General features: G+C 25.9%; 1 protein-coding gene across 1 annotated transcript; it reads right to left on the bottom strand.

Annotated features, from left to right (window-relative positions):
- Window positions 1-4310: 4310 nt before the first annotated feature.
- Window positions 4311-55095, bottom strand: LOC132918950 (RNA-binding protein Nova-1). The gene is made up of 7 exons (XM_060980310.1): window positions 53965-55095; window positions 23065-23214; window positions 14359-14510; window positions 14044-14197; window positions 13138-13302; window positions 12516-12687; window positions 4311-8475 (listed from the first exon to the last, which is right to left on the bottom strand). The coding sequence occupies exons 1-7, from the start codon at window positions 54533-54535 to the stop codon at window positions 7863-7865; spliced, it is 1977 nt and encodes a 658-aa protein (XP_060836293.1). The 5' UTR covers window positions 54536-55095; the 3' UTR covers window positions 4311-7862.
- Window positions 55096-72089: the final 16994 nt, after the last annotated feature.

Below are 72089 nucleotides of genomic sequence, written 5' to 3' on the forward strand. Positions count from 1 at the left end.
AGTACCTATTTATAATTACTTATTAATATTCTTCTTCTTGAAGTTTCTATCCGTTTCGGATGTTGGAAATCATATTGAATATCGCTTCTCTTTCTAACGATGAATTAAATAGTTCAATTGATGACTTAATAATAGTAGTAGTATTTATTCTTTTAATTCATTAAATTAACCTTTTTTCTCTATAATAACAATCGTAAAAAATCTATTTAAGATCACCAATTTACGATTTCAGGAACCAAATATTGATCTTTAGTTTCTCGTGAAAAATAAATAAATATTAGGTTCAATATCATAAATTCAGAACAATTCTGAACAGTCATTTGTATGATAAGAATATAGATCTATTAAAATTAGTTATTAGATTTATTGTACCATAATAAATAGCAGATTAAATAAATAGGTAGGTAGTCCTGAAATTAGAATATCGATAAAAGACGTCATAATAAAATCCTACTTATATTACACACAATATGAAAGTTAATAAAAAACTATATTTACTTAAGTTTGCTATATGTATTCATAGTATGGGTACACTATAAAATACAGTATATACTACCATATTATACTATATAGATATTACATTATGTAATATGTATCATGTATTTATGTAAAAAACTATAATATCAAGTAGAGGTATACAATAGTACAACTTTTTTGGTAACCTTCCATTTTTTTTTTTTTTTTTTTTTTTTTAATAAATACTGAAAAGAATGATTTATAGCAGAAACTCACATGCAATTTAAAAGGTTGAAATGGAAACTTTTCCTGCAATGATAAGTCATTAGTCAAAACAGTAACCAACTACCTACCTACATGTCCAGAGACCAGAGTAGTTGCTATTATTTGGTTTTAAAGTTGTTAACGTAAATCAGAGACATGTTTTATTTGAATTCAAACCTTTTATAGTAGTACCACCTATAAAGTACTATATATACCTAATTAAAACGAATTATTTTTCAATGTTCCAAATTTTAAATCTATATTACTTATTGTGATAACAAGTAGTTTTGTGAAATATATATATATAACCAAATTATTTATAATCAATATAAATTGAAAGAACTCGCATAAAATAGACATACATTACAATAATGTTATAATACTTATTAACAAATGTGATTTGATATCGACACGTATAATACATACTTACCAATAACATTATAGCTATAATAACATTAATAGTATAATATGACTGGTTATGAATAATTTTTGTTTTATAAGAAAAACATTGAGCACATATTATAATTAGTATAAAAATTAACAATTAAGAATATGTTTATCTTGCAGTAGGTTCCTACTTCTTAGTATCTTATTTTGGTGAAGGAAATGCGTGTGTAACTTAATTATTATGGACACAAATGAATCATTAAATCTACTCGGGTGTGATAAACAAATTCCTACAATAATTATAGAGTTTGGTAAGTTCACAAACGAAACATGACAAATAAACGTCAGTTTAAAATTCCCTATACCCTATATATTACTACACGATTAAAAATATACACATAGTTTATGACTCAAGTTCTAAAACGGAGTTAAAATTAAATTCTTTACTTTTTGTGCCGTACAAGTGATGTAAAACACATAAAATTATGTCATAAATTTATGTCATTACATAACAAATAATGACATAACAAACATTACCTATATTACAGCATTAGTCGATATGGGTGAGTACGCGAAAAGTTGTGTAATATTCAAAAAACTGTAATTTGGTGTATTTAAAATCGGTTTTTCATAATATAATATAAGAGTTATATTATGTTTATAATACTATAATAAGTATAATACAACATTCTATACGGCAGATACCCCCTAACCTTAGAAGTGCATAGATCGGGTGAATGTAAGTTTCTACACGAGACCTAACAGGTCATAAATACTTATGTAAGTTCCTACAATGTAGGACGTACACGGTAAAAAAAGGTACATAATATGTAAGTTTCTACATGGTAAAAAAGGTACATAATATGTAAGTTTCTACATGGGAAAAAAGGTACATATATGTAAGTTGCTACATGGTAAAAAAGTACCTATGTAAGTTCCTATACTGCATATATTGTTGTATACAATTATTCAATAATTGTAAAAAAAAATATACTACAATTACTACAATTTATATAATATTATGATTTATAAGTTATCAATCTGATGATAATAATTCATAATATTGTAAAATAATATTTATTAGGTATAGTGTGAAAATCTATTTTGTTAAGTTCAATACTCGTCAATTATTAAAATTTGAATTAATGTCGTTTTTATATAACACGCAAATTAAATACATTAAACGCGTACGTTTTAAACTCATAGACTACATTTGAGTCGTCAACCCCAAATCTGAAAAAACTGAAAAAGAAATTTGTTTTGGTATCAAAACGTTATGATTTTCTTTTAGGAACTTACGTACGGGTGTATATTTCTTTTTGTGCAGAATTCACATGCCCGTGGTTGATTTTTACCTGTATGCGTATAGGTACTCATAAAGTCATGATATACCTACATTCGCCCAAAAACATCCACTCGTGCGTGCGCGCGTGTGTATAGGGGACAATTATGGGTGAATTCAAGTTCTCTCATGTGATATCTACGTATAGCAGGTAAAAATCACCCATACGTAAATAAGTTCCTAATTATCCCCTATACACTCACAAGCGCACGTGCGTGCACGCACGAGCAAATATTTTTAATATTCAATACCCTTTCAGGAATAATATTTATCTGCACACGACACAGTTGTTGTCGTATACAAAATAATATTGAACAGTTATAAAAATTCGATACTTTATTTTTTTTACTCGTTTGTCATTTATAATATTGCAATAGTCTAAACGTCGCACTGTGCATATTATGTGATTCAAACGTATTTTTTTTTTTTTTTGTAATTCTAAAAATCAATAGTTGTGGTTCACACGATTCACTGAAAACGCTATACAGAGATGGGTCATGACGTGCCTTCGTACAAAAGCGTTGTACCCAGTTGTTGGACCGTTTCGCGTGGGTTAAAACATATTACACTCACCCCCATCGAAGTATTTTTCACCGTCGGGAAATGCGTTTTCAAGCTTACGGGTCACCGTGGGTTAGGTTATAATAGTTAAGTATACATAATACTACAGCAACCGTATTTTTTTCCTCCCCACACTCGAGATATAATACTATATTATGTTTTTCGGTAAGCAACAGTGTCGTCAAAACATTATAACACAACTAAAGTAAGTACCAATATATATATATATATATGGGTTGCATATTATCGATAATAGGTGTGTGTATATATTCGCATATATTGAACGGTACTCAAACAAAATCGTGCTGTGTTCGTTATAAAAATGTAAATGTTTTGAGTAAAAATAGTTTTTTTTTAATCTATCTTTCTCTTTATTATTATTATTTTTAATAATACATTAAAATATAGACTTCACGATGATCAACGAAAAGAGGAAGGGTGTTCGATGAAATCACATTAGGTTTTACGCAAACCAAATACGTTTACAAGTCCCAGGCCACCGCCGAAACGTTGTAAAACAATAATGATTGTGCATTACGTACAACTCCCCATAGTACTAAAATATTGATGTACAGTTTTATTTACTGTAGTGACCATAAATTATTTTCGTCACGTAAAAAAATAATGTAGAAAATAATATCGAAATTTTGTAAATGTGTAGGATTTACCATAAGATTCGTTCGGTGTAAGAATTGTAACTCCTTTTCTTTTAATAACTAAATATGGGTCAACATTCAATACTCTAAATTAACTCATCAATCTTACTGCAATCCGAAGATCATTAAATATGAGTATTATCGGGTACAACTAAAATCAAAAAACACCAAATGAGTAAAACAAATTCTTGTGAATACATCAGACACGGGTATAGATGGACATGTATGTATAGGTTTTTGTAACACTAAGATATTTTATTACATTTTATATTTTTAGTTATATCTTATTAAAAACGATCTATCACCCAAATGGTTTTTAATTTTATAAAAATAATGTTTTTCTCAGAATATATATTTTATACTAAAACCTATCATTATCTTTAAAGCTTATTCGTTTTAATAAATAGCTTATTTACATAGATAGGTATACTTACGTAATACAGAGATGAAAATCATTCATAATTCATGTTATGATGAACACAGGATAAAATATATCTGCTTTCTGCATAGAAATTATTAATTTATATTTATACACAGAAGGGGATATACATTTTTATGAAATTAATATTTCAGCTTGAAGTATCAAATAGTGGATATCAGTATAGGACGTTGACGGACAATAATGATAGGAAATAAATACAATATTTACCGTAACAACAAAATGCATTTTTATTTCTGTACCAATTCCATTAATCTTGGACATAATAATTTCCCTTTAATAAAAACTTAAAAGATAAAACAATTATAAAGTTACACCTTAAATTATACTGAGTTAAGATCTTAATGTCGTAGGAGTGTTTTAGCTTTGAATTTTTTAGCAGCTACTTATGCCTACATATATATTATATAGGATAAACAATGTATACAATACAATTATATAGTTCATTAAATTTAAATATCACATTTTCTTTGTTTTAAACGTGTGAAAATGAGTTATGGAATGATATAATGATTAATGAATGGTAAGTATAAATAAACAATATAGTATAAGAAAAAAAAATCACAAGGTTGTGAAAATGGTAAAGTATATCAATATATCACTATCACGTATATCCATGTGCATCGTCATGTGTATACATTCACATAATATACATTATATGTTATTATTTATTTAATGTGTGATATGTTCGTTTAACGGTAAAATAATTAAAATCTGTTTTTTGGTATATTTTCTTTGATTGCCGAAATATTGTGTTGTGACAAAGCCAAAACACGCTATTTTTATTATTATATTTATTTTAAATTTCAAGTTACTGAATTGTTTTTATTATATTTTAACATTAAAACACTTCTACGAAAATACATTTCAATAGACATTGTACATTAAAACTATGTTCATAAATTTATTTAATATATTATACTATTTCGAAAATATTATCTTGTATTTGAACTCATTATGTGGCTTTTATTATAGCTCTATATAAACATAAATAAAGACTAATCATAACTTTCTATTTTACTACAGTCCCCATTACAATATTAAAATTAAAACTCATAACCCTGAGTTTAACATCAAACGTTATTCTTTGTTAATATCACTAACCACCTTAATACATGGGAGTATATAATAACGAGGCCACATAAATACTTAGATATACGTAAATTTTAATTATTTTCAAAATTTAATTCTAAAAAAGGGTACATCAAACAGTTTTACTTTATTTTGAAATTTGACACTCAGATCGAGCAATCATATTTTTAGTATCGCTGAGATCGAGTTCATAATCAATATTATTTTTATTTTTTTTCATTTTGGACGATAGCAAATCCGTTACCCGATGATAATTTATTAGCTACAGTCCATTAAAATAGAAAAATAAAATAAATGAATGATGATAGAATAGTTATTGACCATTAAATAACGTTTATTTCAGGACGGATTTTAGACTAAAGGTTTATGAAAAGTTCTATAAATACACACACGTAAACGAACTGATTAAAATGTAATGTAGTATGACAATTCAGACATCAAAAAATAGTATATTATAGTGTGTAATAAGATTAAAACCACAGATCATTTGTCACCAAAATCGAAAAATATCTACTAGAGTAGAAACAAAATGAGTAAGTTGTTTTTTTGCAAATTATTATAATATTATTAATGTACCTAATATAATACACTTTACCTATATGCAATGCATGCTGAAATAAAATTGTAGGTTTATTAAACAGTTCTACCACCCTATATGTATGAAATATATTTATATATACAAATAATATTTAAAAAGCACCAATGCATTTCACACCAATTTTAAAACAAAACTATTACATCACATTATTCCGTAAAAAAAAAAATAAAATAGAAAAGAAATTATATAATCGTCCTCGGACCACGGTGTGACGAATAGAATAAAGTTTTGGTTAACGGTAATTAACTATACGGCTTGTTGGGATCTGTTGAGCAAATTACTTTTAAACAATAAAAATATTTTTTTTTCTCCAATAAGCTGAATAATATGGTTTGTGTTTGGGGACGACTTATTCATAATATTATGTAACGAAATGAAAACAATAAATAAGACACGTAAATTCACTAAAGGTTCTTACTCGCGTTGTTTAATCCTAATAATATATACTACATACATACCTACATGGAATAAGTGTGTTTACTGATTAGTTTATGGGGGAAGCCCCTCTCATCGATGTGATTATATATATATTTTAATATGACCCGTGTAATGAATGACTTGAGCCGTCCCGTGAATATTATATACCCTGTTCAAAAAAAATAAAAAAACGTATCACTTACGCAAGTCCTCTTCTTTCTGCGCATACGTTTTCGAAGGGACGAAGAGGTAGGCATGGCTAAAATAATAATCCATTGAGAATGTATGAATGTCGGATGAGTGTAAAACTATATATAATAATATGTTATGCTCATTAGTCCGTATATTGTTGTATTATTGTCTCAGTCTTAAACGCACATTGCGAACTCGACAAGATGAAAAGTTGAACTACTGTCTAGTGCAACGGTTTAAACTCTAAAATAAGATTAATTTATGAATTTAATAATATTACTGGTGTATGATGACATGTAGGACCAGATATTGTACAGAAACAATTTGTTGAACGGGGCGGGACTGAACAATATTTCAAAAATAAATAAATTTGTGTAATATTTACAATGTCGATAAAATTCTAGGAGCTGTTCGAATATACGAAAGTGGAAACTATAAAATGTAACTTTTACGTTTCGACCTTCAAAACGTTTTCTCACTCACGCATAACGTTTCCTAGTGAAAACGTATATTCATTTCAGCGAACATACATGTTAACTTTTATCCACTTTTGGTCCACTTATTAAATCTGCTAGCATATTCAATATTAAACGAAAGCTATACGACCCCTACGAAAGACCACATAACACATTCTAATAATAATAATAATAATAATAATAATAACAATCAATAATAATTGTGTACCTACCTAATCAATTCATTTATTTGGTTCAGTATAATTTTATTATAATATTATAATATGATCATTGCGGCTAACGAAACAAACAAACCTTAACGATTTAATTTTTTTTTTTATATATATATATAAATTATTATGGAAAGACCACAAAAAGTTCAACGGTCGTTGTATATATAGTGATGTTATAGGCTTAATGTATGATGGGATGTAATATTTTTGTAAGGCACACATGAACAATAATAAATATATAATAAAACATTATACCCATGTACGAATCAATAAAATATGACTGTGGTGATTTCCCGCCGCCAATTTCCACGTCCGCGTGATTGTCGGACCGTTAGCGTTCAAAATTTAAAATTTGAAAAATAAAAACAATAATAACGACAGAAAAATAAGAACTCGCCCACGAAAAAAAAAAAAAAACGTCATCGAATGACGTCCACCCGTTTTATTTAATAATATATTACTATAATGTACATAGACACGCACGCACGGCGCACACACAGACACAGACACACGCACACACACACACGCACATACTACACACGGGTGAGGGGTGATATCAGAGTTAGGGGATGGGACGGGGTAATGAATGGGGTTGTAGATGGGTCGAGGAAAAAGCATCAGTACAAATAATAATAATAGTAATAATAATAACATGAATAATAATATGAATATGAAAATTACGTAGAAGGCGAGTTATTGTAATACTTAGACTATATAATATGGTATAGAACAAATCGGACGCGGGCGGAATCGTCGGCGCGTCATGCGGCTCAGAACGCGCGGGCCCGCTTGGTCTCCTCGTCGACGATCCTCTGCTGCATGAGGTAATTGGCCATCGCTATGCCGCTGGCCGACCCGCATATGGTCACCTTCCGGTTGGTGGTGCCCGGCGCGTACACGCCCTTCTTGGATATGTGAATGGTGACGCCGCTCATCTGCTGGATTTCGACCAGCGACCGGCCGCCGGGGCCGATGATGGCGCCAACGATGGACTCGGGCACGTCCATCTCCCGCTTGACGGACTGCTGGTCGTCGGCGGTCATCTCGTACAGCGCAGCCGCTGCGGCCGCTGCTGCTGCGGCTGCCGCGTTTGTCGTCGGCCCGATCGCTTTGGGCGTGGATGCGGCCGCGGCCGCGGCAGCCGCTGCTGCCGCCACGCCTAACCCGTACGAGTTGGCGTTGGACAGCGTCGGGCTGGCCGCGTTCTGCGACAGGATCGCGTTGATGGATATCGCGCCGCCGGCCAGGCCCAGGTCGAACAGGTCGTTGGTAACCGTGCTCAGGAGCCCGGTGCCGTTGTGGTGCGGCACCGACGGGGCAGGCTGCAGAATGCTGGTTTGGTTGATCAGTCCGATTATACTGTTCGGGCTGAGTACGTTGTGCCTGTAGGTCATATGAAAAAAAAAGAGTCGATTGAGTACACTGTAGTCAGTGGTGGATTTAGGGGGATAGGTCAAGAGGGTAACGAATACAAAAACGAAAAAATAAAACGCATAGAATGTGTGGATATCAGGTGAAGTCCCAAAATAATAATAAAAATAATTATATAGTAATCCGTATTTTTTTTTGCAGAAGTTCACACGTAGGTACATAGTATTTTAGAAGATATTAAAAAATATTCTCGCTGTGTTTACCACCTCCTACAATTATGTACATAACTACATAATAATAATTCTATATTGTTTGTATGATTATATATTGATATTACACATTATACTGCAGAGGTGGCCAAACTTTTTTTGGTCACGATCTACTAAAAATATTCTTCACCTTTGAGGATCGACTTCCATAGAAAATTATACAAATAAAACTTATCGAAAATTTGTTCACTACAACCTCGATTAATTTTCGTGCGTGTGGCCCTAAAATTAAATTTTAACACGATCGACTACTTGGCCATCCCTGCATTATAGTATAAATTGCTTAGTACGACATCAAAGAACCACGCGTAGTTTGTATACGCATTATCCGATAGACAAAAATCGTATAGAAAATATAATCAGCTGGGATTTAAGATTTTGACGTACAATATGACGTGTTAACCGATGACGTATAAACGATTGCTACTGTACCTATATACCTAATACACCTATATAGCTTGTATTTATACATAATATTACGGTGAAGTACTACTGTACAAGGATCACCAATTATATCACCTAACCTAATCTATAGAGAGCCATTTTAGGAATTAAGGAATGTTTCACGGGCCATCAAAATTCAATGTACATGTAAATATCCGTATGAAATAATAAAATTAATAAAAACCTCATTTAGTTTACAATCAAAAATATAAATGTCTTGTCTGCTAACATGATTAAGTTTTTCGGGGACTGCAATTTGGGGACCCAAAGTCTAGTGTCTATGATAATTATTAGGGCTGTTGTAATACGAGTGTATCTGTCGTAAATCGTTTCGATAGTGATCATCTAATCCATTCGACTCCGGATATCGGTCCACCGCTGTATCCTGACAAATTTACACAAATTCGGTTAACGTTACTTGTGTTATTTCGAGTAGAAATACGATTGCGTATATACGGTGCTTATCTCTGCGGTGTCATAACATGTACGTTCAATAAGTTTTATTTTAGACGATGTTGCCAAATTGTACTATTTTTATAATGGTTTATAACTAATAAAATACAAACAATTTATATATTATACGCAAGATTTAATTTAACATATTAAAATTAAATTATTATTTTTTATTTAAGAAATAGTTTAATGATTATATTTACACGTAATACTTAGTACTATATGAGATTTATAATATTAAACCAAAATTAATTAAATTGGACCATTAAGAATATAAGTTGTTTTTTATGCTGTCTCAATGACATTCAATGTGATCGTTGTAAGCTGTTTAATTTTACTAAATTATATTTTACAACCTTTAAACCTATTTCGTACTCAATTGTGTCGTATTTAAGGGATTCGTTTTCAATAGAGATTCCTAATATTTAAGCAAACGTGTTTCCAAAAAGGTATATAATATACGTAATCGGGTTTTTCTACCCGTCGTTTCCCCGGTATTTGGGAATTTTTTAGAAAACTTAAGGCTCCAATATATTTTACACACATGTGGGTAAGTGCATTCCACACGAGAGAATTCGGATTAAACTGGATCCGTTGTTTGAATTCAGCCCATATTATTTGTCACTTAGGTGTTTGAATTATTATTTTTCATTTATAAACAAATGCATAATTTAATTTGTTTTCGCAACACTTTATAGTTGAAAAGACACCCTCTGCGCATTAATAATTACTAGATAGTAGATACCTATATATTATCATACATTATGTATATTATTATGTGTACTGCTTTCTACCTCATGCAGTAAACTGCGTCGTATAACGATGATGTACACGTGTCACATTCGTCGTAACTTCTGAGAAGTTGCGTTCCCGTCTGATTTTAAACGGCAAATGGAATCTTGCCACATTAAAAATGGTAGATCGTCAAGATTTTTTTCAAAACATTAACGTGTTACTTGTAATTATGTTGTTTTTTTTTATAAATTGTTATATAATAATATTTTTATGTCAATTACCCCCATCGATGATTTGTGTAATATATAATCATTAATTGTATTTATTTTTCTTTATCTAATATTAACAAAACCCAATTATTTCGGTTTTCTTATAAAATAAAACATTTTTTTTTTTTTGAATCAAATGTATACAATAATACTTTTTTAACTGTTGAAATATTATACAAAGATTGTTAAAAAAAAAAACATAAACAAAAAATAATAAAGTGACTTGGCATTTGGTAATAAAACAATGGTCGTTCTACTTTACAAAATTACAAGTATACAATTGAAACCCATTGTATTCTAACTACTCTGACTTTTGAAATGAAAATGAGTTATTTATTGTGAATGGTACGAAATGTAATTCTATTCATTTTAACAATCACAAAAACCCCTTGTGAATGAATTGCTTCGTTTCTTAGAATGTGTAATGTGTATGGATATATATTATACATATATTATAATACAACAGGACTTATTATAATTATCTAATATAATAAAACAAATTAATATTTTTTTTAAACAAACCTAGAAAATTTGATAATTGTACTTAACATTGTACAATTAAGTCACTTTCTAGCCAATTTGTCAATGTTCATTTATTTATAAATAAACGTATTAAACATTAATATAAACGTGTCTAAATTTAATACCTACAATCTATCACACAATATGAAAACACCGCGTTTATTGTTTGAATACAATTTTCTTACGTGTTTAATGTTTGGTACACTTAATTATTTTGAAATATTAATTTTTCAAGCTAGTCAAGATTTGTTTTGACAAAATATTATATTTAACATTTTGATTTACTACATTCAATATTCTTATTGCATAAGTTATACATCAACTTGTTTGTATTGTAGAGATAGGCGTTGTAAATAATATTCATTATACATAATTTTTTATCAAAAACGAAAAATACTATTGATCAAAATAGAAAGTATTTTAAATCCATGTCGTTATAAATAATAATAATTATTATTTGTGAATATTCGTGTTAAATTTAATGTTCTGCGGTTGACTCCACAAAGGATTGTATGAAAAGTTTTTGTACACGAAAAGCCTGAACTCAAAGCCTCTTTATTCAAACTAACAATAAGTACTGAATACTGTAAATACCTATTTATGATATTATTTTTATATAATTGATAAATGATGATGTTATACCATGAGGAATATCACATTTTATCATTGACAGCAAAGCATCATGTAATATGAAATAAAATAAATATTTTAGTAAAAAAATATTTAAAATAATTTTATGTCTAGTACTTTAATTAAACCATCAAATTTAAAGTAAAAATAATTAATATAACAATTTAATAAGAATATCTGATAAGAACACGGTAGATTAACCTGCAGTCCTTAAGCCGAGATCATAGTTCAATCATTTAAAAGAAGTAAATCGCTATAAACGTTATAAATTACTTTGTAAATATTAGAGTCTAATAATCAGGTATTATACTGTATTATAATAGGAAGAATATAATTTACTGTTAATAGTATTAATAACTAAACTACCTAGCTAAAACAAATCACATATTTATGTATAGTGTATACGGAATGATCTATATAATTAGCTACCTACATTTTATCAAATTTTACTTCAACATTATACATAAAAAAAATGTTTTTCTAAATAAACGTAAGTACCTACAATATAATAGTATAACATGTTGTAAAAAAAAAAACTAACTTTTTATTACAGTGATTTTTTCTAAGAAAATTAATGTAGCAGAATAAATAAAATGACATTCTATGAAAAACATTCTTAGCGTTTTAAAAATTCGGAATGCGTTTCGTTTAAATACAGGAGTTTGTGCACATGTAGGTAATAAAAACGCATAGGTAAGTAATTAAATTTTATTAATAATGTTTCTCTTACTTGGCTAACGTCAAAAAGGCGATGGCTATTTCATTGACTGCGGATTCAGGATATCCACTGGACCTCAATAACGGCTTTACGTTGTCTAAGAATTTGTTCGTGAATATCCCATTACTGACATCCTGTGCGGATAACGACGTGGTGTTTAAGTTGTAACTGGTCTGATTGTTGGCTGAAACATACAACGAATACACAGTTAGCCTATATGATTGCTATTATACACGGTATAGTACAACTGCTACGCAGGAGCAAGAGAAGTAAGATTTCTCTATGGAATTTTTTTTTCTAATAGCCTTGTTTTAATGAAAGTGCTTAGAAACATTTTTGTTACTATTCTGAATAAATAATTGTGACAAATTGTCCAAAAATAAAAGAAAATACAATTTTATAATTTTATTGCATAGAACCAAAAAAAAAAAAACACTAAATAAACACTTTTTTTCATTTTAGGTGATTGATTAGGTTTTTTCCCGCAGATCTGCTTTTGATCCCTCAAAAATCAAAATCATAATATATACACCATATTGCATTGTTACTTTATGCCCAATTCAATCATAGTACATAACAATAACGCAATAATTATTAATTATATTATATAATAAATAGTAATAATAATACATACAGCAATTAGTGGTAGCCAGGGCATACGGCGATCCCGTGGGATTGAAATTCGCCACCGGCCCGTTGACGTCGGCGTAACTTAAATTCGGACAGGACGCACTCAACGGATCTTCGATTATTTTGTTTAGTATGCATAAGCACACTTTTTTGTTCCCTTCCGTGTTACCTGCAACGAAATAATAACCAATTTTATAAATAAAAATACAAAAAATACTTTTATGCAAAAGCGCGCTGTACATTAATACAATGTTATTTATATCAATACTTTTTTAATTACTTTTACTATTGTGTATTTAAATTATATTTTAAAAACCTATTATGTATATTATTAATAGTTTATGTTAATCACTCAGTTCATTGTGTTCATAAATATGTTCCCAATAATAATTACGTGAATCATGATTTGAATTGAACATAATAAATTACAATATGATGACCTAATACGGTACAACGACTTAATACTATATTGTTGTTTTTAATGTCAAAATATATAATTTCATATAATCATTAGTTAGGTAATACTTTGAAGAAAAAAAATATATGCTTTATATATATTTTTGTGGCACGGATGACGGATGAACATTTTATACAAATAATGTTAACGAAGTGTAACAACGATGTATTAAAAAAATTATATAATATAATAATGTGAATAATGTGATATCTCAATAAAATTATGAATTTAAATTATATCTTCTTTGTTTGCATTTGAAAACTAAACGATAAGTATTTTAAATGATTTAAAACAAAAATATATTTGAGTAAAGTGTTTTTAATGGTTTATTTTCAAAGTGTTCTTTACAACACTGACAGTGTATAATAATATATTATAATATGGAACTTGTACCGGTGATGTAAATAAAATGAGCTAAACATTAATAATGTAAAACATTAAATGATATTATACCTGACACGGTAATGCACCGTTCTTGGAGTGTAGTGTCTTTCGCTTTTTGCGATATCTGCACGAAACATCCGCTGTCTTCTTTCAACTGTTTGATGTACGCTCCGGCTTTACCAATAATCATACCTGCTGTTGAGTTGGGTATTAGGATTTTCACCTATAATAAGTACAGCTAATTTAATATACTTTTAAAAATCCATTTTGAGTATACATATTATTTTGACGTGCAGTATAATTCGTATACGTTCGGTACGTTTATTCGTTAATTATTTATCAGTATTGTCGTCGAATTCGATATAATATATAATATAGGTATACCTGTTTTTCTCGATCTGCAATTGCATCACCAGAATTTTGAACTCTATTTGACGCATCTGGTTTTTCCCGGATTCGTTCCATAATAAATGTAAGAGCTGCCATTATATGTTCAGAACTTGATCCAGATATTATGCAAACTCTTTCGGTCGTGCCTAGAATTGTTAAATCAATTGTTATTTTAATTCAATTATTTTTTTATTTGATCTTAAGACTAGAACAAAAAAAAAGTTTGAACATATTTTACAAATTGCATTATTAACATAATAAGAGGATTACAAACGGACAGTTTTTTCCCCCGACTAAAGCTTATAGAGCTATGACCTTATTTTCGTTCCAGTCTCATCTGTATGACGGCGACGATACGAAAAATGTTTCGAAAACATATTTGAATTCTCAACCATGCCTTATTCGAAACAGCTTTAACCACTTTAAACAATTTTTTTACAATAAAACATAATATCTATATCACTATAGTATACACTTGATTTCAAAAGTCTGTGAAATGTAACAACCAAATGAACTAAGTCATAAAAATATAATATGAATATAAAGAAAACGGAAAATCCTTCTCTTGAAGAATTTTTGGATAGATTTCAAACGAAAATGAATGAATTCCAATGACATCGTTTTGTTCGGTCGATACTGTTATGGAATTAAATTAAGTCTATTCAGCACTAAAATAACGCATGATTGCGACCTGTTATCGATATTGGTTGCGTGTCCTGTTGTACCTACTGGTACGGGGGAATATAACACACGCTAATGATGACCATTTAGTCGTACACGCTCACGCGTTTATAAAATTGCCTGTATCGAACTCCTTAAAAACAGTATGTTCGCAATACCCATTATTTATCGTTTGAATAATTCGTTTAAAATTCATATTTTTAGAAATATTACACGTGAAATTAGGTTAATCGTGATACATAAAAAAAAAGGGACAGTGCTTATAGTGTATTGTCGCGATAACCTCGGCGCAAGTATACGTATTGTGTAACTTTTCTTTTAAATTTAAAAGCAATGATAAATCATAACATTCATAAAACCGTTCCATTGTTGTACCATCAATGTTACCGTTTTATCGTTATTTTTAGATTCTGAACAGAGTGATGATATATTGGTTTTACAATGGTGTATTTTTTATTATTGTTTGTGAGTATGTGTCTGTCAGTACTTTTTAGAGCAGTAAAAATGCTTTAATCATCAACTTTGAAGGTAGTTTTCCGCGTTGTTCAATTTTTTTTGTGAATAGTGAGTAGTGGAATAGGATTCAAATATAAGTATTGGAAAAAAATTACGAAAAAATTTACGCAAAACCAGTTTTTGACAAAATCTATTTTGATTTTTTATCATAAATTAAAAATGAATATAAAATATTTATTTAGTTTTTGTTTAGTTTTAAAATGTTAAAAAACGTTTTTCATAAGTATTTCTTATAGTTATTAAAAAATACACAATATTTTACACGGTAATGTTTTTTTTTTTAACGTCTAGAATTCAAGTCATTACAAAATTACAATTTTTTTGTTTTTAAAAACTAATAAAATTTTCTTTTTTAATAGCTCAGGCTTGAAAAATGTATACAAGTTTCCCCATTAGTAATATTACAGAAATCTAAAAGTAGACACTAAAAGATATTTTTTCTGAACATTTGGAGTTCAAAATTTTAATATTTAAACGAAAAATAGTAAACTTTTCATTAAATTTTTATTTATTTTATTGTTATTCAAAAAATATTAATTCGGGAGTTGAAGCTTTTTTATCTATTGATAATGAAGTTATTAAAATATTTATAATAATTTTAAAATATAATTATAATTATTGGTATCACGAACTTCATTACTTAATTTTATAATATAATAAACGATATTTATAGGAAGAAATAGTTAAATTGTTTTACTAATAAAAAAAAATAAAAAATATCCTTAGAAATAGAAGTTAATTCATTATTTCCACTCAGAATCGTTTTTCGTGATTTATTGTTGAATTTAAATTTAACACGTCCAAAATACAGACTATAGTGATTTACTTTAGACTTACAGCAAAGTCACATCTGTTTTTTTAACATTGTAATAAAATTAATAGTTTTAAAAAATACTACGAAAAACGGGAAAAACATAACTCTAGTACAATCTGAATTTAGTTTACATAAATAAAATTTATAATTGGTGTTATATTCCTAGATACTCATTATCACACCTATAAAAATGTTAAAACAATATAAAACTTTAAATCATTTTCGTATTATTATTATATGGTTGTTAAAATTTAGACTTGAGAGAATTAAAATGTATTTATTTTAAAATATTCTTAATTACTAAATAAATATATTTAAAAATTATTATTTCAGAAATTAATGATAAGATGATATCCATAGTGAATGATAGAATTACTGAATAGTAATTAGCTAGATTTTAATGAATTTGTAATAATTTTAAAAATACTTGTAGTTTCATCTAAAATTATTTTTTTTTTTAAACTATTTATATTGTTAATGCCATAACTTTTTTAAGTTTGAATTTGTATTTATTAGTTTAATACGTAAGGTAAATTTATATTAATCCACTTTGGTAATGTAATACTGATACTTAGGCAAAGATAAGTGAATCAAATCAAATATCTAATACTCGACCACAGTATTATTTTAATTTCTTATTTTGGTAACACATTTTATACTTGATAAGACATTTTATTTTAAACTACACGTTATTCAACTAGAATTTAAAATTAATTTATTAAACTACGTTTAAATAGCTTAAAATTATTAAAATTTCTTTAAAGATTTCTAGTATTTCTAGTAAAACTTACAATTAATAATTTTAAAACAACTGTATAGAATTTAGCTTCAACAAATGATTTTTATTACACTTTGGTGAACTAGAAATAGTTAAAACCGCTTGGCATTTTTCTATTTATGAAACAATGTGAAGTATATACTATACACACAACTAAACAACTATGTCACCAAACACAACATATAATAAAAAATATGTTTATTTTACAAAAAAAAAGTGCTGAATTAAATGACGCGTACTGTATAATATGTAACATTGTAACTCCCATTATGTGAAGTCTACTTGAAGGGTTTTTTTATCCATCGAATAATGGGTTTTATAATATTGTTTCCACGTGATAACACTGTTTAACTAAACAATACGAATATCAGATATTGCAAGAAGAATGGATTAATATATTATTGTTCTCGTGAAAATCCTACTTTATAATATAATATAAAAATGTATTATATTGGTATATTAGTAATCGTGTCAAGTGTCAATAACTTTATCAACTATTTCGATCTATTTTATACCAGAAAATAATTTACATATTCTTACTAAAAACAATAAACTTATACGTAAGTACTGATATTTATAAAAGATAGTATGTATTTAAATAAAGAACTAAAATACACGCGTATATAGTGCAAACTCAACAAAATACAATTAAAAACTTTTACTTAAAAATAAAATATATTTTAGGTTTAAAAAGTTTCAAACTTGCAAGAAATTTGAAAAATTTAAGTTAAAACTGTTGATATGTCAAAATAATGATATAAAACTTAACTTAAGTTCAAGAGAATTAAATATAAACGTTTACCTACACTGCATAATTTATAAAAAGTAAAAATTACTTACTTATGTATTTATGAAAATAATTTAATTAAGATTTAATACCTTATATAAGTTTATATTGCTAAACCTTTTGTTATACATAACAGCTGATAAATCATAAACCGGTCTTTTAATATAGCAATGAGGTTTTACAGTACCTATATGCTATATAATATATATTTATGTATATTTAATCATGAAGCATAATGTACTTGCTATTTAAAATTCAATACACTTATCCAACTTTAGACACATACAAATTACTAAATTTCCGTTTTTGATTTACACATATATTATGCATACCAGTAGTCAAAATAGTTCAAATAAAAAGGAAAATGCTAAAAATGTATACGTGTATATAATATATAGAATTCGACGCGATCGTATCGTATAGAACGTGCTGAAAAAGTACACTTGGGTGGGAAACTTCATCCTACTTTAACGGGAAAAGGCTTAGTTGATAGGCTTCTTATTATCGCTTCTGTTAATGGCCATGAACAACTGCTACGTGTACCGGCGCTAAATACTAAAACTGGAAGTGATCAAGCTTACGCAGTAAACAAAACGCTTGTAAATTTGTGAAAATATACAAGCATTTTATTCTGATACTAAAGCATCCAAAACAGGTTAACTAAGTGAAGCTTGTGTTTTTCTAGTCGCTAGAGCAACTATAAGAACGCGAAATCGTATATTTACCATGTCACCATCATAATATATTATACAAATTATATTAAATAGTGTTTTCGATTTTAAATTTGGGGAGACATGGGCCCAGACGAAGTTATTTTTTAAAGATTTTAACATGCCTGAGAAACAATAAAAACTAAAAGTTTAAATTCGTGTATACAATTAATATTGTTATAGATTCTATAGATGATGACGTATGTGATGATATTATTAATTTTTTTTTAAATCGACTTTTAAAAAATCATCTAAAAGATGATTACCGAGAGTTATTAGAACTAATAAGAATTCTTCTGGGTGGAAAACTTCCTAATGGTATTCGTTTTAAAACCAAAGGTGCCATTCATCTCGCTCGGTAGATGGTCGAAGCTATTTATAACTTGAAAATATATTTATTTCGTGAAAAATATCAATTAACACCCAAAGATAAGAAATTTCTTTAAGAAGTATTTAAGAACGAGTTATTAGAAAAGAAAATTGATAATTTTATATGTGTTAATACTAAAAAACTATAACGATTTTCCAACAATACAACTTTTTTGAATGACGATCCTTGAAATTAGGAAAGCAATGAATACTATCATAGAGGTTTGTTAATTTAAAAAAAATTTCCAGTTATAAACTATATTATAAAGAGGAGTAAAACTTGTCGAGGATCATAAAAACAAAATAACAAAAGATGAATGTAAAAAATAATATTATCAACCAAAAGTTGTTAGTGATAACCGCAAAAAATATCCTGACCGCAAAAAACAAACACTTACACTATCATAAATTTGATTGTTCTATTAATGTTTAAAATGTATTATAAATAAATGGTTCAAGTAAAAATCATTAATAACAGGTAAGGTAAAAAAATAACTTAAATTTGATAATGAATACAATTAGATTGTAATTAAAATATAAAATAATCATAGTATCAAAAATATATATAAGACTCGATAAAACACTTACCAACAACACAAATAATTTATACAAAAGTACGAGTATAATTTTTAAAAAGAAATGGATTTTTTGGATAAAATAAATAACGGGATGCCATTATTCCTTCCAACTTCGAACACTTTATATTTATAAAATATATTATTATATTTCATCAATATTAACTTAAGAAAACATTTTTTGAAAATTTATAATTATGTTACTCAGCCATTATTATGAAATGCTCTCATTTTTAAATCTTTTTCTAAATATTTTATAACATATTCAAGAAAAATGATAGTGGCAATTTGTTGAACATAATATTTTAATTTCTTTAACTGTTCCATGCACAATAGAACAGAATATTTTTAATTAATTAAAATTTATAAAAACAAAACAATTTGAATATCAAATCAATATGAATCAACAGTCATCATAAAATTAATATCTGTTCTAGATTTGATTTATTTCTATTTCCGTGGTCATAATATGTGTCACGTTATTATATTAAGAAGGTCAGAAAAAATGCCGCTTGAAAATTACATGTACCTAATCACCTTATTTATACGGTACATTAACAACCATGTGTTTATTGAACAAGATGTCATTGAACAAGTCAATTTTAAATTACTCATAATAAACCTCGTTTGATATTTAAATAATACCTATATATTGCTTCTAACATTGTATTATAACATGTATGTAATAATTATATTCCATCAGTCAATTTTAAAACAAATAAAAATAAAAAATTGTGACATGTAAGAAACACAGGTGTTAAGACGTTAAGTAATTCTGTCATAAAAAAAAATGTTTATACTTAATACATATTGTATAATAATTAAGTGTATAAATATATGGCCGAGTACAAATCTATATCTTGAAGAAATTTTTAAACTTATAATTATGTATGAAATTGAGTAAGTATACAATAATATACATACATAAAACGTCATTTATGACTTTATGAATTCCTTTTAAATATTTAAAAATATTCTTACTTTTCTAAGATTTTATTAAACTTAAATTTATATTTTTTAATAAAAATATATAAGTGGTATTATCTATGGTTGCAATACTCAACACGGTATTTTTGTATAACAAAATGTTTTTCTCCAATCATTTTTAAACCATTTTCTTGCTACTAAACAAATTATCTTTATTCTCATTTAAATAAATGTAAAGAAGTTTTTGTTATAATTGTATTCCTTCCGTCGATTTTATAAAAGTTAAAATAAAAAATAATGTTTTTTATGATATACTTAAAAAAAAACTATAGAAATATACATAATATTATAAACTAAAAACTAACTATAACTTTAAACTCTATATGAGTAGTTGTAGCATTATACAAACTTAAATAATTTGATTTAGAATAAGTTAAAAAAAATTAATATCATCAAAGATTATTTATATTTATATAAAAATTATTTTAATTGTTTTATAATTTATAAATAATAACAATAATAATAATACAAAAACTATTATTTATTTTATCTAAATTTCTTAATTTGTTTGTATTAAAATTTGAATCTTTAAAATGTATACGTAAGGCATTTAATAATTGCTATCTAACATTATAACAAAAAAATAATCTTTATAACACGAGAGCATATAATATATAAATGTTAAAATCAAACTAGTGAGATTCGTTCAATTTGTAAGTATCCCTGAGGCTTAAATACATACATCCTAACTTTACTACGAAAAGTGGGATTTACTATCTTGGATACACCTATATGGCTATATCCAATTCAAAGATAGGGATTTATTAAATTATAGTGTTCAGTCTACGAAGAAACATGAACTTATTCAATTGACTGAATAACATTATACATTTCGTTTTATTACGTAGAGAGAGGTTTGAATTTTTAAAATAAGAGGCAGTGAAGTACCTAAATAAAATTGAAATATATTTATGTGTGTGTGTATGTGTGTGATTTAGATGTATAAATATATATAACGTGATTATTCACCAAGGATGCTCATGGCTCACCCCCATTTTTTACTTAAATAATGTATATTTTTTTTAAATTCTGGCATTTAGAATTTTTAAGTATATGTGCCCATCATATTTTCAATGATTTAGATTTTTATACTATTTAAGGAGTGTTTTGTGACGATATATATTTCTTTTTTTTTTTAATGAGAGCCTCTTTTACAGTACATTATTAAGCAAATAACCTTTTTGAAAATGTTGATTTATCTAAATCCAAATTTAAATAAATAATTTTTAAGTTATTAAATTGGATATATTGGATATGCATACAAAAAAAATAGCCCTTAAAAATGATTATAACATTGAATCTAGTATTTATTATATATACTTTAGGCATTTTACAAAATATTATAAAATGTGGCAGTTAAAATTCGTAAAGAATTTTAAGGCCATACGATGATGATGGTAAAATGTAGATGGATTAATATTTATTACTACAATTTTTAAATCATAAAAAATTTCTTAATTCTTATTATTCGATCTTATACATAACTTAAAAACTACCCTTCAAATTTATTATATTAAAAAAAAATCATGTTATTAATAATTTATAATAAAAATGGGTATTTTAATTATATAGGATTCTCTTTTGAAAATAGGAATTTATATTGCTACAATATAATCCATAAATGGTAAATTCTAAATATATAACTCTTCAAGTACTTATATTTAAAAAATCTGTACTTTAATAAATGTATTATTAAAGAAGTGAGCATTCTTGAAGAATCATTCTGTATATATTTATTGAATGAAAATGTGAATATATGTGGAAAAATATTCTGAACCTATCCCGAGTTGTGGAACATACCTAAAGCTTAAATTATACTAGCCTGAATCAATAAATGTATTATATTTTTATTTTATCAATTTTATCAATATATGTAAGATCTTATAAAATCCATACTATAAAACGATCAATACATAGTATTCGATTTTAAATGATAATGCACACATATAACTTGTAAAGTAGGAATGTAAAGAAATGCAACATTTTAAGAAAAATAGAACCAATGTAACTAAAAGACAATGTCCACCTTTAACCTATAGATGAATTTAATTGCATAAAAGGTAATTTTTTGTTTTTTATAATTTTTTAAGATCATTTTTTTATCACAGTATAGAAACTTCAAAATCAATCTACTTAAAATATCTGCATAACATATTTTTTCAATAAACATATAACTGATTTTCTTCGATTTTCATGCCACCATTTAGTATAAACACTTCATTGATTAGTAACAGTGTAAAACATTGCATTAAATAAAATATAAAATACTATATTAATGAAAGATTTTATACACGGAAATAACAATAGTGCGTCAGTCTGTGAAAGGTGTACAATGCGAATATCGAATAACAATTTGTATTATTGCAGAGTTAAAAGTAATGTTAGTTTTAAATTACATAAATTATAAACAATCTATCTAAACTTATAAATAAACATTAATGTTGATGCAAAAAATATTAAATTAAGTAACTAAATCAACTTACCGGGATAAAAATCATTTGTTTTTGACATTTTTATTTTAGTATTGGTCTCTGTTTGAAGCTGCGCAATTGTCTCCCCACCTTTACCTATGATGGCACCAGCAGTAATACAAGGAATTAAAATTTTCATGTGATACATTCCATCTGAATTTCCTAAAAAAAAAATTAAAAAAAACTTATTTTATAATTATTCAAAACAATTAGTTTAATATTTAAAAGATGAGTTTTGGAATTTTGAAACTTATACATAAAATGCTGTAATTACACTTTAGAAAAATTGATTTTACATACATTTCTTTAAACTATAAATTTAACTATTACATTTTAGTAAATTTCGTTAATATCCCGACGTAATAAGTTTTATTTGTCATTCATTTTTTCAAATTATAACTGAAAATTTTTCCCATTAGCTACTAAGATAGTAACATTAAATAATAATAATAAAATAATTCAAGTTATGTTATTGAATATGAATAGTACTAATAAGTAAATCATCACTAGTTAAAAACACTATACCAATACGTTATTACCTGCTAAATATCACACAAAATATCGACACCTATATATATTTATATATAATTGGTCCCAATTTACATCAGCTCAACTGGTGATTTTCAAATCATCTCTCTAGTAATTTCACCCTGCAAACGATCGAGTATTCCGAGTTATATGTAATATATTTTTTAAGATATTGTATTTGTTTTGTTGTTAAAACTATTTATATTATTCTACAATAAGAAGTATTTAACTGCTCATTGTGGTTTTTTTTTGTATAAAAATCGTCTTGCGAGAACAGGATAACTGTATATAATATATAGTAATATAGTATATAATATGAAATTGTTCACGACCAGCCATCACTATTATCTGTCCCTCAATATGTCACGAATAACAATATCCACATAAGCACAAAAGTGTCATGTTAAAGTGATTGTGTGAATATTTCGTATGCAATGTACTTAAAAATCGATATCCTCGAAACGTTCTCAAGTCTCGCACACATTAAACATGATTTGATAATTTATTTAACGTTCAAAAAGAAAACTATGTTGAGCGAATAATACATATAATAACATTAATCAATACATTTCAACTCAAAAGAATGATTTAAAAAAAAGGAATTCAATTATTGTGAGTACGATTTCAATTGTTAGTTTATTTATTACGCTTCTACTCTGATTTGTAACATAATACTGTTTTGAATACTTGTATACAGAAAATAATATTTTATAAACCATTTAAATAATCTTCAAATAAATGTTTCAATATTTCAAAATAGGTATACCTCTAATTATATATATTTAATAAAAATGTATTATAATTCAATTGCACTCGATAATATTTTTGAGTCGAGTTTCGTAACGATTTGTATATATATATATTAGTAATAAGGTACAACCATTCAGTACTATTTTATGTGTAAAGTATTTGCCTTTAAGCTGGTTTACTGTCTAAGTACAAATTAAATTAAACATTAATGTTAATTATTTTTAATACTGCAGGATGAAAATTTGAGACCTAAAAGTAAAATAAAAGTATATTTGTAACATTAAATTTAAAGCGTAAATATATTATACAATAATATGTTTGTACATAAGTAAATATAAAAATTTTAATAACAATTATAATCTAAAATTATTTTTTAAAGTAATTGCTTTGTGTCTTCGTCTATATTTCATAATATTTAATTTTAAAGTATAAATTAAACCGAAATGGGTAGTTCTGGTCCGTTGGCACAAAATTAATACTGATTGTAATTGCACTTGGAATGGTTGACTATATACCGAGTGTTGGATATTCTGCCAAAATCACTAGCTCATTTGCCAAGTCTTTTAAAACTCAAATAATACCCCTGTCAATGTGTAAATGAATGTTTTGTATAATATTAAGTACTTTAGTTCTGTGATTAACGAGTAGATTTTAAGGATTCTGTTTAGTTTATTTTTTTCTTACATATTAACTATGTTTGTTTTGTCGGGTTAGATTGTATAAATGCATGAGTTTATACTATTGATTTTTAACATTACAGTAAACAAATTGTTTAGAAGTTAGGTAAATTACGACTGTTACGTATTTTATTATTCAAAGGACGATGACTCTTTGTAAAATGTTGTTTTGATTAATCGATTGGGTGTGGATAATTTATTACATTGTATGTGTATTGTTTTCCACTTTTCACAAAAAAAAATAATAATAATAATAATAAATAATAATTGTATAATCAAATATTATTTTAAGCGCAGGCGTAGCAGTTTTTTCTTTAGGTATAAAGTGCATTGTTATAGTAATTACTAATTATTATTATTGACACATTTATAAAATATCAATAACGTAATCTCTGTTATATGAATTGTAATAGTTTAGTAGTTGTATAGAAATAATAGAATATAGATTATTTTTTTTAACCTAAAATTAATAATCATTATATTTATAAAATAATTGTTGTTTTATACTTGGCTGCGTATTTATATTATTTTATTATTAGAATTATTTTACAGTACCTATCCCATTTGTTACAGTCTTACATATTATAATATTATCGTGTATGATATGATAATCATTGCATAATGTTTTATTATGATCTATGAAAATGTAATTTCAATGTAAAGTTGTTGTCAAATCGACATGGTGTGCTCAGAAGCTGTATGAAGTAGTGTTGTTGATTAGTTTCCTATTCTTCTAGGAATATAGTTTTTCTATGGACTTATGAGGTTTCTTTCATGAAATTTAAATAAATTGAATAATAATATTTTTTAAATATATCCTATTTTTGATTAATTAAATATAAATAAGGTTCTGAATTTAATTAAATCTTTAAAATTAATTTGGATGTTCATTTTATAACTTAGTTCGAATAGTTCGTAACCCCTATCCGTTTAATATTAATATTATATATTATCATAGTGTTAATGTATAATATACTTAACGTATCTCGTATGCTATATTAATATTGTATCATATAGGTAATAAAAATAAAATTATAATTGACTCATTGTTAAAAATCGAATTTTTCATTATTACAAGTCGTACATTTCAACGATATCAGGAAAAATTGTTATTGGAAAGATATATATTATACAATATACAAACGATTATTTGGAATTTAGACAACACAAACGTTACGCTGTCCAATGTATGTTATAACACCAGTGATTCCGTAGAGAAGAGTTTTATAAAAAAAGTTATATTTAAACATGATATATATTAGAGGCTAATTATCTAATACCATTTAATGGGCTTACTAATAAAATTCAGAGTTTGTCGTTTCTATAACTAGGGTTGTGTTCCGATAGTGCAATTTTAAAAATAATAATTACCCGGTTTTATTTTACGAACAACAATTTGGTGTTCAAAATACTAAGGTTTAAAGTATGATGAAAGCGTATCAAACCTCGAAATAATAAATGGCAACTATTATTAGTTAAGTTACCTACCTATTCAAATCGTGCAATATACATTCACTCGACGAGTAACTTTTTAAGTGTTTTATTTTATGAATACATGTTGTGTGAAATATATCATACATACAAGGTGCATCGTAATGATTTTAAATTTATGTTAAATACATGTTATATATATTATAGTATATACACATTATAAATAAAGTACGTTGTAACATAGTTTTAAAATTATGTTTAATTATATACATAATATTTATTAAACTTTGAACAAACATTTGTTGTTATGTTGTTATATTTTTTATAATAGTATTCAGAAATGTATTACTTAATACTCATTGATTTAATTTAAAACAATAAATAGAAAATTAATGTTAGTTTAAATTAAATACAACCCGTAAAAAATAAGACATTTCGATAAATAATTTGATTTTTGTGTGAAATATCTAAGTCAAAAATTATTATTTTGCAACAAATATTAAAATAAAATAACGAAACCTCTAATGAAAGCAACAAACTATTTAACTATCTATAACAAAATCTATGTATTATTATTATAAATTATAATTTACTTATTAAGAATGTTCTACAGACCATATATAAACAACGTAAGGTCTTTACTTAAAAAAACCTTACATTTCCTTTTTTAATATTAGTTTATATTTTATTCAGTATTTATATTTTCAAGGAAAACTTCAAATGTTATTACTTTTAAGGTCGAGGTTTAAGCTCCAGTTAAAATATAATAGATACTATAAATAATGAAACTAATGGCATATTATTTAATACTTTTTCAAGTAGATCGTAACCTACTTATACGTACATGATCACTTTTAAATTTTGATATAATACCAACATTTAAATTTAACAATTATATATTTAAAATAAGATAAATTGATAAAAAAGAATGAATGTAATTTATCTCTGAAGTCAACTACCAAAACTCAAAACTTTTAACGGGTTTAATGCATATTCATTAAAGGGTGTGTGAATAATTTACCTATATAATATGATATATCACTCTTATTTAAAACTGTTTACACTAAATATAATGAACACGTAATCCTGTAATTGTTTTTCTCTCTAATTCTGTAGTAAAGTTAATAATTTAAATATATCGTGATGTTTTGTTTCGTTTCCGATACATCTTTCGGGTAATTGAATCGCTTATTTGTGTAGGGCAAACAACTGCGCCGATATACGGTGGCGACGTTGTGCATCCTCTGCTTTGCAAATAACGAGCGAGTCGATTAATAATAACAATAATATATTATATTGATTTCAAAAATTAATTTATGCATTTCTACCAGGAAACGTGCATGTGTGTTTGTACAGATACACACACGTCGTCAATAATATAATATATCGGTATTATTGTAAAACCGTGAATTACGATTAGCCGTATAAAGGATGTCGATGTGAAAAGTCGTCATCGATCATCGCACGCGGTTACAATTTAAAATGGCTATAGTAGTTAGATCGGTCGTAGGTATCTTTGGTATGTTTAACAATAATACAAATATAACATTGACAATAATATAATGACAAAGATGAACGGACGACAGACGTTTTGCCAGGCACGCGTACTTGAAAATCGGTCGTACAGAACGTGTTGGCGGCGGACAGTGGCGATTTACTCATGGCCGATCCAGAATTGAACTAAAAAGTTTGCTCGCCCGTCTCTCTACACCGGTTGTACGTGTCGAACATATTGATCTGTACGTATACGACGAACGGAGGCGAAAGAGGCGTAGACGACAATCCAGTTTCCGTTTTTATAATATATATTCTATACGAGCCGCCGGTTGTAGGCAAAGGCCCCGGAGGCACGTGATGATGTCGACGCCACCGCATATATAAAAGTCAAAAACTTTTGATGTGAACATTTTATTTCACCCTGAACCTTCTAACGTGGAAAACAACATCGAGCTCGGGGTTCGAACTTTTCGAGTCTATAAATTATTATATTATAAAATACACAAACTAATATGTCGTATAATGCTGCCCGATCACGACGACACGCGCAGACGTTTAGAGTGTGCGTAAACCGTAAAATAAAAAATATATTATATACCAAACGAATAGTCATTTTACCGCACGTAATTATTATACTATCAATTATTTTACCATTTGACGTAATCAATCTCTCTCTCTCTCTCTCTCTCTCTCTCTCTCTCCTCTCACTCTTTATCTCTGTCTCTCCTACTTCTTCCCTCGTCGACAACACTTATCTGAAGATCGCAAAAGTACATACGCACACAAATAATAAAAATATATACCTATATAAGTATATATACACCGTCATATTTTTCTCCACAAATAACCGATCATTACACACACACAACACAACATTGTCAAGGTCCCGCAGAGCAGATTCATCCGAATAAACACATGCATAGTATGTATACCTATATTATATACATAAGACATAACTACCTAACCCCGACGACCTCTACTAGGTTACTGTTACTGGTTCAGCCGCGCGCGAGTCTTATGCCAACCGGTTCGACCTTCAAAAGTGTATATTATACACTGGACACCTCTGCGGTGCTACAACAGTCGACTGGTTGTATTACGTTTACGCCGCATAATGCATGACGGTTGTCCCTCCTAGTAAAAATATTAATAAAAAACACACTCAATGTTTTTCAAGAACTATCGAAGAACGAGTTTTTGTTTAAATATAATTATACGACTATTACCTATATATTTTTTTTTTAATATTTACTCTCCGATGCATAATACATGAAATCGTAGAATCATTATAATAGCTTCAAACGAAATACTTGGATGATGCTTCAACGAACATCGTTCGTCTAAAATATGTTGTACAATTATAATAACTAATTATCAAATTATCAATTAGTTTGTTCCAAAAAGTATAACGATAATCATTTATCCGCTAAAGAGCGACTATATTTTTCTATCCAAAATGGTTAAACGTAGTTTAAATGTATTTTATCTAGTCCTACATCATACTTCACAATTTCAATACATTTTATACTCATTTCACAAGCCAATTAAATCAAACAATCTATACTATATATTATTTTATAATTTATATCAATCATATAGTACTAAGCAACCTACATGTTTGATAATTACACAATTCTAAGCGTGAAGCGGTATATAATCATTACAAAATAATTATTATAACTTTAAATGTTGGGAATCGTAATAAGTTAATATCAATAAATTAAAATATATATTTTTTATATTACTTATCGTTTCTCTACAGTAAAGTGTGAAATTAAAATGAATCATTAAAGTTAGAAATTATTCTTAAATCAATATGATAGATAATAGGTGCGTACACCTAAACCTACACTTTAATTTCATCTGTGTGTAAATATAAAACTCAACTGATGATTTATAAAAATATTCTGTATGCCTGCATATATATATTACAGTTAAAAGTAAAAATACTTTGATTTAATTTAAAACCTTGAATATGAAAACTGAACTATTATGTTATTTTCATTTTTTTTAATAATTTTCATGAGAGTTCTTCGACTATTTTGTATGTATGACGTATCATTTTTTGATATTATAATTTTCTTAAGATAAATTTAAATCCAGGTTTTCCAGAAAATTATATAACCATAACTTTAATAAAATACTATGTCCCACATTCATCGACAAACTATAATTACGATCAATCGCATGAATTATTATATTACTAGTAATTTAATAAATTGTATACCTTTTTATATAAGTAAGTTTAATTTTACTAACTCTTATATGTATCACACAAATTTACAATTTCATTTTAAAAAAATGCATAAAAAAATGTTTGTTATTATATTCCTTAAACGTTGATAATTAATATGATATTATGTTTTATTATTAATATTGAATGATTGTTTATTTAAATTAAACAAACAAAATAAATGAATTTTAATATGAAAAATGAAAGTAGAAAATAATTTATCTTGAATATTTATTATGTAGCTCTTAAAAATAATTAATGAGTAAGAATCCCATATACTTCAAACTTTAATGACTATATCATAATATTCAAATCATTTTTTTTAAAAAAATTAAAACTTTATTATTATAAAAGTTAGTGCTGTACAGAGAACTTTCAAAGTTAAGTAATTATTCTATAATATAGTACTTATAGATTAGTACTTAAAACCATTTTATAAATAAAAAATATTATAAAGGTATATACCAAATATTTGTATTTAGATAAGCCAATGGTAGAGGCTACATTGAATACTTAAAACATTTAATATTTAAAAAATGTACTTTAAATTTTAACTTTGTAAATTAATTGAATAATTACTAAAATATTTTAAAACACTATAGTTTTAGCAGATTTAGCCTATCTTTGCTGCTTGTATCTTAATTAAGTTATATATAAGACATAATTTTAAATTTTCAATGTTCACCGTGTGCATAATCATATCTACAAAGTTTGAAAACTTTTAAAATAAAGTTCTTACTTATCTGCAAAATGTTCTAAATTTCGAGACACCTTGTACATAACTACTAATTATATTACTAAATGTCTAAATGTATATTATATTATTTGTCAAAACTACTTAACAAATTGAATTTTAATAACTCAACTGTGAAGTACTTGTGTATTGTTTTTAATTAAAGGTATTACCAATGTATCACCACTTTAACGATATTGTGACATAAATACATGTGTACAATGTACATCTTTAATCATTGCAAAACGGAAATTTTAAAATTTTTACCTACATATTACTTTCAATTATTTTAAATCAAAATGAAAGTCCATCATGGAATAAATTCATAGTTCTAAATTGTAATGTATACAATACGTAATCCATACAATAGGTTAGGTTACCTTTAAAAAATAAAATAAAAAATTAATAGCTCATGTCTCTACAGTTTACATATAACTGACGGATGTTACTATGTGGAAATATCTGATTATTATTCATAGTGTTAAAACCAAAACAATACTCAACAAAAATTTACATTTGTATGCTAATGAAATGTTAAAATTAAATCAAAGGAAATTGTGTTACTAACACTAATAGATTGTAGTTTAAAATAAATAATAAACAATCAAATAATAATCTACTCAAATACTTAAATCTATATTGTATTTACTATTATAGGTGTATAAAAGCATTCTAAAATTTTGATTTAAATAATTGTAATTACTATATAGATATAATATTTTGTTTTATTAAGAAGATGTCAGCGCACTTTTTTCTCTCCCTGACCCACACGCAATATAGCCAATTTGTGTTGAACAAAACCAACCTTGTGTTGTTAGCTTTAGACGTTTTAGTATTAGAGTGAATTGACCTATATTAATGCTAGTTATAAGCGTTTATTATATGTAACATTTTGAATACTCATAAAGTCATAACTAACTTCAAAATTAAAATATTGTAAAAAATTCAGAGTAAAAACACAAATAAGGTTATTACTTTAAGACAGATAACATATTAATACAACCTAACCTAGGTTACTTCACTCTAATATTAAAGCTAACAAAATAACAACACAAAATTAATTCTGCTGAATGCAAATTTTCTATGTTAACGTGAGTTAGAGAGAAAAATTTAGTGTTCTGACATCCTATTAAAGTAATAAGGTTTTAAAAAAATAATAAGCTGCTAATGACCATTTTATCAATCAAAACATTTAGAATTTTTAAATTAAATTCTATTATGCTTTGCTAAAATGTTAGGTAGTAAATGGTAATTTTTTTCTCAGATTTAATTAAAAATATTCATGAAATTTATAAAAGAAAATATTTATCCAGTTTAGTCTGTTAACACCAAACCAATAACTAAAGAAATCAAACATGGAATTTCCTACCACCTCTTAATAATATGAGTATCAACAATAATTAATTTATTATCGACGCAATAAAATAATTATAGTCTTAATTATAAATAAATCGTTACGATAAAATAAATTACTAATACGGTTTAAAATACTTGATAAAATTAATAAGTTAAAACAATGTTACTGTAAGTTATTCCAAAAGTCAAAAGTATGATTTATCGCATAACATTGTTGTTACTCAATTGGTTAAAATTATCGATTTAACATGGCAATATTTTTTTAACGCCATAGAAACTCCCTTTAACTAGAAATAAAGTTATTTTAAACTATTGCCTATCAATAAAAAAAGTATTATAAATTAAAATAATATAATTCTATATAATAGTGTAATAGTTTACAACACCAAGAAAGAAACGGGTACATCCAAGGAATGATAATAAATAACTAAAAATGTGCAAATTAAACAAAGTAATATTTTTTGGGGTATGAAAGATCAATATTTATGATATAATAAATCTTATTTCCTTCTTTTACAAAAAAACGTTCATGTCACAGGTTAAGTATTCTCCTATTGTGCGCATGTATTCCAACAATTTTTAAAGTAAAAAAATAGTTCTTTAGAAAATGTGGTTTTCAATTACCAACTGGACATTTAATTATCCGATTTTGTTCACAATGTTTACTGTCCAGAGAATACGAATTATTTGGTGATAAAATATAAATGTTTAATATTACCTAATGCATTTAATTATAAGTAATTACTGGGTACTAGACAGTATATATATATATATATAAATTTACATGTATATTTACTACATTAAATTTAACAGTAAATACATTGATTGTAATGATTGTACTAACTTACAAATTTCGTTCAATTTAATTTAAAAACTTTTTGAAAAACTGAAAAATAGCAGTGATGTAATAGATGAAGTTCCGAAAAATGTGTTTTTGTTGTTTATTGGTTTCCTCTTAAATTGTTTTAAGAACTTTGACTGAAAAACATTAAATTCACGAGTTTCCCTAAAATTTAAAGCGCTTTGTATAATAACTAATAAGAAAAGAAGAATGATTGGATATTGTTTTACTTTCATGTCATCACACAACAACTTCCTATATTATCTTCTTTAATAAAAAAAAGTTTCACACTTAAAATTTCTAAAAGTTCACACTTTTCAAATAATCAATTATATTTAGTTTTAACTGGGTAATCTTAATGTATAAATATTATATTCTTATAATTTATATCGCTATAATATGATTTAACGTATACCAGTTAATTGTTTACCAAGGTTATTAATGTATATTATAAAAATATTTAAGAAAACAATTTATTATAATACACGAATTAAAATGTATTATAATTATCACATAATAAAGCAAAATAATTTCAATCGACACTATTTGATTAAAGATTTTTTACCTATATAGGCTATATATCGTTAATAAAATAAATATAATATAGTATGAATAATAAAATATGACACATAAATACTAAATACTTGTAAAAAAATACTTTTAACTCCAATCTAAAAACACGAAAATGGAAGATGATGTTATATAATATAACTATTAGCTATATTAAACAGTAAATCATACAGAAAATATTAAAATGATGACGTTAATGTATTTATATAAATAAATAATATTTATTATGAAATGATGAAACGGAAAATATATAGAACTTAATATATTATTATATAGATATAAGATATAAATACACATATACATGTATTTTTTACCATCATATATTAAATTAGATATAAAGTTCAATATAAATTATACAATTAATAATTTTTATAAAGGATCATCAATTCAATTTTCTGTGTAATTTATCGTTTTTAGTACGTAATATTCTATTATACAGATATTAAAAACGCAGATTAAATAGCTACACCATTATTCATTAATAGGTATGTTAAATGTTATTGTGTTATAAGCGCTTACGACAACAATAAAACAGTTATATCTTATAAGTAATTAAGTATATATTTTATACTTTAAACTTTAAAGTTTTAACTATAATTATTATCCTGTCACTGATATAATATTACCCACATTAGTGTTTTTTTTAATACCTTAAATATTTTTAATAATCATTACTTTATTTAGTTATACTATAATTAGTGGAACACAACCTTGAATAAATCAGTAAGCACCTATTAATTTAAATTAAAAACTGTTTTCATTTTAAAATTTAAATATAATTGTCGATTAGTTTAAAATTAATTTAAAAACATACACATATCATTGTCATTAATTATGTGTGTTATTTTATATTTGATAAACAAAATTATAACAAAGTTATTTCATATTTGAAAATTGAGTTAGGTATTATTTTATTTACATAATTTGCAAATGATAACCTTTTAATGTTTTAACTATACATTATAAATGTTACTTTACATTAATGATAAGTTTATTCTTCTAGAAAGAGTTAAATATCAATATTATTAACACATCGATATTATAATTTTTTATTTAAAGACCGTTATAATTTAGTAATAATAATTCGTAGAAAAGAAAAACAAATAAAAATAACACTAATAGAGTATATAGATAGTATTAGGTATGCCACAACTTATAACTATAATAGTTATAGTTTATGGATAATCAATTTGATTAAATCACCGAATACTACATTAATTTTGGTAATAAAATAAATTACTAAAAAATATATATGGGTTATAAAATTATTTTTAATCAAACTTAAATTTTAAATTGTATATATTATTTAATTAAGCACGTACAACTATAGTATGTTCATTATATATAAGCACTTGCACGCTTACCTATAGAGAGTTAATAAGCATAATTATTTCAAGTTTAAATTATACTTTGAAAACAACATATTTTTAATACAAAACTCATGTACTTACACATATTATAATATTATCGTTTGTATTCTACGAGACGAAAAAACATTTCATATTTTTATCCTGTTTGAATTCAATGCTTACTATGAATTAATTCCAAGAATAATTTTCATTTTCTTTTTCAACTTATTTTATTTAAATAACTAAATCAATAATTTATTATCAGTCAGATTTTCCAAAACCAAATTGAAATGGCAGATCATATTCACGTTTGAGTCAAAATGTTATGAATTTTATAACGATAAAATATATTTCATGAATTAATATTTTTATACATACTAAACTGTCATTTCGCTTAAAATGCCAAGCTTTAACCATTTCTTAAGAAAATGATTGTTCATTGATAGATTTATAATAGATATGTAAACCATAAATAATAATTTGAGATCGATTAGCCATCCAAAGACCACATCGATATCTATAATACTAACGTATACCTAAGTATATAACAAATATACCATGACGTGCAGTTAGAAAATCTTAATAAATTATTTAAAAATATATATTTAATTTAAGTATATTGTGTACCTAGGTTAGTTTTATATGTTATTACATTTTTGAAGAAAAAAAAACAAAATTTAGAGAATAATATTGAAGCTACGTCACTTCAAATTCTAGATTTTTGCATGAAACTTTCACAAGATTTTATAATCATTTTGTAACAAAAGGTAATCATGATACATTTTTTCCGTAACTTAATAAGAAGTACAAAATTTTAATTTTTTTAAACTGCATGCTGACCGCTGAAATATCATCACCTGATTTTAAAAATAAGAATTATGAAAATCTTATTAAGTTACAAAAAAGTTATCATCGTTATATTTTATCACAAAATGTTTAAAAATTATGTGAAAGTTTAGTGCAAAAATTCGGAATTAAAGGTGCTGATCGTAGCTAATATCCGACTCTATATAGAACAATCTTCGAGACCACCCATATACAAATTAAAAATAAATGTAAAATTAATAATTACATATAACAAGTGACCGAGCGACCTTTTTGGAGACTGTTATTCGATTTTACCACCAATTTATTTTTATGAACTATTTATTAAAATATAATATGATTTGATACAGAACATAAAACGGCGGACGCAGCAAAGGTACTGTAATAATAACTATATGCAGATAGTACCTGATGATAATAATAATAATGATGGTACACACGCAAATTATATAAATATATAATAATATTGTGTATTTTTATACAATACCGTGTCAGATGTTCACGCTAAGGTCCGGGCGGCAAAAACGTTTCCGAGTGCCTGCTGTACCGCACACGCGATTGCGGTAACCACGGTAACTGAACTTGTGTATGTGTGTGTGTGTGACGACACCCGAAACGCCACCACAACCGCATCTAAGGTATATATTCTATACATGTATAGTATATACTATATCTGCTTTTTCTCACGACCCCGAATAACGCACATGCAAATTGGATATTGGCTCGGGTTATCTTTCGGATTACATTTAGTATCATCGTGCATGGGCGTCCGCTACTGCGCTTGCGTATTGTACCGTATATACTTATATATATATATATATATATATATATATATATATATATAAACGTGTATGTTACATATTATTTTATTATATTTGTACCTAACACCACGTCGTACCATCACACGAGAAAAAAGGGTATATAATGACCGTTTTCCTGTCGGACAAGATCGATTGTATGTGATATAATAATAGGTATCTATACGGTATTAAATCCGTGTACGCAGTGGCCAGATGTGCGTTGGGCTGCAGGTAGATATACGATATATATTACTCGATATATAATTGGCCGTGGTGAATGTGTGGGTATGTGGTAGAGACGAGTGTGAGGAAGTGAGAGACATAGACAGAGAGATATGGGGGAGGGAAGAACAGAAAAAAAGGGACGATATAGACAGTGTGAAATTCACCCCCCGGCTCGTGTCCAATTAAATTTCTACTGTAAACGGTAAACATGTTCGACCACGGGTTCGATGTACGGTCGAAAGAACATTTTAGAAAAATAAGCGTCTAGAAATTATAACTAAAATATACAGGGAGTACTTATGGTATATTACTAATAAGTCATAGTAATACGTTAAGTAGAACACATTTTTGCTAAAAAAATATCGCATATATAATAAAATGTATATTTATGTACTATCTTTATTGTTATACTAGAAAACTAATAATTTATAAGGGAATACCAGCGTACACTTTAACTATTTGAATAGATGCGAGGTATAAATATTTTAAAAGTAGTCTAAATAGTTTTTACATTTCATTGTACATATATACATATATATATAAGTAGAAAATATTATTTAAATAACAGTTGGATGTTCGTGTGTCTAAGATTGATATTTTTAAATGCGTATTGAATTTTTAAGCTTATTCTCAACTTAGAAAAAAAAATATTAATAATACATGAATAAAAAACTAACAAAAATCGAAATATATGTATATTTAGTATTAGTTATTCATTTTTTAATCATCATTATAAAAATAAAAACAAAATTGTTTTTGTCAAAAACTCCCAAAACTGGGTATGCGTAAATATTCTCGACTTTTCATAATCTATCAAACTTTTTTGAAAATTACAAGGATTTTTTCAGTAAACCAGTAAAGGATCAACTAGATCTAATTTGCAATATTAAATCACCTTCAAAATTAAAGATTTTTCTGCACCATAGAGACGTCATCAGATGCATAAAAAAGCATTGTAAAAACCAATACGCTCTGTTTTAAGTCTTAAACTTCCATTAAGGAAATTTATAAGTTGTACTTTCTATTAAAAAGTTAAAATATAGCCAATTGATTTAGATAAAAACGTATGATAGGATATTTTTGACATATAATGACATTAGTATGACGTAGATGTATATGTATACCTAATACTATATAATTAACTTTATACATTTTTCATTTTTATGAAGATAAAAACCACATTAAATAAATCTATACTGTTTTAACATAAGTAATCGATAATCATATAACATTTTACAACTACTTAGTCATAATTTTTATAAAAATAATATAAATTATGTAATTATTTTTAATAGACTCAAAGTACCTACCATAACTTAGTAATAATATTAATACAATTTCCAAAAACTTATTTATGCAACACAGATTTAATTCGATTTATTTTTTTTCAACTAAAAATACTATAATATTTAATGTAGATATAAATATTTAAATGGTCAAAGCTTCACAAGGCCATAAACAACCATCGCGCAAGTAGGATATTTCTACTTTAAAAAAATAGAACTAGAACATTACCGTAGGTGTACTCATGAAAAAAATATAACATACCTAATTATTAAATTTGTTATAAATTATAAAATTATTGCAAGACTAGTTTTAATGTTACAAAGTTTAAAAATAGTAAATATTTCATTAAAATGTTTTACTTGTTGAAATATACTGATTATTTGTATATACACTGTTATAATAATTGTACATATTTTATTATTACAATAATTTAATGAATTTTAATAATAACTTTAAAGTACAATGTAGGTATGTGTTTAATCTATGATCTAAGGAGATGTGTTGTATGAAAGTTTTTGAAATAACTTCTTTCTAACTCAAAATTATTTAACATAAAATATATTATGAAAAACACATTACTATATATAATTTAGAAATATAATATGTACAATTTAAAATATATACAAATACTTTTACTTAATTTGTAGTATTTTAAATACTAAATATAACATTTTTAACCATAATGAAGTTTATTGTTGCAATGTGTAGGCATATTTATATAATAAATAAATACAATTTATAAGTTAATAAAATAAACAATACATGATTTATAAATTTTAATGCATTTATTTTTCTTAATTATATCATGACGTATTTTGAAATATTATTGGTAATTAAGACATAATAATATAGTAAATATGTTGTTAAAAATAAATCGATAGTCTACTTCACCTATATAGTATTAAAAACAACTTTAATTGTTGTGCTATTTAAGTTATATAATTTCAAAATACTAATTGCATAAAGTAATTAAAAAGTTTGCAAAAGATTAGTTATTTCAACCAAAATTTACCTTATTTTGTTAATCGTCGGACTTAGTAATGCGATTATACATTTGAAAACTGACTTGAATTTGTTATGTCTACTTGAGATCAATCAAGCTACTTTTCCCGTTTTCCCCCTACCTATACGTACATTTGGTTTTATTATTTAGAATTAAAAATAAAAATTTTAAAATATGACGATCGATTTCAAGTAAACATACGACAGACATATTAACAAATTTAAATCAGTTTTTGATTAATATTTTGGTCAATTAGTTAATACAATAAAAATAATAAAAACGATGATATCCAAATAAACAATCAATTGTTCATAAAATATACAAATGCATAAATTTACGATAAATATACTACATTATATACATAATATTACAAAAACAATTGATATTTTTAATTTTAAACCATATTCGACTGATGGTTTGATATTATAATATTATGTATAGGTATAAGTTTCATTGGACATTAAATTTCCAGTTGTACTGCCTTTGTCGAGGAACTGTAGAAAAGCAAGTCACAATAAATAAAACCAATAATATCAATTAAATAATACAATAAACGCCAGCCATTTCTAATGTATATTAATGCTTGAATACTTGATCCTAAATATTATTTCAAACATTGGAATTTTTAAAAGGAAACAAGTCACGTGCCTTAAAGTTTATTGATTTATATGTCTTGACATTTCAAATATTTACGTCTAGACGTTTATTTGTGATTAAGAAACAAATTCTTTGCATTCGTATTATCTACTTCATTACAGTTTCTATTTTTTCGTGTATATATTAACTAACACACGCATATATGTTTTGTTGTAAGAAATTCTATACTTACAATTAATCTATTGATTTATGACATTAAAAAACTTTTTCCTGCAGGTTACATCTTACAGCAAAATGTTTTCAAAAGTTTCTATTTAAGAAGTTATTTTATCGAACTTATTTCTGCTTTTTTTCTGTGACACCGGATTTATTTATTTACTTTATTGAAACTAAAAAATCCAAAACGCAATCAATATTGTTAATCTAATTATATGTTCAAAGGTTAAGCAGTTGATGTTCATTATATAGAATCCAATATAACGAGTACAAAATCTATTATATAGAGCTTTGAAATGAGTTTTAAACCGTTCAAAAAAACATAATAAATGAAGAGATAATTTTAATTTATATTTTACTGAAGTATCAACAAAATCAAAAAGTTATGTCAATATAATAATATAACCTTAAGCTTTAAGGTTGTATTATCTTAAAAAAAAACATCAATATTATACGAAAAAAATGTATACGATATACATCTTATTCGTCACTTGGTCAATGCACATAGTAATAAACATTATAGTATATTCGCTATAAAATTAGCTATATATAAAATATGTTATGTAAATAGCGAAAAAAATTTAAGCTATATAGATATAGTTATCTCTTTGACCTGACACCCTGGTGTCATCATGTTTAAGAACGATAACCAGAATTAATTACCTATAATACCACTATATATTTCTCGATATTTATTGGTATTTTATATGAACAACAAAAAAATTAAATATATGTAATAATAAGTGATGTAAAAAATTTAACAAAAAAACCTCGTAATGACGAGGTTGTATAACAAAACGCGTGGAAAAATATTTCCAGAAACAATACTCGGTAAAAAGAAAAAAAATATTCATGCGCTTCATGACCGTATGATAATTAGTCACGCATAGAAAAATATCACAACGCGCTGCATAACCTATACGTTTCGATTAATTATTTATTTGTTTAATTACTAATTAGATGTTAAAAAGTAAAGGCGCGTGTACGATTTGAACACTCTTGGGATTCGATAAGCACTGCACCACTGCACGTGTGCGCGTTTGTTATTTTATGTCTTGAATGTTTGCCCGTGTCATTAAAAGCCTCGACCTTGTGCGAACACACACACGCACATTGAATATTACACATGTATTAAACCGATTCAAACGCACTGGCACAGTTTTCACAGTGGCGTTCACCGACGACTGGTGAAAGCATTTATTACCGAATTTCGTGTTTACCGGAGATATTTACACCGTTTACGTTTCGTCGACTACAATAATAATGATTATGATGTGATATAACATAATCATAATAACACTAACACGATACAGGGCCGTCGCCGCTGCACCCTGCAAACGTGTACGGCAGTCGGCAGAAGAGTGTGTTTATTATACTACCGCGGCCGTATATACACTATACAGCTCGTCAATATATACACCTATGTCCCGTGTAATACGCGTCATAATATTATATTATCACATTATTAGAAACCTCGTCGCGGACGACTGCACAGCACCACCCCGAGTGACGAATGGCGGTGATAAACACGACGTCGTTAATTGAAAAGCAGCTGTGCAACTGCTCTGCGGAGTGTTTCGAAGTCGCGGCCGCGTAATAACAATATGTAATATTTTAATAACACAAAATATCGATATGTTGTTACGATACGTCATTATCATATCGTAACATCATCACGGATGACCAATTCCCGAAGCATATTAAGCTTTAATAATAAACGCCCGAAAATACATTAATACACAAATATATAATAACAAATATCGTAGTGTATAGAATCAATACAAATCTAATAAAGAGATAATAAATACACAAAATGCTTAAACATTTAAAGTGTATAATCACAGTTTTACATATTAAGTATACATTCATGTGATAGTATAACGATTAACGGGCTTGATAAGTTACGATGCTATCACGAATTTTGGCACAAAATGAATAAAACAAATCTACATTTTAAGTGTTAATACGTGAAGCCAACAACATATCAATAAACGTAAAGTAACCGTAAAAATGCTGTACTTTGATAGATAAAATATTGAATGGTTCCTGTAGAATTGAAGGAAGAAATCGCCAAATAAATGTAGTAGGCCGTATGGTGCAAAAGGTGGTAGGTTACGAGAAATAATTTTTTGCAACCCCCCTCCCGTCCAAACTAATTTTAGTTCGGCATCACTATCGGGGATATATGTGGTTATCGATTAGTCATTACTGATTAGTGATTACCTATTATTACAGGTGAAAATTTATAATATTTAAGTAGCGTATAAACATTTATTTTGTACACACGCTCAAGTTGTTTACTAAAAAACAGCTTGAAATTGATTTCAAATAACTGAACCGTATTCAAGTGCCGTATTATATTATAATAATATTATGTTATTCTATGTGTACACGACGACTAGCCACCGGCCGCCTTGGACAAATGTCCGCGGCGTGTCGGACGAACAATGGCCAAATAATAATAATAATATCGTAATATGCATACCTACATGTCGTATGTTACCAAATTTTACAATAATAATATGATAATATACGACTCTAATTTCCTGTGACCCGTACGGCGTACCTATTCGTATATAATATCATTGTGATATACATAATATTATTATTGTAATGTGTGTACCTATATATATGATATTGAGTATTATTGACGGAGGGCTCAGCGCGTACACACACACACACACACACACACACACACACACACAATACAATCATCGTAAATTCGTAACGTGTTATATTATACAGCCGATATATTTTGTGGCGCATACGGCCTATCTATTACACATTACACGCCGCGCGCTTCGCACAATCGTACCTGCACACGATGTTACGACGATATAATAATATATTGAATTTGTTAGTATCATCGAACGGTTAACAACCGAATTCTGTGCGACGTGTGTTCGTCGTCCAAACCACGGCGGCTGGCACACGGCTCGCGTAATAATAATAATTATTATATTTGTTGTTGTTGTTGTTGTTGTTGTTGTTGTTGTTGTATTTCTGCTGTATAGCTGATTTGTTTGTGTATAATGTGTACACATTTTAATCATTTTGACATTTTTTTATGCTAACGAATTGTAGCAGAGCAAACACAATCGATATTATTATATTTTATATGGTAAGTTATGTGTTGGCGTGTGCCTTAACTAAATTCCCGACACCGATATACTTGCTGCAATTCATAAGTAGATAATAATATTGTCTGTTCCGGGAAAAATAATATTTTCACCTGTATTTATCGCAAACAAACCGAAAATACCAGTATTATAGACGGCTTGTAATAATCAATTCCATAATCTTTTTACTCAATTTATATAATTTATTATGCAAAAACCATTTTTACAAGATTCTATTTTAAAAGAATAACGCTCAAATTAGAATAAAGTTTATCATTCCTAGGAAAAATAAAACGGTATTATCACAATGACGAAAATGTTAAAAACAATTACTTTATACCTAAGTTAAAATTTAATAGTTATTTTCCACCAATAATTTATTTAAGTATTTACTGTTTAATATATACAGTTTATACTATAATTAATAAATACGTCTATAACTCAGCGAAATTTGATTAATAATACAAAAGATTATTGCAAATTTAATTAACCAGGATTTAATTTTAATTAAATCTTATTAAAATATGAGTTTCGTATTTTGTTTGCATACAAAAAAAAATTTATCCTGATATTGACAATGGCAACTGTATAAAAATCATTAATTGAGAACAAAATAATATCATAGGAATATAAAAAAAGGATTTAATACTAGAATTTTCAAAACCGAAGAAAGGTTTTATAGTTTTATTCCTACATATGTTTTGATTATTGACGTGATATTTTCGGTCGACATGTTAACTTCATATTTCATCGACGTCAAGACCATATTTATGCAAGAACATAATTATGGAACATTTGGACTGGTACTGCTAGGGAGGATCCACCGACAATAGACAAACAAAATTAATTGTATTTATAACTGTATTTTTTAACTCGTTAATCCTGAGTTTCAACGATATTGTTTACAAATTTTTAGAACAGAAATCGAAAAAATGTTTATGAACACTTCGATAAAGTTTAACTTAAAAGATATATTAATGTTATAAAATAATTAATAAAATCAAAAATATAGATTTTTTTTAAATATTTATACTTTTTAATTTGTGTAAATTATAACATAAATAAACATACATTTTTAAAAATGTGTAGTGTTCTTGTATATTAAATAATATTATGTTATAATTAATACAATTTTAGTCAATTTAATTATTTTGTTCACTTTTATTCTTCATATTTTACCTAAATTTGTGTTATATCTACACAATTTTAGTTACGAGTATATTTATTTTTTATGAAAACGTGGTAAATTTTTATTCGAGTTTTGTCTCGAATGTTTTTAATACATCGACGCCATAATTAAAATATGACGTGTGATTTTTATGAGTGTAAAATGATACCGATCCAATTCTCGTGCCAGGTTCTAACATACATTAGTTGCTGCCCTGTCAAAAGCACAAAAAGCATTCAAGTATGTTTCCACTAACTTATATTTCAAATGAATAATTGGAAATTTTAGAATTTATAGTTTGAGGGGTAAAAACAAAATCAATATATTAAGCTGCACTATCAACATTTATTTTATTCTATGATGCAAATAATATATACTATATTATACTAATAATATCACAAATTCAACATAAATAACCAACTAAATAATCCAACATATTATAAGACTTCATAAAAACTAAATTCATCCAAATGCCACAATATAAAGTATTTTTAGTTATATCTCATACCAAGCGCCTTACTGACCACCGACATTTTCCGCTAAATTATTCTAATTTCCACATTGTCAATATAGTACCTATATACGGGCTATATGTACAGTACAGTGTATAGTATACACCATGAGAACATACTATGCTTCATTGGTATTGATAATATCTAATTAGAATTTCCTTGAAAAGTACAAAACATCAATGGAAACTCTTAATAAAGATCAGAACATTGAAGTACAAAACAAATAGAAGATGAATAACTTCAATAACAATCACTTGGTATAAATTATCACGAAACCTTTTTCACTTTTTTTTATTCGCTGATATACTCAGTTAGTTTGCAATAAACTTGAAAGTTGTTAAAAAACAGTGTTTTTGCTTTTAGAAGTAAAACTTAGTTTAGTTTTATGGTTGTACACGTCTAAACTTTTGTAACGTTTGAACAAAATTCACGTCCATATACTTTGAAAATGTACAAAACACCGTTTATTTAAAACATTTCGACGAAAGATTAAAATTATGTCATATTGATATAAAAGTTTTCAATGGTTAATAACTACGAATCATATAGTAACAGTTACAATATTCTCACATTTATAAATTTTTTTTAAGTTACAGTTCAGTTTTAATAAATTTTACAGATTTTGTTATCATGAAAGCATTACTATGAAAACAAACAATTTCATTGTAATCCAAACTTTAAACGTGTATAAACAAACATTTAAAAAAAAATAGAGGTTTTAGAATTTTTTCATTTATATCGAGAATGATGATGATGATGGACTGATAAATCAACAGTTTATATAAGCTACTGTTTGTGTGTAAAAATTTATCGTATCCAACCAGCCAATTATTATTCGCTAATGGCTAGATGGATACTTTTAATAAAAATATAATAATAAATAATTATTTTATTAATAATTTAAAATGATATTGATTTTTAGTGGGTTAATTAAATAATATTCTTCATTAAAAAAATATACCACAATCAATTATATTTACTATTTATAACCATAATACATATTATCGCACACTGATAACAGGTTTCAAGAACACGTATATTATGGTAATTAAGAAAAATCATATTATTATGGAAACGAAGAAATAATATAATTTTTTTTTTGCTCTTATATTAAATTTACAAGAATTTTTTATAAAATAAATTTCCCCTTGAATTATCTACCTATAGTTATTATATTTCGATCATTTTTTACAGTTCATGTCAGGTTAAATTTCAATAGTTCGCTAGTGACTAGTCCATCATCATCATCATTATCTATAAAATGCACCACCTAGCTACGTTTAATGACATTATTTTTTGAGACACAAGGTACCAAAACTCAATAACGCGGGTGAACCAAATTAAAAACGTTCATAGAAATATACTTATAATGATATTTATAAACGTGGTTACAATTTGAAGAAAATTTAAAAGACCTCCTGAAAAAACTTCTATTTCAGTAGACAATTATATACATCATAATAACTATGATGCCACGCTTCATTTACAGCCATGTAAACTTTTTAGATTAGTATGCATGCTCTTGGACAAACAATATGCAAATTACTCTATGAAAAAAGTTTTGAATATTTTTACTCATAATTTAACTGCCGTTGTATCTCATCACGCTCATTCCCTCTCCCTCTCTCTCACTCACCTTCTCATACTATTGTTATTTGCCAAGCTGTTCGAACGCTTGTCATATATTATGTTAATATTTATAGGCTTAAAAATAAACGAAGAACGACAAACTCGTAACCAAGCACTATTTTCTACATATCTACCTATACTGTCTTTTTTTCAATCTGCTTATGAAAGTATAGCGCTTTATTTTAAGTCATCTAACGCACATGTAGGTAGTGTATGAAAAAAAAATATAGTTTTAATTGAAATTATACAATTCACACAAAAAGTGACATTTGTCTAGACGTTTTGAATAGTTTATTAAACCCACATGAATGATATAATATTATATAATATAATATAATACATTGTAAAGAAGCAAACGGAGCGAAAAATTCATATTTAATTACCTATTCAGTTAACCTGTCACAAAGCACAATTGTGTTGGAACATTAGGCAATACGTGGGCAAATTACTAATAATAAAATCTTAAAGGTAAAATAAGTATTGCAACCTAAAGGTAAAAAGTGGTATTATTCTATGACAACATTTTTAAATATTTAAGTCAAGCAATAAAATTTGTTTTTTTTTTTAGCTAATTTTTGTCTATTATGTTGGATTAATATAATACAGGTAACAACTGAATATAAGTATTGTATAAGTATGAATTTAAAAAAAATTGTTGTTTTCTTATATAAAAAAAACTATTGAATTATAAAATAAAATTTCCATGATAATACGATTACATAAAAGTGTTTTTAATTATTTTTATCGATAAAATCACGTAACCACAAATATTTCAAGATGACTTTAACTGTTCTTATATTTATAAAAAAAAATATTTTTTTCATTTCAACCTAAACAGAATTAATATAATTTCCACGTGAATAATAATAGATAATAATAATAATAGATTGATTAAGACGTGCAATACTGTAACAGTAGTTTAAAAACCGCACTATAAAAAACTAAAAAAACACTCACGGTATACAGAATTTATAATATGAATTTATGTGTGAAATATATACTTATTATATATTTACTATACAGACAAAAAACATCCACGAAAAACATTCATCTTGTATACTTATACAATAACCAACTAAAATAGCATAGGTAATACTTTAACCATAATTTCATATATTATGCTTCTTTTTTGTTTACTTTAATATCTTTTACAGTCTACTAAAACAATAAATAGTTATTTATCTCTCATGTCATGAAAAAAAATCTTTAGGATAGCCGACAGGTTGGGTTAAGTTAAATTTCATCAATAGGTATATATTCAATTCTAGTCGAAATATTTAACGTCTTAAATATGTATTTATATTTATATTAAATAATTGTCGATATTATTAAAAACACATATTAAATTGTGCTTACTTACAATTTATGTTTTAAATTATTAGTGAACTCATACTACACTAAAATGTATATTTAAAAAGTTACTATAATATTACGTAATCATATACTTATTTCTAAGAAGTATCAAGTATAAACATATTGTATGAAGACAGCAATATAACACTTATGTATATACTATACTTATACTTAACAAACGATAGAATAAGTACCCTTTGTAATTTGTATAATAGATTTCCAATTTATACACAAATTTTGACATTTGTTTTTATTGAAAACTGCATTGAATCTAAGCTATATAACATATATACTATAATGTCTATAATACACCTATCATATTTAATTCAACATTAATATACAAATATACAATGGTAGAATATATATTATATACTGTACATAATGAAAATAAAGTTGTTTCGCAAGCAATATTTTTAGCATAATTGTTTATACATCTAACGAGAAAAGATCACACATTTCTATTATATTTTATGTCAACAATTTAATGTGATAAATAATATACCTATATAAAGAATCAAATCAAAGAAATTTGCAACACTAGATCACCTTGTGATAAATTCAAATATAAAATAAATGATTCTGCATAGGATTCTTAAGTGATTATCTACATCTGTCTAAAAAATCGTTCTATTTTAGTAAAATTATTATGTATATTATTTTGTAACTTTTAATAGGTAGGTATGTATAAGTAGGTATAATTAATTAATTAATATATCATAATATGTTAAATTCACACGAGTATTAAATCTAATATTAAAAATATAAAACTCATTAAGAATTTTATTGAAAATATCATTAATTCGTAAAATTATTATTTCATAACCTATAGGTAAGCGTAAAATATAATGAATTATTATTTATTCATACAAATAAAAAAAAAAGGGTTATTCAAATGTAGCATTATTATTGATGCTTTTTAAAATAAACCTAACACGGTTTGGAAATCACGATGACTCAATGACTATTAACTGATATTGTTCAACAATAACAGAACATAATATAAAATACACTATAATAAAATAGTGTTATAGTATAAATTTAAAACAAAGTAGTTAGTATGTTTTTTTTTTTATAATATTATAAATATCGATATATAATTATTATCTAAATTAAGTTTGCAATTTATACAGTAAAATATTTAGTTGCAAACTATAATTTAATATTTAATTTGTTATTGTAATTTCTGAGATACATCAATATTTAAAATTTAAAACGAATCGTAGAGTAAATCATCAACTAATTTAATTATAATTAAATAATAATTACAATATAATATACCTACTTAAAATATTATTTGACGTTTTTTAATCTAATTTATAAAGAAAAAATATATAGTATAGAACTAAGTATTTTATAATAATATATATGATTAAAAAAAAAAACCTTCATAAATTACTAAATTTATAATACATTTATGTACTAAAATCATTTATAAGAATGCTCAATTTACGGGGTATAAGTTTTATACAGCTGAAATATTATTCTAAACATATATTATATTAGAACATAGAAGAACTCCGAGGTCAAACATATAATACCAATGTATACATACTTTCAAAGTGTAGCACTTATAAACACTTAAAAATATTATGCATTTATAATTCTGAAATATAACCTACTTAATATCGTAGTTTTTGAAAAGTTTATACTTATTAAACATTTTTAATTTTATAGATTTTCTTAAAATACATATTTCTAGTGTGAATGTTTGAATGTTGAGGTTCTTATAGTATATTAGTTAATAGTCATAAACACATTTTACGCGTTTGTAAAATGTGTATGTCCGCGTATGTCCTCGTAGTTTACATATTCCTAATACAGTAAATGCAGCGTAATATTTTTAAATATTTATCTTTTTATGTCTTGAACAAAAATAAAAAATAAATTAAATCGAAATATTTGTATTACACACTATATTGTATTTATTATTTATGGTGCCATACAATAAGTAAATAAAATAATTCTTTAAGTTGTTCAATATAATATGCTAACATTTATTATCAATCTACAAATTATAATTAAATTGATATAAAAAATCAAAATTAATATATTTGATCATGATGCTTAAAACTTTATATGTGTAAATTTCCCTATGAAAGTTATAAGGGAATTCTCAATATTTTATTTCTATTTTTTTAATACATAATAATATTATATATATATTGTATATTGGTACAATAAGTATGTATGTGATGTATAATGAAGAAAAAAATATGTTTCACAGAATAAAAAACCCACCCATTAAAGAAACTTTAAAAATTCTAGAATTCTTATATAAAAATATTACAAAATTCATATTAAGACATTAATTATTGTTTTTTATACTATGAGACTTATAGTTTTCATATAACACATAGCTTTTTTTTAAATCACTGAATTCTTAAAAACCAACAATCTTAACCATTCAAAAATTACTTAAATATCTCACTAGATATAACTTATTAAAAGGTCATGGGTTAATATAAAAAAGAAAAAAACTAATAAATAAACTATTAATTATTAGCATTTGTTATTTATGGCTATTCTAAACCTATCCGTACGACCGAAATACTGACAGATCCTTCTGAAAATTAATCTTTCTAAATATTTTTGATTCTGATAATTTATAAAATAAATTGAATAAAACATTAATATTATAAAATAGCTATGAATACACAGTACCTTCGCTAAAATTGGTAGTGTTATCAATCTTTGTCTTTAATAACGTTATTACTTATTTTGTATTAGGTACTATAATTTATCAGGATTTGTAATAGATTTATGTAGATAACTCTACTTTCTTATAAATCATGGTCTCTAACATTATCAGCTAATAGATGTGTTTAATAATTATAAATTTAATTTAATTTCCCTCTAGATGTTTAGAAATAATATGTGAAATATAACATTATAACCTATGGAATTAAATAATGTAAATTTAATTACTACGATTTGAAATATTATTAAATATAGTACCTACCTATTTGGATATCAGTAAATGTGTTTCCTGCACAGCAACATAGTGACCTTTAACCATTGCAAATGTATATTCTTAAACGACTATATAGTACATAAATACGTAGTTAAATTATAAAATATAAAGTAAATACAAACAAGAGTAGAGTGAATGTGTATTTAATCCAGTATAACTATTATTAAATCATCGCTATCAAATAAAAAATTATTAATAAATAAGTATTTTTAAATTAATGTAAATAATTATTATATAATTAATCTTAAAATAAAAACTACTATTCAAATAGTTTACAAAAAGAGAATTACAGACGTTAATTGTAATAAAATTAACAATTCAATAAAACAAAAAAACATCTATTCTGTCCTCAAATAACTGTAAAGTACCATTTAAATATATTTTCTAGCTTTCATTAAACATTTTCATACACGTTTCCAGAATCAAAATAATATGTATTCATCGTTTCCATTATATTAATACATTTTATTTGCAAAAGAAAGTACAATCGTTTGTGTTAAAAATATTTTTTAAGTCCAATTAATGATAATAAAACAATCAGGAAAAATCAATAATAAATTTAACTAAGGCATGTAACCGCAGTTATATAAGTACGGTTTGTTTCACTAAATGATATTATGCACGAAATGGTTTTTATTACTAATAAACGTTACGACGATATAACAATTCTTAAGATTTTACGATTACTCCGAAGTAGATAATCGACTGTTTTAAAATGACAAAAAAATAAATAGATCAAAGAAGTAAGAAAACAGTTTAATATCAACATTAGTCTCAAATAGATCAAAAGGAAAAATAATAAGAATTAGATTAGCAAAACAACTAACACTAAAAAATATGCATGTAAGTTAGTAAAACATAAGTTGTTGTAGTTAGAGATTCTGCATATAGATGAAAAATAATAATCTAGAATAAATAGGTATTTGGTTAATAACATTATTATTATTGTCGGAAAATTAATTACTAAAATCGGGGTTTTTTAAACCCACTGAACATAAAACATTTCAAATTAAAAAAAAAATTGTTTGCGGGTTGATTCAGTAAACAATGATGTCACAAAAAGTTTAAATGTTTTAAAAAAAAAAATATTTTTTAAAGTTTTTACTTATTTAAATAACAAATTTATTAAATTATTATCCAAAAATGGAACTTTTTAGAGAATTTTGATTTATAAAAATACCTATACAATTTTAGTTTATTTCATAATATCAATAAATATTTTAAAATTGTATAAATTAGAAATTCGCAGTAATAATTGAATACAATTTATCATTCATAATTATTAGTTTACGTAGATGAACTGTTTAGCTGACAATTTAAATGGTTTAAACAATTTAATGGTAATGGTATGTAATATGATTTATTTTTGTTTACAACAAATATTATTTAAATGTATTTTTACTATATATAACCTAGTTATATATAGGTACATACATTATACCGATAGATTATTAAAACAAATGTAGATCACGTTGTTTAAAAAGTAAAAATTAACAGTATTCGTGTAACCTATTATAAAAAATATATAAACATAATTATTTGTAATGTATTTACTTTTAAAATAGGTATATTAACTGTACAAGTTATAACAACAAATATTGGAAAAAACCATTGCAACTAATAGCAGTAAATGTATATTAAATAATTATTCAAACAACTTTTTATGATTTCAAGTTTTTATATAAATATGTACTTATAATTATTTATCGTAAATTATATTCTGTACCTATAACAATGCATATTCATTATTATTATAATAACAAATTGTATTATATTTATATATAAGTATAAATAATCCCCTATGGGCCTATCGGCGAAATATATTACATATTATTATGTGGCTTATGAATTTTATGAAGGGATTTTAACTAGAGAGTAGGTAGCTAATCGGTGTATTTTAACAGATAAACTGTAGTTTAAAATAATAATGGCCCATAAATGTCTCAAAATTAATTAACTATAATTTATAAATAATAATAAGCAATAAGTAATAAAAATTTATAACGTTTCTTAAGTAAAAATAAATATTATATGAACATTTTAAAATAAATATAATCTTATTTTATAGGTATAATTCAGTATTAATTGATTTAACCGATTAAAATGTTAAGGAAAAAATACTTTACCTACAGTATTTTATTTATTACGCAGCATGTTCATGTACGTTATATTAAATAAATTTAATCTCATCTATACCAGAAAAAAAATCATACAATATTTTGTTATATTAAATAAGAGGCAAATAATAATAAAAAATAAACAAAATGTTTCTAGATTCTATTAGTTATTTTGGGAATTTTGTATAATATACAAATTAAATTATTTTATTTGCATTAATATGTAATATAAAATAAAATAAACATTAATAAAGACCCTCCTAAAAATTATAACCAGTTTTTTTTTTTATAAATAGTTAATAAATATAAAAATTTTACATAATATAGTAAAATGTAAATTGAAATCTAAGTTCCAAAATGTTTCATGTATGTAGATTGTTTGAAAAATATTAACCTTTTCTCTAAAAAATAATCAATATAATTAAATACTTAATTAAACTGAACAAAAATTGCCATACTTGAAACACAGGTATTATGACATTACGCTAAAATTATATTTACAACGCCTTAGGGATTTCGAATACTGAATAGTATAAGTTATAAACATTCGTGCAAGGTTTTTTACGTTAATAATCCATATTTATTCATATTTCAATCGATTTATTTATTTAATTTATCATATCATATTGAACACCAGCTATATAGATATAGTTATGATACAAGTTTTTTTTAACTTTGAAAGTAACGTCTAGTTTCCGTAAATAAACTTACAAAATAATAACAATAATGTCTGATCATTAAATTTAAATGACGATAACGAAACATAAATTAACTAGCAATACCTCATAATTAATTGATATTTGATAAACATTTATAAAGATATGCTTATATTATATTTTGTCATTAATATTATGTTTCTAAGGTTTTTTCGTAGAAATAATTTAGGAGACACTAAACGTAAAATATAAATAGGTACCTAAAACCTAACCTATTGAGGTTCTTTTTCAATACTATTAAAATTGTATTTTTTGTAGGTACCTATATTAAGCCGGAATAAAATTGATAATATAAAAATATACGTTATGTCCGAGGTTAATATAATTTTTTGCGCGATTTAATGGTCTTATAACTGGTGTACATGTAATTAATTCAAACGAGTTACATATTTAATTAGACGTGTCTTACCTGTAACGGACGAGCAGTGTGTTCTTTTGACATTTGCACCGTCCAACGTGTCCTGTAACGGACGCTTCCTGTTCTCGACCGCGTGCTGTTGCTGCAGCTGAAGATGGTGATGATGTAGATGATGATGAAGATGATGATCGTTAACCGGTGACGCCGGGCACGCGTCCATCATTTTCACGTCCCCGGCGGCGGCGGTTGTCGTGAAGCAACGACCGCCGATCGACGGCGTTAACGCCAACGATAACGGCGACGACAACGATAACGGCGACGACGACGACGACGACGACGACGACGAAGACGACGACGATAACGACGACGGCGATGATGACGATAACGGCGACGACGACGACGGCGGTGACGGCGGCGACGACAACGACGACGGTAACAACGGCGAACACATACCGGCGCCGGCCGCGGCCACCGAATCGAACTGCATCGCGTACAACATTCGCTGGCAAAAGTAATGGTCAGGCGCCGACGCCGTGGCCGCGTACAGCTCCGCGCCATCGGCGCCGCCGAACATACCGCCACCGCCGGCACTCGTCTGCGATGTACCGGTCAAAAATTGCATCGCGCCCGATTCGTTAATTTTCCTCGTGTTACGATCGAAAACGAAAATTTATATAAGAAAAAAAAAAATTCGAAATTGCTATTAATAATAATATAATAAAATGATTATTATTAAAGTTATAATAAACTCTGAATCACGCGAGTCGTTATCGTTGAGCAACTGATGACGACTGCTGCTGCTGCCGCTGCTACTGCGACGACGATGTCGTTCTGTTGAGCGCGGTCAGGGTTAACACGTGTGCGTTACACGAGTGTCCGCGTGCCCCGGCGAGTAACTCGCGACCGTCCGAAGGTATAATATTAATTTATATCATAGCAATAAAAATACGACGATGATATTATTTATTATTATTATTATTATTGCTATTGCGCCGCGCGTTCTTCTCTCCTGTTGCCGTTTATTGTCGTTGTCGTCGTTGTTGTTATTATTATTGTTGTTGTTGTTGTTGTTGTTGTAAAGCCGGTTGCGCGCTGATGTTTATGACGACGACTGCAACGACGGACGATCACGCGGTGCATGCGAGTTTAACGATTAGCGCGCGCGACCGGTGTGCAGCGGGTCCGCGCTCGGTGGCTGCCGATCGGCCGGCCCGCCCGCCCGTGCCCTTGCCGCCAAAAGACCTTGCCCGCGCCGACCCACTCCCCGCCCTCACCCCTTCCACCCGTGCCATTAGACTACGCGAGCCACCGCCGCGACCGCTCGTCCGTCGGCCGGTCGCGGGTAGGTCGTCCGACCGGTCGTCACCATCGTCGTCATCGTCGTATCGGACGATCGGAGAACGCAAACCGATATGACACTTGAGGGAGTGGGGCGCAGACCGTCGTCGTCGTCGTCACGATCAAGGGCACTCGCCGCACTGGGCAAGGGCCCGTGCCACCGCCACCCCCCTTAAACGATATTTCGGATTTTTTACAATAATTCAATCCAAATGTTAATCACTTTTATTAAAAACAGTAATTATTATCAACGCTTAATACTCACATTATACGCGCAATAGTGCTATAGACGCCACTCAGTGTTATATTATACCTATTTACTTCATCTTATATTTATATGCCGTTAAACGAGACATGTATGTGGAGCGAAACCCCACCCACGCGTGGCCATGGGGCTTTAGCCTTTACCTTCCGCGCTGTACTTTTAAATTTGTGTTTACGGGGCAGAGTACCCTCAATCGATAATTTATATAAATTATTATAATATTACATGGAACGTAAATTTATACCCTTCCAAAATATTTTAATTATCGACGTAGCAAATTGGTTAAAATATTTTTCAATTTATATTTCAAGTTTTTGAATCCAAAAAAAATGATAGTTTATTGTTAGGTTTTAATTTTGGACTTCCTATTAGTATACTTACTTCTTAAGTATTTTACTTTAACAATTAATACAAATGATAATAAGAAAACAGTAAGTATATGCTGCTCTTGAAAACGCTCATCACTCGCGAGCTTACAATAACTTTAAATAAATAAAATAATAAAACATATAAGCTTAAAATATGCGTAATATAAACATATAATATGAGTTTAATATTTGAAGACCGGAATTTTATGCAGCGTGCACCTGAAAAACGTTCAAAATTAAACTGTTGATGACTTAAAAACTCTAGAACTAGAGAATAATAATAGTTTTAGCGTAGATACTTCAATTTATATTTTCATAACTATTATAATTTATAATTAGATAGGTATTTATTTTATATTATACCGATAATATTTTTATTTGTAGTAGGTATATAATATAATATATAAAGCATACACAATGTAATATAATTCATAGCATTTTATTTAAATTTATCATCGTGTATATTTCTAAGTTTTTTCCATGGAGAAAAAGTGTATTATAAGATTTCTTTCTTACGTCCACCTAGCCATTGCGGGTAGACTATTCCTAATAAAAGTAGCCACCCATCTTTATACACGGGAGTTGTCACATCTTCTTTATTTCTTTTTTTTCTTTTATTAAGATAAGCCATGTCGTCTGAACCATTGGCTGACAATATTGTACTTTCACAATTTATATTAACATTGTTATCTTTATGGTTATATCGTAATTAGTATTATATTAAGTCTAACGACAGTGATAAAGAAGTACAAACCACAAATAATACCTGTATTAATATAAAAACGTATATTTTGATGAAATCCAATTTTAAATATGAATTTTAATTCGAAAACCCTGAAATTTGCTTTTGTATCTGAGTTGGGTCCGAGATAACATTTATGATAAAGATAAACTACTAATTGGGTCCGACTATAAAAACGATAACACATTAGTTAGATCCTACTATAAAAACTATGAAAACTTACAAGTATTGATAATAATATTATATACCTTACTTACATCAATTTATTGAAGTCTTAAAAAACTATAAAAATCGATAGTTACATAAAAATAAGTGGGCAGAACAAATGAAAAATTATTTTATTGAAGAAAAAATGTCGGAAAATGTATGAGTAAAATAAATAGATTTGACTTTGTAAAAGCACTATCTTATAAATTTTTACCAACCATGTGAATTTGTTTAACCATTTTATACCATTGTAATATTGTATACCATTTTATAATTATTTACTATAAATTGGAAACTTAAAAAAAAATACATTTTTAATAATAGGCACCTATGTTCTAATTTATAGATCATTGGCAGTCCTAAGCCTGTAAAAATGAAAAGGGAAATGTATTCTCCATGACCCCAACTAGAGTAGTATATGAAAAATTGTGGGACTCAACTAGTATACTACCTGAAAAACACCGGGACCTAACTACACTAAATAAAGGTCTTGCGGACCCAACTAGTAAACGCCGAAGTTTGCAATCATGAACCAAATAAAACTTTGTTTAAATTAATCTACTTCACTTAATTCGGATGTATAACTCATTTCTATAAAATTTGGTTCATATGCATTAAAAAGTTCAAAAAGTTTGAACCGTACGGGAATCCTTTCTTTATAATAAAAATCATTTATATTATTATATTATTTAAAATACGCACTTTAATGATATGTACAAGAAGAGGGAAATTTAGTGATTCGTAAAAATTTGGTAGTTCTAAAAAATAATTACATAATATATTATATAAGTATATAACTTACGTAAAATATGTAGGTATTTTACTTTTTTGGTTGTCCTAAGATAATCAATTATATCAATATTGTAAGAATATACAGTAAAATTCATAATAATATATATAATACACGTAAAAGTTTTTTAGTCCCCTGAAATAATATTTTTGATTCATAGCATAATAATTAAAATCATTATTCATCGTTAAAATACATGATTTCGTTCCAATTATAAAAAATAACTATGTATGTATATTTTAGATTTTTTAGTTCCAGTATAAAATATTTATAAATATTTATTTAGGATTTTCAAACCTTAGACCTTTAAAATTAAAATTAAAGATTTTATAAATTTTTTACTTTAAAACAACGTGATTTGTATTCTTATAATAATAATTTAGTACAGATATAAGAACAGCTTATGTGGAATTTCGTATTAAATTAGAAATAGGAAAATTTCTTATGCCTAACTTCAAAAAGAGTAAAAATATTTTGAAAATTATATCATGTATAGAAAATTATAATATAACAATTTGGTGAACATTTCAAGTTCAGTTTTTTTTTCAAATTAAAAATTGTTTGAGGAGAAATAATTATTTTATGAGTGCATAACTATTTCCGTTAAAATTTAAACTTCAAATAGTCATTAACATTATTTTAACTATTTGGTAGACATTTTTTTAAATATAACTTATAGATTGTAAAATTTTTAAAAAAACTTTGTATCAAATTTTAAGTATAAACAGCTAATTTTATAACAGGAATTTCTAACTACAAAATAATTTTTAGTTTTCAAAATTTTAATTTTAAACACTTATAAAACAATTTTGTGACTATACATTTTTTAATATTTTTTAAATATGAAATAAATCATCACTCATAACTTTATATTAAATTTTCAAGTATTTTTACACATTCATAATTTGTTTTAAATCAAAAACTAAATTGTCTATAAATATACACTTAGTGAAAATTAAAAAATTAATTTAGTCAAAAACTCGCTTTGTGTAAAATTCTTATTTTTCTCCAAAGTACTAACAAGGTCCAATTTACTACCAGAAACTACCTCCTAAATGGAAAATTGATACATTTTTTTCTGCCACGAAAGGGGATGATAATAGAAGAAATAATAGACATCATCATAAAATCAATACATTCGTCATTCATTGCTCTGCTTATAATTTAAAATAATGTGTAATTTACAATCAATCATCATAGTGAAAACATTGAGAATCACAACTCATTATATTATGTCGAGTTGCAAAACAAAATTGATTAATTAAATCATTAATGTGCACACAAATTTAATGGACCAATAATGGGCCATTAAATCAAATTTAAAAAACTATCAACTAACTATAAGTACATGATTCGTTATATGTTAAGTGTTGGTTGATATAATTCAACAATATTGGCACAGTATATTAATTTTTACCATGGACCTTATTTTCAATCATTATATAAAATCAAAAACCTTCGTGATGATATTATATTCATTAGTTTTTTTACTTTATATAAAAATTTGTATTACATGATATTTTGAAAATAAAAATTATATGTATATTACAGTATGTGAAAATATACGATTTATCACGGAAAATTTAATAAGGTAAATAATACATATATATACAATATACATATTTATTTATATTAAAATATATTATATAATATTATGAACGAGGAAAATTATCGATTGGATAAAGCTTCCCGCTGGTTTTTGGTCACCCGTCTTTCTCCAATTATATCGCAGCTGCAGAGTGATTACCCAAGAACATTTTCAAACGCCTAGCTTTTAGTCTTGTTTTCGGCCTCAATGGTCTCGTTCCACACGGAGGACTTTTATTGCCTTTTGCCATTAATCTCTGCCGTCGGTCATGCTGTCTATACGAAATATGGGTAGTTATGTATCAAACGCGTGTCCGAATGATACATTTCGACACAATATACCTATAAATGAATGTTACGAGTCATATTAATATATTATATAAACTTTGGAAAACTTTCGGGTTCATATATTTGAGCTAATATTATTTATTTTTAAAACACTGCACACTCAACCGCGTCGCGATTTCATCGAAAAGATTTTGATGTATTTCCTGTCACGTAAACGTACAAACACACTCATATAACGCATCTCTTTAATATTACCACGTCGGTAAACCGAAATATCACATTACAATATTGTAATAGCACCAACCATCAGGCAGCAACATTAGCATCTGTGAAATAAATATCACGTATTTATTTATTATATTATAGAACACACGTGAACTATTTTCTGTTATTGTTTTAGTTATACAATATGTATTTATATTGAATAATATGTAGGTATAGTGTTACTTCGATGCGCCTTTCTGTCTTTGTAACTATTATAAATAACTGTATAATATAACTCTTACAGCTAAAATCAACAGCGTATTAATGTAATATATATTTATATTATATATAAATGTTTAAATAGTACAGTTAATAATTAATGCAATTAAAATATGTGTGATTTTATATTATATTGTATTATATGTATATACATAAATTAACATACAGACTTGTCAATGTCACACAATAAAAAGCTCAATGTTATAGGTACTTTATTATGTAATATATAATATAATATACTTAATACATTTATTATTTATATTGCTTATAAAAAACTCATATAATTTAATTTAAAAACACTAAAGAAATATTAAAAAAAACACCTGTTTCTTATATTATTACTAGTTTTTACGCGCTCCTGTATTTTAAATTCCAGAATTATATAAGTAAACCTTTCGGAATTATACAGATTTTGCAGACTTTTAATTCCTGAATTATAGGTTATATATGGCTTAAAATATTTTTTATTTTTTTTTTATTTATTGTTGTTACTTTAATTATATTTTACAATTTATATTATACTTTTTATAACAAACGAAATTAGTTTAGAGTAGATAGTTAGTATTCATTTAATTTAAAGATTATGTGTATAATTCACCCATTGATAGTACTTCGTTAAATTTAAAATAATACGAAAATTTACAGAAATTCATAAAATAATACTTACAAATATGAGTTTCAGATGTTATAGTTGTATTTATTATATAATATTATGAATTAATTATATATGTATATCGCATAAATACAAATATTTAATAAATATTATAAACAATATGTATTATTTACATAATAGTAATTTATATTAAATGTATTTATAGTTCAACTTTAATTTATTTAGTAATATAATAAAAAAATATTTTAAAGTTACATTTAAAACACAAAAATAGTTTATTTAACAACACCGAATACCTAAAGACTCCTATAGTAGAATCTATTTTACTAACGCTCCCGTCCACCACATTAAAAAAATCCAGATTTTTATGCTCCAAATTTCATCCATCCAAATTTCATCGTATATTTAACGTATTTTTATTCAAAATAAATTTTCTCGGTAATCATAAAATATAAAAATATTATATATGACGAAACGTAAAGTTAACTTTCAAGCGTTTTTCTCAAAATTGATTCTATACTTTCATTTAAAGTGCATTTTTAACGCACTTAATAATACATAATGTACAATTTAATTTTTATTTTATTTTATATTTAATTAATAAAGCAATATTTCTTCTCTTTGACGTCATAAATAATTGTTAATGAAATTAAACACTATGTAATTAGTTACATTTTTCAAACTATTCCTGAATGTGAAAAATACTACATTAATTGCATTAATTATTATTGATTTAATATTTTTATTCAACTGTAATAATATACCATCATAATTTTTCAATAGCAAAATAGTAAACATATTATAAAATAAATACACCTAAATATAACTATATTCAGTACTTACAAAGTCACCGGAATATAAATTAATTAACTATGTATAATAAAGTGTATAAATTTGACAACCATACATACATGTAAAACTAACTAAATATATATACAGAGACATATGCTTAGCTGGTGTATACTTGAATTTCTATACTATTGTAGAATAAATTTTGGATACTAAAAATTATGCACTGAACCAAAAATCGTTGGTAAAATTAATAATAATAAACATTTATCGATTTTTAACAACCATACATTTGTTAAAAGAATAATAATTGTTTTGTAATTGCAAAAATATTATTGAATGTGTTGAGGATATATTTAAAATAAAGATATTCAATTGTTCAATTTACTAAATAAACACATTAACAACGAACACAATAAGTATTAAGCCAATGAACATGCCAATGTAGTTTCAATGATGTGATTAATTCAACCATCATATATTATTTTTAGTGAGTATGTGTTATATTTAAAAATAAATTTCGTTATTACCTTTCGTTCATAACAACACAAATTTTAATCTGAACTTACACAATTGATCTGCTATATAGTCTACAACCTAATTAATTACGTGTGCAGATGTTATGGTATTAACTAGAGTATCAGACAATTAAACTTTGTAAGAAGTATAAGACATGAGTACCAATATTTACCTTAATATGATTATCATTATTTTATACATTTAAATTACATTTTGTTACCAATCAAATTTCAATTAAATAAAATTATTTTGAATATAATAAGAATAAGAATTATTTAAATACATCTTTATTGCATTATGAATACTTAATAATCGAATTCCTAATTCAGATGACAATTAAAAAAAAAAAATACATTCCTACAAGGAAAACAACAGAAAATTTTTTTCTGTTATCATAATAATAAAATTGTTATTCCATATTTAATGAATATTGATGAGTTTAAGATCAATAATTCACTATGCTCGTGTGCTCCAATCCCTTGTAGAAATTGACTATAGTTTTCCATTATTAGTTAAATTGAAACGTAATAACATTAATTTAGCTGCATTAATAAAAACAATCAATATAAAGAATTTTGGTAATAATTTTTGTTTTCAAAACTTGATTGATGGATTAAATTATATCGAAGTTGATGGTACTAGTATATGTACACCAAAGAGTAATAAACAAGTATATTTCATTTTAGGACTTTTTATTGGAAACAATCTTTTATTAAATAGTATAAATGAGTTTTGTAAATCGTTTTCAGCTGATTACTTCTGTAGATTTTACAAAGCTCATAATAAATAAATAAATAAATATATATTTATAAATAATATATAAATCCCTAGACCCTAACATATAAATATTATGCGAATAAAATAATTCATTACTCTGTTATAATGTGAGCTACTCTGAATACATCAATAAAAATAATTTTAAAGTGACTGGTATTTATAGTGAAGCAATTTTAAATAATATAATTTCCTTTCTCATTTGAAGGCATTTGCCATTACAATATGTTTTATATAATGAATTATTATACAGACTTGGTTAAAATATTTTTTTAGAAGAGTTAAATTTTAGGAAACAAATTTTAATTATAGATGCGTTGAAATAAGCAATTATATTTCTTTTTGATTAAAACTATTTAATTTACTTAATAAAAATGTCAACTCAAATTATATTTGTACATTATTTGTCATTAATAGTTGGTGATTTAATTCCTAAGATGATGCTGAATGGTCATTTTCATTTAATTTTCTAAAACAAAATAATATAGTGTTATAACAATATTAAATATTTAGAAGCATTTGTATATTTAAGTGAGTAATAGAGAATTATTTACGAGTGTATATACAACCAATTATAAGTAGCTATATATTTTTTCTTAAAAATTATTTCATACGGTTATTTTTTTTTTTTAAAGCATGAAAACTAATAAATAATAGTAAATTAATGTTAAAAATATACACGTAACAACAAAATTTAATGTTGTAAATTGAAAAATTCCACTTGTATAAAACGTATACTATATAATAATAAGTGAAATTACTCTCTCGTCTACATTCCCCGAGCGACGTGCACATATAATATAATTATCAGCATAAAGAATAAAAGCTGTGCTATTCTGATTGGGCGTCTTTGTTAAAATGATTAGATTACTACGCTCATAATATCAGTAGTTTTATTATATTATATATATATATATATATATATATATATATATATATATATATATATCATATTTTGATAGTAGGCAGTAGCAATATTAAAATTAGGTAGGTAGGTTTATTGTATAATTTCGTCAGACCTAAGCACAACTCTCAACTAATATTCCATATCGTTACGAATTACAATATATATAATAATTATAGATATTAATTAGATACGAATTATCTATGATTAATTATTCATCCCCTATAATTTGAATATCTTGTACTTAGTTTTCATTTCATTTATTTTTAGCCCAATATAATAAACAAGAAGTAAATGACCCGGACGAATGAAATTACGGTTTCCAGATTTGAATACATTATTAGTTCCCACTCCACCCCCGTAACTGTATATACATATTTTTTTATGTTTTTATAAGAATGCTTACTAACTGATCCGAGTATTTTCCTGAAGTACAGTTATTACCCAATGATAGTGCGTATACGTGATAATTTATATAATATACAGCTATAGCAGTAAGTATAAATGTATTATGGCCTTAACAGTGACATCGGCCGTGTACTAAAATATGTACGCTTATACATAAAACCGTTGAAATCTGAATTGTGTAGTTGAACAACGGCTGATCTTCAGAATATCCGTATACTATAGTACGGTTCTGTCTCCTGTGAATATTTAGAATTTTAAACGACGTCCGTATTCCCGTATTTCGTATAATAGAGGAAATATATATAATTCTGCAAAACTAACAATATTATTATTTGCTTCATTTTTCTATATAGCTATAATGAAACATACATTTTTAATATAAAAACTAAAAAGGTAGACAAGTGGGTACCGCTCTGCTATACATTAGGTGTAGAGTGGGTCACTATTATGATTTATGAGTGTATTACATATTTTGAATTCAATGATATATCATTGTATACGATAAACGATTCTGAGCAATGACTATCTGTCAGCCTATATCACTAAGTATATTTCGTGATGTGTTTTTTGAGATAGTTATTAAAGTAATTTATTTCACATTTAGTATAACACGGTAGGTTGATAAAATATTTCCCGAAAATATTTCAATTATATATTGTTAGTATTTAATTATTATATTAGTATGTATTTATATCATATTAAATCAAATTTTTATTTTTATAACTCAAAAATTAATAATATCTTTCTGTAAATACCGTGAAACAGTAAAAATATATTCATAGTAAAATTGGATAATAATATCTTGAAAAAAATTTAAAAAATGTTACGTACCAACGTACCTATAGTAAAAGTTTTAAGTTCTCAAAAAAAATATTTATAAATTATAATAAAATAATTAATATGGTCGTTTATCTTTAAAAAAAATGCCTAATTTCGTTCAAATTTGAACTTAAAATATCTATAGAAAAAAAATAATTGTCTTTATATATTTATTAGATTTGATGGTTTCAGTATGAACTTATGAGGAATCTTTCTTGAATTACATTTTCAAGAAATTTGATTTTTGACCTAACGAATAATGTTATCAATAATTATGGAAAATAAACAAAAAAAAATTTTAAATTGGATTTACATAAAAATTTCCGTTTTTCCTTAATTTTTTTTCTCGATTATAATAAAAATATTGAGAATTTTTTTACTTTCGATTCCCAAAGTACCAACTCAAACCACTTTTCTACTAGAAACTACTCCATTTTTGAAATCCGAAACATTTTTCCTAAAAGGTGGTGACATGTAGACAGAAAAAAATACACTTCATTGTAAAATCAATACATTCATTGCACCGCTCAGAACTAAAATAAGATTGTTGCCGGAACGAGAGTTAAAATATGATATTCTTAGTTCTAAGCCTTTATTTACTGTGAAATTATAATTTATAAAAATAAAAATAATAATACGTAAATATTACAAGCCGCGTATACGTCATGACTCACCAGTCTGTAATACGTTACGTGTACTAAATACATATAATATTTAATAATATACATTTTTACTACTTGAACGTCCTAAGCAATGTATCACGTTTCAATATTACGAATACCCTTTACTTTTTGGAACTGCATGGTAGAAAATGCGGAGGCTAGTTAAGCCCTAATAGTTGATAGTTATTTTTTTTAAAACTTTTTAACGTACTACCATTGATACTTGTTAGTTAGTTTTCTAATTAAACAGTTAACGTATCTTTTGGAAGTTTTAATAACTTATTACAAATAATAATAATAATTTCTTTAAGTTGGTAAATAATACATCAAGTTAAATATTAAAATCATATTTAGGTATACAAATCGTTTATATTTGTATAAGTATAACTAAAAGTAAAACAATTAGTTTTTTTTTACTAAGAACAAAAAACAACTAAATAATATATTTTTTTAAAGAGTTCAAAGTCGTTCGTTGATCGTTTATATTATATTCTTAGCTCAAAAGTGTCTACTATATATGGAATCCACAACTATAATATCATTTAATACCACGTTACTGAGACACTGAATTTTGCTGCTATCGTATCGGAAATAATTACATCCACGCCATACTATTACTGCAAGTGGAATGTACTTGACGCAAAAATAATTAAGTACTACAGAAAAATAAAATAAATATATGTATTATGTTAAATGTTCAAACTGTTTCTGACGTATAAATGTGGAATACCTACGTTATAAAAGGTCGTTTGATTTTCCTCGTCATTTCCACGGCAACGGTACAATTACGTTAAATTAGATCAATTATTCGTATATTTACTTCATCCTCTATAATAAAAACAGATGTCATTAGAAATTATTGTAATATTCAGTATACATTAATCAATACTAATAAAATATTCATGCTATAAACTAAATTTAGTTACATTTGAAAATTTTATCAGTAAAATCTAAAATGCTTATAAAAATATTTATACGTGTTATTATATATTTATTATTTAATAATATTTCTAAATTCTATTACATAATTATTTAAAAAAATTAATTTAACCGAAATCCAATCAGTCAGTGATTTTGATAATCATATATCTAGCTCGTTTAAAAGGAGAAATGTGATAGATCCTAGGTTGTATAATATATAATAAATGTGAGGTGAAAACTATATATATATATATATATATATATATAATATATCCAATACACGGACTGCAGGAAATCATCTGGGCGCCATTGAGTTAACTTCTGCAACAACTTGACGTGAATATGCCCTTTTTCTATACGTTTATAATTGTATAATGTAATTTTTATTTTTTTTATTCGAGTTTTAGTAAATTTTTATAAACTATGTATTATAATTTACAGAAGGTTAACGTAATAAATAATAAATGTGAAAATAAATGTGATGTTTTTATTTATTGTTAGTATTTTTTTTATATAATTGTATTGCCAATCGCATTTAGATTAAATTCAGTCTAAAAATAAAAAAAAACACTTGTATTTTAAAAACATTTATTTTAGATTCTGAGCGGAATGCGTACAGCGTATTGATTGTACAATGATGTATGTTTTTTGGTTTATGTGTATGTATGCGCTTACGATTTATAGTTGAAAAAATACTTCAATATTCAACTTTGAGGGTGGTAAAAATTGATAATTTCCAGTACTTAAAAAAAAAAAATTTAAATACAGCAATTAATGTAGGAAGTCAGATGATGATATATTATAAGACAAACAGTGATAAGAAGTTATTTAAGTGGATGTGATTAAATTAATACGCGTGTGACATTATAGTATAGATAAAAGACATCGAAAGTTTAAGAGGCACTATACATACGAGTATGTCTTTTGTGTTATATTCTATTAGATACCAAAATTAATAAGCAGATAATTATATTAAAATATAGATCTATCTGCACTAGGAAGCTATTTCAATATATCTGCAATAAATTTCAAATTTGTGTTTTATCATCAAATAAATGTAACTTACAAATAAGTATTTCAAAAAAACCGAGAAAGTTGCTCTTATAGTAGGTTTTAAGTTGTTTACCTCATCAAAATGCAGGTAGCTATTATGGTAATATATGTGTTTAATTTTAATTCAATGATAAACCATTACAAACGTACGAAAAATAACTCTAAGCAGAAACGATGTGTCAGCATAAATTTATAATGTTAATTTATAGTTGATTTCTATTACTATAGTAGGTTTTTTCTATTAATAATAAACGATATAGGAAATAGGTTGATTTTAAACGAAAAGCAAATATATTGTATGATAATTAATAATTATTATAATATCATATCAGTATATCTCATATGATATATTATTGTTTTTTTATTTAAAATAGTGAATACTGACGTAACGTATAGTGTAAATAGATTATGCCAGTTATGACATATATAATTTAAAATTAATCTAAATATTTTAAAATTATAAAACTGCATGAAAATAATATATACGTTTATAATAATGCATAAGTAGTATAACGAATACGTAATGATGGAAAGTTTCATTAAATATTCATTTTTGTTAAAAACAAAACTTTCAAATATCTATAAAAAAAAAGTTCTATTTGTGTATTACCGATTCTTTATAATTCTTTAATATCAACTTATGATGAACATTCAATTAAATTGTCAAGCTTTTTGATTTCAAAGAATATGTTATCATTTACATAAATATTTTTATTTTTATTTTTTCTCTACTATTTTGAAGAATACCAGGAATTTTTTTCTTTCGACCCATTAAAAACAAAATTTAATTTTTCTACTAGAAACCACCCTCGTAGTTGAGGAAAGAAGCGTTTTTTATTTTTACTTGTTTAATATCTAAAAATCTATATCATTTATTTTATTATTTTTTGAATCAGTTAGTACAACAGTTTTTTTTTTTTTTAATACATTTATTATTATTAAAATTATACCTGCATAATTATAATTTTATTTTTTTGTAAACAAAAATTATGAACACTTGAAAAGGTTGATTTTCATAAGTGATGTTTACTTAGGTTTTAGTCCTTAAATATGTTTAAATATGTATGGAGCTATTCAAAAGCTAATCAAGTTTACTTAACAGTTTACCATATGTTTTATTTCCTTTATAATATTTTTATGATCACCGTGTGGCATCATAATTGTATAATATAGTATATATAATTATTGTACATTTTTGTTTATAATTTTTATATCTACCTTTATAATATAAGATATAAATTTAATGTTTTTAAGTATTTTATAATTGTTAACAATATCGGTCTTTCTCTTTTGTATCTATAATGTGCACAATTTTCTCTGTGGTGTGGGCTTCTCTTTGGCACACTAACCAACTTTATATCAACAAATAAAGTATCTAATTTTTGATATATTTTGGAGTTAACAAATTACACCTCAACTTTTCAATCAACTGCCATTCAATAATATATAATTTAGATTGTAACTTAGTTATATTCAGCATACATCCATCTTAAAATTTGCTTACGGCTGATTAAGAATATAAACTACGTACAAAAGTCGTAATAATATACATTTAGTATTGCATTAACATCAAAGGCATAATAAAATAATAATGAATAAGTTACATGCCCCTCCTGGTAGATATATGATTATACTGAAACAAGTAATTCGGCTGCAGTATTTACCATAATATATATTATGTATGTGTGTATATATAATATATATATATTATACTTCAATCCGTAGCAGATAACATATTGAACCGGTTCAAAAAGTTTTATCATTTATCATTATATTATAGTTTTAACATTTAACCTTATAATATAGTCGGTAATATTTTACAACTTATATTATTTCAAAATAAAAAGAATAATTTTTTTACAGACAAGTATTCATAACTTAAATTCAATTTTTATTTATAGATTGTACCATAAAATATTATCTTATTAATATAGATATTTCTTTAATATCTAAAACAAAAAAATATAAAGGTAACCTAACCTACGAATACTTATAGTTTATGATTTAGGGCTGTGAATCCTAATACATTTTTACAACAATTTAACCATCCAATTGTACCAACTATTTCATTATATCCATTGATTCTTTTTTTTTTTTCATAGCTACTCAATGAAGAGAAAATCATTAAAGGTCAGTTTTACAATTTTTAAATCTAAATTGAATGATTATGTGCAATTTTTAAAACACTTAAATTCCTCAAAACGTACGAATTTTTAAGAAAAAATACAATATCATTGTAAAATCTACTTACACTTTTGTCACTTCAATCAATCGCTCTATAAATTTGAAATATATTTCCTCCCATATTATTGATCACTATACAAGCAATCATTATCTAACTCATCCAAACCACATTCAATCACAATATCCATTCATATTCTGATATTCAAGACTTCGAGTCATATCGTATTAGGCTCATTTCACAATGCACAACCTTTTGTGGGTGTGTATACAATATGCGTATATTATATATTATGTACCATGCATGCATCAATCATTCTATGTCGATTTGCGAGTATTTTAGTAAAAATATTTTTATCTTTTTTCCAACATTCATTTGAATATACGTCAAATCTCGTATTCTGAATCCTTTTCGATATCAATAATATATATTAACCCACAGCTAATTCCAGTAGTATCAGTGACAATTTAATCTGTGTTAATTCACACTGTTTATACTTTTATAATAAAATTATTCGATTCAATTAGCAATATATATATATATATATTAATATATTACAATTTAAATTTACAAACATATTTTTTTTTTTTTAATGACACAACGCTATTGTTAATCAATAATTATCACTATCTGAGTTTAACCAAAGCTATAGTATGGCATATATACTACAAAAACTTTCCTTTATATTATTATAGGGATATGGCCGTTTTTCATTCAAAATTAAATTTTCAACCACTGTTCCAAAAAAAAAAAATACATAGCATCCGAAAGTATGTTGTTTACAAAATCTTTAACTCGTCAATCATATTATATATTGCACAAACAAGGAGATTTATTTTATTTTCATGACAACAAATTGTCACAAATAACCCTTCCAACGAGAAAAATGACAAGATAAGTGGTTACATTTTTAGTTCGGTGAATAATTTGTATCGGTTAACTTTTTTTCTTGCAGTAAAATGTCATTATACAATAACATGAAATAAAATTATATAATCAATATATCACTTAAGAAGATTAAGGAAAAGTCATAAGGAAGGACGTACATTTACAATTTGGTTTGAAATTCTGACCGATCGGTCACCACAACGACCCATCAATCACAATATATGATATACATAATCAAACGAAACATGGATCTTCTAGAAAAGCTTTTTGGAAAAACTTCAGAAATATTGCTTAACATTATACCATTTGCGTCGGATAAATATAATCGAATCGTAGTAATTAATTAGTGTTAAATTAATAGAATTATTACACGTTTTAGGCAAAAACCCATCCCCCGCATCACTGAAAAACTTCTTGATATATTACCCTTTAAACCTCTGTAAAAGTTTTCAATGATTCTGAATTAATTACCTATAATATTATACATAATATATTACTTTTATTAAGGCAATGAATCGCATATTATTTAAATATATATACCAAAAAAAAACATTTAAATATAGGTTATTATAATATATCATATTATATTATGTTATGATAGAAAAAAAATATGGTTAATATGAATGAGTTATGAGTAATGAATATTTTTAGCATTTGGGTATCACGATTAAAACGTTTTGAAATTATCAAAACACTGATTCTGACTTTTGGCTTAATTCCAACTTCCAATGTGTGTATTTTGGAAAAATATTATGATAAAAAATTGTTTCGTAAACTAATTTCACTGCATCGTGCATTATAATATTATAATATTAAAGTATTAGGATTCAAACTAAACCCATTTCTTTCCAAAAAAAAAACCATAAAAAATGTTCAAACAAATCAATTTATTTTAACATTTACCACAAAAACTCTAAAACTGTAGAGATACAACTTTTTTTTAATTTACTCAACCACATCTCTAAAAAATAACAATTTTACAAACAATTTGAAATAACCAACATTAATTAAAAGTAAATTTATAATTATTTGTTATCAGTATACTTTTTTTGTAAATATTAAAATGTTTTCAATTATTTAAAACTATTTAATTATTTAATAAATTCGTAGTCATTTTTAGTCGCCATGTACTTTACTCATTGACTGCGATTATTGTGGGTGGATTATTTTCATTACTAATTCATTATTCTCATTTATATAATAGTAAAAAATTATTAATAGATTATTGTTATAAACTTGGATCAGTATCTACAATAACATATATTAAGTGATTAAACCTACTAATTTATCAAACATGTTACCAGTTGTATTTATTTAGCATATTATTTAAAACAATTTAAAAATTGGGATATTTACTATTTTCACCGAAATATCTTGTTTTGAAAAAAATTATAAATTTACTACATTGGTTACAAATTACAGTCCATATTATTATCTCTAGATTTCGCAGTCTTAAATGATACTTTTAAATGATTTAAATTACTTTTATTTTTCTGAATTTTGTATTTAAATTATTTATTCGTAATACAAATCATAATGCTAAATTTATTTATGTATAATATTCCGAATTAATAAT

Source organism: Rhopalosiphum padi, chromosome 1 (genome assembly GCF_020882245.1).
Source record: "Rhopalosiphum padi isolate XX-2018 chromosome 1, ASM2088224v1, whole genome shotgun sequence".
NCBI lineage: Eukaryota > Metazoa > Arthropoda > Insecta > Hemiptera > Aphididae > Rhopalosiphum > Rhopalosiphum padi.

Bases quoted from the DNA above. Each gene is read 5' to 3' on its own strand.
- LOC132918950 (XM_060980310.1), bottom strand. From the start codon at position 54,535: ATGCAATTTTTGACCGGTACATCGCAGACGAGTGCCGGCGGTGGCGGT. The intron at 14,511-23,064 runs GTAAGTTGATTT...TAACAATTCTAG, and splicing joins AACAAATGATTTTTATCCCG to GCACGACCGAAAGAGTTTGC. The intron at 13,303-14,043 runs GTATAATATCAT...ATTTCGTTGCAG, and splicing joins ACGGTGCATTACCGTGTCAG to GTAACACGGAAGGGAACAAA.